Here is a 72089-nt window from a genome sequence, read left to right on the forward strand (position 1 = left end):
TTTCTAGAAATGAACATAATAATTATTATAACTAAATGATGTGGAATAATCACTTTCCAGAAACTATCTAATTCTAGGATTTTTTTCCATTCTAAGTGGCAATCACACCAGTTTTGATTCAAATCACGTTCCTGAAGCTAAAAGGTTACTCTCTTAACCCTTGAAGCACCCAATCAATGGATTAAGGCAAATTAAATATTGCAACGCATTAAATAATTTTTTCATAGCTATTTCACTACTTTTTAGAAATCCTTTCACTGCATAACAAGCCATCATTTCAAGATCAATAAAACAAATGTTTTTAGTGATAAAGGACTTTGGTCTGTACCGGGTGTTTTAGGCACCTGATGTAACCTATTAATCAATCTTTGGTTTCTTCTATGTACAAGAACAGTCACTTTCTATCCATGAAGTTATTCGCAAAGAAATAACAACCGGGGCAAAGTTTTGATAAATGCACAACTTCATGTCGGCTCTAAAATATAATTATTTTAAGTAAATTTTTATCAAAATCTGAAATGTGTGCATGCATTGCATAAATTATTCCATAATTTATTAATCATTGATTGGAATCATTACAATGCTTGAAAAATATTGGTGAGTGGTGACTATATATCTTTGCACAGATGGAGAATCTGTTGATCAATATTTTGTGACTAAGTATCTTTCCACGAATGGAGGAATTGTTCAATAATATTTCAAATGTGCTTCAAGAACAGGGTTGGAAATTCAACAGGTACAACTGCTCCAGAACCTAAATTGCCTGCACCACTTTAAAGATTTTCAGCTGTGACATTATGTGAACAACCTGCCCTCCCAGAAGTGTTGCAGTGGTAATTGTTTAGGTGCTGGAGCTGTCACTGGTAAACTGTTAAACTCCCCGCTGGTTAAAACTCCCCGCTGTTTATTTTGGCTTTTATTTACAGAGGTGCTGGAGTGGCACTCCACTGAGCTCTGACAGCACTGCGCCCCCCAGCCTCCCAGCACTGCCGCCTGTATTGCCAGAGAGTCATAGAGATATAGAGCGATACAGCGTGGAAACAGGCCCTTCGGCCCAACCTGCCCACACCGGCCAACATGTCCCAGCTACACTAGTCCCACCTGCCCACGTTTGGCCCACTCCAAAGACGTACAGGTATGTAGGTTAATTGGTTGGGCAAATGTAAAAATTGTCCCTAGTGTGTGTAGGATAGTGTTAATGTGCGGGGATCGCTGGGCGGCGCGGACCCGGTGGGCCGAAGGGCCTGATTCCGTGCTGTATCTCTAAATCTAAATCTAAAAATCTAAAAACCTATCCTATCCATGTACCTGTCTAACTGCTTCTTAAACGTTGGGATAGTCCCTGCCTCATTGATCATCATGATATACCACTGCTAAAAATATAAAATCATTCTTTTATGTCAGTCATTTTGAAGAACTAATTTTAAATTAAAGTGTATTCCTAATTAACAACTAACATTTAACAACATAGTGACCAGTTTTGAAATGAGTTTGTTCCTTTCCTCATGGTGTCACCTACATCAATGGATCCTAGATAGGTAAAGCACAGAGCCGTTCAGCCCAGGGTGGCACGGTGGCACAGTGGTAGAGTTGCCGCCTTACAGCGCTTACAGTCACAGAAACCCAGGTTCAATCCATGGCTACGTGTGCTTGTCTGTACGGAGTTTGTACGTTCCCCCTGTGACCTGCGTCAGTTTTCTCCGAGAACTTCGGTTTCCTCCCACACTACAAGGACCTACATTTAAATGGCTTGGTATAAATTTAAAAATTATCCCTGGTGTTAGATTTTTTTTTTTTTTAGAGATATAGCCCTTCGGCCCACCGAGTCCGCGCCGCCCAGCGATCCCCGCATATTAACACTATCCTACACACACTAGGGATAATTTTTACATTTTACCCAGCCAATTAACCTACATACCTGTACGTCTTTGGAGTGTGGGAGGAAACCGAAGATCTCGGAGAAAACCCACGCAGGTCACGGGGAGAACGTACAAACTCCATACAGACGGCGCCCGTAGTCAGGATCGAACCTGAGTCTCCGGCGCTGCATTCGCTGTAAGGCAGCAACTCTACCGCTGCGCCACCGTGCCGCAAATATGTGGGGATCGCTGGTCATTGCGGACTCGGTGGACAAGGGCCTGTTTCTGCGCTGTATCTCTAAACTAAACTATACTAAACTAAACCATTTGCTGGGCATTGGTTTATTGAATAAAGCAGGAAGATAATCTATTCATTTTCTATGAACCTTAGCGCATCAGTTCTAAAATTAACCTTGCAGCCCGACACCTCTTCAGAACTTTTTTTACCTTGGATATTCCAGGGGAGAAAAAGCTTGTGAATTGCCACCATTAATGCCCTGCACACTGGGACCCTTGGCTTTCCTTCACGATAAAGGTCTGCAGAAAGATATGTGTGTCACACCTTAAAGGGTCTCTGAGTCGTTCCAGAATGCTTCACATACATTTTATTTTTGTAATGATGTTGGCAAATCTAGCATTTATCGCACACATCATTAACCCATGTAAGTAAAGCAATGACCCAGTTAATCAATTTTGATAATATTGTTTGAAACAGAATACCAAGCAGGACATACTTTTCTTGGAAAAATCCCATTGATTCGTTAATGATAACGTGAGCAATTCACAATTGCAAAATTGGACATGTCATCCTAAGGACTGCAGAGGAAAACAGTATTTGCATGATCATGTTGTAGCTGCCGTACACTACATTAGACTGAGTGATGCACTTGGTAAAGAATTTGGTCATCCCCAGTGGGAGAGTCTAGGATTAGAGGTCGTAGCCTCAGAATTAAAGGACGTTCTTTTAGGAAGGAGATGAAGAGAAATGTATTTAGTCAGAGGGTGGTGAATCTGTGGAATTCTTTGCCACAGAAGGCTCTGGAGGCCAAGTCAGTGGATATTTTTAAGGCAGAGATAGATAGATTCTTGATTAGTACGGGTGTCAGGGGTTATGGGGAGAAGACAGGAGATAGGGGTTAGGAGGGGGAGATAGATCAGCTGTGATTGAATGGCGGAGTAGACGATGAGCCGAATGGCCTAATTCTACTTCTATCCCTTCTGACCTTATGACCTTATAACTTTGCAGTTCCAAAGTATCAACTCTACTACTGAACTACAGTAAGTTGAGTATTTGTTATAATGTACAGAACCTTTGGGTTAGAAACATAGAAACATAGAAAATAGGTGCAGGAGGAGGCCTTTTGGCCCTTCGAGCCAGCACAGCCCCTAGAGCTCTATCTAACTCTCTTTTAAATTCATCCAGTGAATTGGCCTCCACTGCCCTCTGTGGCAGAGAATTCCACAAATTCACAACTCTGGGTGAAAAGGTTTTTTCTCATCTCAGTTTTAAATGGCCTCCCCTTTATTCTTAGACTGTGTGGCCCCTGGTTCTGGACTCCCCCAACATTTGGAACATTTTTCCTGCATCTAGCTTGTCCAGTCCTTTTATAATTTTACACGTTTCTATAAGATCAATACCATGTGCTCTAATTTTGCCCACTAATCTCCTGTGTGGGACCTTATCAAAGGCAACATGAGTGAGAAGATCATATATTGCAATTATATATAGACATTTGTAACCTGTCATTATTTATTATATTTTGCAATTAATAATTACGGTGCACAAATGTTATGATGTTTTGTACAAATCAGTAGGATAGCAACCAAAGAGCAGAGAAACAGAATTAGGTTTTGCCTTTGGCATGTCTCTTGAGGGTGTGGTGTGGTGGTGTTACAGCCAAGGAATTTTGCCAAGCAGTCTAAAGTAAGACGCAGCCATTCAAAACTTAAGCCAAACTCAGTAGCAGTGGAGGAGACACCTGAAGAAAGCAGGAATACTTCAACAGGAGTTAAGAGTTCAATAAATACATGAAAGTAAAATGGTGTCAAAGGTTAAATAAAAAATACATGGTGTCACGTTTGAATGGAGAGGGGAATTTTAACCAGTCAATGGCTTCTTTGTCTTAATTGTGATCCTGAAAAAGACATAATATGCGATGTCGACGAGAAACGTACTGCAATCTACCAGTAAGAATTATGTGGAAAAGTTAATCAGTTTATAAAACTGCTTTAGTGTACCACTAATGTGCAAAGTTTATTTTCACAGGTCAGGAGGAGACACTGCGCAGAGAAATAAACACGGTCTTTATAAGTACACAAGTTATTTAGTCATTTTTTCTTCTGATTGGTATAGTTGGCGGAAATCACTCACTGCGACTGCAGCTAACCTGATGATTTCATTTCCCAAGCCCTTTTCGCAATGCTGGTCCCATGGAATGAAAATCTACTTCATAACTTCACTATCAATGGGCAGGAGAGTAATCTAGCATTTCAGCAATTAAAGTTTTATGGCTATTTAAGGAGATACCTCGTAATGACCAGGAGGAAGTGGACTAGCTAACATTGCAAGATTTATGCATCATCCTAACGATGTGTGTTTTGCAAAAGGCTGCCTGTCTTCTTTCGTGTCCATCGTCCATGTGTTTCAAATGTTACGTCACTGTCATCGTCCGTCCTGAAAAGGGCGCAAGCTTCCGGCGACAATCAGTGGGAGCCATCACTTGTACAATAGATAGACAATAGACAATAGGTGCAGGAGGAGGCCATTCGGCCCTTCGAGCCAGCACCGCCATTCAATGTGATCACAGCTGATCATTCACAATCAGTACCCCGTTCCTGCCTTCCCCCATACCCCCTGACTCCGCTATCCTTATCTAGCTCTCTCTTGAATGCATTCAGAGAATTGGCCTCCACTGCCGTCTGAGGCAGAGAATTCCACAGATTTACAACTCTCTGACTGAAAAAGTTTTTCCTCATCTCCGTTCTAAATGGCCTACCCCTTATTCTTAAACTGTGGCCCCTAGTTCTGGACTCCCCCAACATTGGGAACATGTTTCCTGCCTCTGACGTGTCCAACCCCTTAATAATCTTATACGTTTCGATAAGATCCCCTCTCATCCTTCTAAATTCCAGTGTATTCAAGCCTAGTCGCTCCAGTCTTTCAACATATGACAGTCCCGCCATTCCGGGAATTAACCCAGTGAACCTATGCTGCACGCCCTCAATAGCAAAAATATCCTTCCTCAAATTTGGAGACCAAAACTGCACACAGTACTCCAGGTGCGGTCTCACTAGGTAGGGCCCGGTACAACTGCAGAAGGACCTCTTTGCTCCTATACTCAACAGACGATGGTGGTAGCAGAATTAGCTCAGGACACTTCCAGTTTCCAGCCCCACCACATGGACGTTTCTGCTATGGGGCCACCCCAGTGACTTGGGCCATTCAGAAGGAGTGTTTGAATCCACACCTCATTGCTGGATGTGCTTCACCAATTCACAAGACCATGGTGAGAGCAACAGCCTCAGACGTTTACGTGATTACAACAATTTCCCTGGATCCCATGCAATCTAACCTTCCAGAGCAGCCCACCATCCAGCAGCTAATAAAGCTGTAGAGATTGACTTGCCCACACACTTTCACAAATGTTCTGGTGTGCAAATGATTCTATTGCAGGTGAAGTTCTTGAAGCTGTGACATGCAGAATCTAAGAGTAGAACCCACATGCGGAAAGCAAATATTTTTTCTGCCATTATCACTTGGGGTGTCTCAAATATAGCTTCTTCCATACTACGATATGATACAATACCACTTTATTTATCCTAGAGGGAAATTGGTCTGCCACCAGTCAAAAGATAGATACAAGTTGAAGTCTTTGCCACAGAAGGCTGTAGAGGCCAAGTCGGTGGATATATTTAAGGCAGAGATAGATAGATTCCTGATTAGTGCGGGTGTCAGGGGTTATGGGGAGAAGGCAGGAGAATGGGGTTAGGAGGGAGAGATAGATCAGCCATAATTGAATGGCGGTGTAGACTTGATGGGCCGAATGGCCTAATTCTACTCCTATTCCTTATAACCTGATGACCATATGACCTTAAGTCATTGAAAGTGTCATATGCATTATAATAATTATGAAATTTAAGTGACCAGTTATTGCACAGCACATATGTAACATTGGACAAACGTGAAATGAAATCATCGAGTGGAAAAGACAAGGATGAGGGATGTGCAAAGATGGGGGGGGGGGGGGGGAGTGGGGAGGGGGTGGAGTGGGGTGAGGGGTGTCAGTCTACCCCACGACAGAGATGGGAGGACTTGTACAGTTTGATAGCCACAAGGAAAAAGGATCTCCTGTGGCATTCTGTGCTGCATCTTGGTGGGACCAGTCTGTTGCGGAAGGTGCTCCTCAGATTGACCAGTGTGTCATGGAGGGGGCGAGATGTATTGTCCAAGATGCTCTGCAGTTTGAGGAGCATCCTCCCCTCAAAGACCATCTCCAACGTATCCAACTCTACATAATCTTATGAGAATGGAAGGATTCCATTTCTGAGGGAGAGGTTGAGTAGGCTGGGTCTCTATTCACTGGAGCACATGAGGTCGAGGGGTGATCTTATAGAGGTGTGTAAAATCATGAGAGAAATAGATCGGGTAGACGCAAAGTCTTTTGCCCAGAGTAGGTGAATCAAAAAAACTGAGGACATAGGTTTAAGGTGAGATTTAATAGGAACCTGAGGGTAACTTTTTCACACAAAGGGTGTTGGGTGTATGGAATGTGCTGCCGGAAGAGGTAGTTGAGGCAGGTACAATTGCAATATTTAAGAAACATTTAAGCAGGTAAATGGATAGGACAGATTTAGAGGGAGATGGGCCAAGCACAGGCAGATGGGGCTAGTGTAGATGGGACTTGTTGGCTAGTTGGGCTGAAGGGCCTGTTTCCACGCTGTAAGATTCGATGACCAATTTCCCACAAATCAAGATGCATTGCATCATATATATATGAAATGGGAATTGATGTTAGTGTGTGTGCTAGGGAAGACCAGAGTCATTGCAAAACCATTGATATAGAATCTGAGCTGTATGTATGTGAATGCTAAATAAAATTACAGTCTTTATTATACATCATTGTTTAAAAAATACTAGACCATGTGGACACGTTGGGCCCAAACCTCTCCTGCATTGGCCCAGCACTCTCCCCTCCCCCAGCACCCCCCTCCCTACCCCCACTCACCCACTCCATCCCCCCTCAACCTCCTTTCTTCCCCCTCCTCCCCTCGCCCCACCCCCTCCACTCTTAGGGGCTGTTACTGTAGAGGATTCTCCAGGATAAGATAAGTGTAATTGCTTATTTAAAATTAAAAAAAACATAATTTGTATTTGTCTATTAGAAATCATATTCTATTTTCAGATTTGGTCCACAATTTCTGACCCATTGCTTGTTCACAGTTATATTTTAGATTTAATTGGAAATAATTTAAAGATGAAAACAATGTTAAGATTGAAGACAAAGGGGGCTGTAACTTAAGTCAGGAACTTACCTATAGCTTTCCATTTGGTTCTGTAAAGGAACTTAGGAAGGGAGGAGATCTAAAAGATTGATCTAAAGGACATCTAAAAAGTAGACACAGAAAGCTGGAGTAACTCAGCGGGACCGACAGCATCTCTGGAGAGAAGGAATGGGTGACGTTTTGGGTCGAGACCCTTCTTCAGACTGGTTAGGGATAAGGCAAAACGAGAGATATACATGATGATGTGGAGACATAAATGGTTGTGTGAAAATGAACACTAACAGACTCATTTTGGATCAGGCAACTTTTTTTACATGTTCTATTTTTTTATGAAAACATTAAGATGTTTCTTTTAAATTCATTGAGAAGGCCCATTCAAGATTCAAGATTCAAGATTCAAGATAGCTTTATTTGTCATCCAATATTGGACGAAATTCAGTAACCCAGTCCAACAATAAAAGCATTAAATAGGCATTAAAATTACACAACCCCAAAAACACACAAAAAAAGAAACATCCATCAAGAAAACATCCATCACAGTGAGTCTCCTCCAGTCCTCTCCTCACTGTGATGGAAGGCCACAATGTCTTTTCCCTTCTCCTGCCGTCCTCTCCCGCGGTCAGGTTGTTGTGGTTGCAGGCCACGCCGGACGGTCCGCAGCGGGCCGAGCCCAAGGCGAGTCCCAGCCGCTCCCGCAGCCTCCGAAGATGGCCGGCTCCGCTGATGATAAGTCCGATCCGGGGCGGGCGAACACGCTGCTGCTGCCGCTGTTGCTGCACGTCGGGGCGGTCGTGAGAAGTGTTTTTTTTTAGTTATTGGATCCGAGCATTATTACCATTTATTATCCATTCCAGTCGCCCAATGAATTGATTGGCTTTCTTGGCCACTTCAGAAGCAACCAAGAAGCAGCCACACTGGAGTCATCAATGGGCCAGACCAGGTGAGGATAGCAGGCTTCAACACCTGAATAGGTAGATTTATATCCTACAGCATTCGACCGGATTTACAACTATCTAATCGATATCCAGTCACTATTATCTATATGAGATTTCTGATTGCAGATTTATTTTGTTAAATTTCAGTTTAGCTTATTGTCATCTGTACCGAGGTAGAGTGAAAAGTTTTTTTGTGCCATGTTATCCAGTCAGCAGAAAGACAATACATTATGACAATCGAGCCATCTATCGTGGACAGATGCATAAAAACATAGAAACGTAGAATATAGGTGCAGGGCCATTTGGCCCTTCGAGCCAGCCCTTCGATTCATTGTGATCATGGCTGATCATCCACAATCAGTAACCTGTGCCCAACTTCTCCCCATATCCCTTGATTCCACTTGCCCCCAGAGCTCTATCTAACTCTCTTGTGGCAGAGAATTCCACAAATCCACAACTCTTTGGGTGAAAAAGTTCCTTCTCACCTCAGTTTTAAATGGTCTCTCCTTTATTCTAAGACTGTGGCCCCTGGTTCTAGACTCCCCCAACATTGGGAACATTTTTCCTGCATCTAGTCCTTTTCTAATTTTATATGTCTCTATAAGATCCCCTCTCATTCTTCTAAACTCCAGTGAATACGTACAGAGACGTACAGGTATGTAGGTTAATTGGCTGGGTAAATGTAAAAATTGTCCCTAGTGGGTGTAGGATAGTGTTAATGTATGGGGATCGCTGGGCGGCACGGACTTGGAGGGCCGAAAAGGCCTGTTTCCGGCTGTATATATATGATATGATGATGATGAATACAAGCTTAGTCTTTTCAATCTTTCCTCATATGACAGTCCCGCCATCCCAGGGATCAATCTCGTGAACCTATGCTGCACTGCCTCAATTCCTCAAATTAGGAGATCAAAACTGTACACAATACTCCAGATGTGGTCTTACCAGGACCCTATACAACTACAGAAGAACCTCTTTACTCCTATACTGAAATCCTCTCGTTATGAAGGCCAACATGCCATTAGCTTTCTTCACTGCCTGCTGTCACTGCCTACTTTCAGTGACTGGTGTACAAGGACACCCAGGTCTCGCTGCACTTCCCCCTTACCTAACCTAACACCATTGAGATAATAATCTGCCTCCTTGTTTTTGAATGAATGAATGAATGAATGAATGAATGAATGAATGAATGAATAAGTTTATTGGCCAAGTATGCATATACAAGGAATGTGCCTTGGTGCTCCGCTCACAAATGATAACACAAACATAGTCAACTTTTTGCGACCAAAGTAGATAACCTCACATTTATCTATATTATACTGCATCTGCCACACATCTGTCCACTCACTCAACCGGTCCAGGTCACCCTGCAACCTCCTAACATCCTCTTCGCAGTTCGCACTGACACCCAGCTTTGTGTCATCCGCAAACTTGCTAGGGTTACTTCTAATTCCTCCGTCCAAATCATTAATATATATGGTGAATAGTTGCAGCCCCATCACTGAGCCTTGCGGCACTCCACTCGCCACTGCCTGCCATACTGAAAAGGAAGAGGGAGGCCCAATGCATCCTCCACTGGCAGAGAGAGCCGAACGCATCCCCCACTGGCAGAGAGAGCCCAACGCATTCTCCACTGGCAGAGAGAGCCCACTAGCAGAGCCCAACGCATCCTCCACTGGCAGAGCCCAACGCATCCTCCACTGTCAATGTGAGGCCCAAATGTAGAATGGTCCGTTGGTCAAGATGTGGACTCTTATACATGGGTGAGACCAAACGTAGACTGGGCGATAGTTTCACTGAACACCTTCGCTCAGCCCGCCTGGACCTACCTGATCTCCCAGTTGTTCAACACTTTAATTCTTCTTCCTGTTCCCACACTGACCTTTCTATCCTTGGTCTCCTCCATTGTCAGAGCAAGGTCCAACTCAAATTGGAGGAACAGCATCTCATATTTCGCTTGGGCAGCTTCCAGCCCAGAGGTACGAATATTGATTTCTCTCACTTCAAATAACCCTTGCTTTCCCAATCTCTCCGTCCCTCCCCCACCCCAGTTCTCCGACTAGTTTCACTCTCCTTCTGATTAATATTACTGATTGTGTGCCTTCTTGTCACCTTACCCTCAGCTAACAAGGGACCATTCTGCATTTCCTTTTCAGCATCTGGTGAGGCCGAATCTGGAGTATGGTGTGCAGTTCTGGTCGCCAAATTATAGGAAGGATGTCGACAAAATGGAGAGGGTACAGAGGAGATTTACTAGAATGTTGCCTGGGTTTCAGCACTTAGGCTACAGAGAGAGGTTGAACAGGTTGGGTCTTTATTCTTTGGAGCGTAGAAGGTTGAGGGGGGACTTGATAGAGGTTTTTAAAATTTTGAGAGGGACGGACAGAGTTGACGTGGGTAAGCTTTTCCCTTTGAGAGTGGGGAAGATTCCAACACGGGGACATAGCTTCAGAATTGAGGGACAAAGGTTTAGGGGTAACATGAGGGGGAACTTCTTTACTCAGAGGGTTGTGGCTGTATGGAATGGGCTTCCGGTGGAAGTGGTGGAGGCAGGCTCGATTTTATTATTTAAGAGTAAATTGGATAGGTATATGGATAGGAGGGGATTGGAGGGTTATGGTCTGAGTGCAGGTAGATGAGACTAGGTCAGGGAGAATGGTCGGCGTGGACTGGTAGGGCCGGACAGGCCTGTTTCCATGCTGTAGTTGTTATATATATATATATTATATATATCTGCTTTGATCTTTTGCTTTCACACTTTACCCCTCTATGTCTCTCGGCTCCCTCTACCCTCATTCTCAGTCTGAAGAAGGGTCTCAACCCGAAACGTCACTGATTCCTTCTCTCCAGAGATGCTGCCTGACCCGCTGAGTTACTCCAGCATTGTGTGTTGCCATGAATTGTTTGAAGGGTTAACTCTGATGCATTTTCTCTCATTCCAACTTGCTTGTCAGGGAAGATATCACAGCAGTGCTCTGGCAGGATAGATTTGAAGGCTCGACTAGGGAGGCTGTTTGGGTGGAACTCAGAAATGAGACAGGCTTAGCAACACTTATTGGGGTGTATTACAGACCGCCAAATGGGGAACGAGAATTGGAAGAGCAAATATGTAAGGAGATAGCAGATATTAGTAGTAAGCACAGAGTAGTGATTGTGGGTGATTTCAATTTTCCGCACATAGACTGGGAATCACATTCTGTAAAAGGGCTGGATGGTTTGGAGTTTGCAAAATGTGTGCAGGATAGTTTTTTGCAGCAATACGTAGAGGTACCTACCAGAGAAGGGGCAGTGTTGGACCTCCTGTTCGGAAATGAGACGGGTCAGGTGACGGAGGTATGTGTTGAGGAGCACTTTGGGTCTAGTGATCATAATGCCATTAGTTTCAATATAATTATGGAGAAGGTCAGAACTGGACCAAGGGTTGAGATTTTGGATTGGAGAAAGGCTAACTTTGAGGAGATGAGAAAGGATTTAAAAGGAGTGAAATGGAACATTTTGTTTTATGAGAAGGATATAATGGAGAAATGGAGGACATTTAAAGGTGAAATTTTGAGAGTACAGAGTCTTTATGTCCCTGTTCGGTGGAAAGGAAAGAATAATAAGTTGAAAGAGCCGTGGTTTTCTAGGGAAATTGGACACTTGGTTCGGAAAAAGAGGGAGATATACAATAAATATAAGCGGCAGGGAGTAAATAAGGTTCTTGAGGAATATAAAGAATGTAAAAGGAATCTTAAAAAGGAAATTAGAAAAGCGAAAAAGAGATATGAGGCTGCTTTGGCAAGTAATGTAAAAGTAAACCCCAAGGGGTTCTACAGATATGTCAATAGCAAAAGGATAGTGAGGGATAAAATTGGTCCATTAGAGAGTCAGAGTGGACAGCTATGTGCTGAGCCGGAAGAAATGGGGGAGATATTAAACAATTTCTTTTCTTCGGTATTCACCAAGGAGAAGGATATTGAATTATGCGAGGTAAGCGAAACAAGTAGAGTAGTGATGGAAATTATGAGGATCAAAGAAGAGGAGGTACGGACACTTTAAAAAAATAAAAAAGTGGATAAGTCTCCAGGTCCTGACAGGATATTCCCTAGGACATTGAGGGAAGTTAGTGCAGAAATAGCAGGGGCTATGACGGAAATATTTCAAACGTCATTAGAAACGGGGATGGTGCCGGAAGATTGGCGCATTGCGCATGTTGTGCCCTTGTTTAAAAAAGGTTCTAAAAGTAAACCTAGCAATTATAGACCTGTTAGTTTGACGTCTGTGGTGGGAAAATTAATGGAAAAGATACTTAGGGACAATATATATAAACATATGGATAAACAAGGCCTGATTAGGAACAGTCAACATGGATTTGTGCCTGGAAGGTCATGTTTGACTAATCTTCTTGAATTTTTTGAAGAGGTTACCAGGGAAATTGATGAGGGCAAGGCTGTGGATGTTGTCTATATGGACTTCAGTAAGGCATTTGACAAAGTTCCACATGGAAGGTTGATAAAGAAGGTTAAACCGTTGGGTATTAATAATGAAGTTGCAAGATGGATTCAACAATGGCTGAATGGGAGATACCAGAGGGTAATGGTTGACAACTGTATGTCAGGTTGGAGGCCAGTGTCTAGTGGAGTACCCCAAGGATCTGTGTTGGGTCCGCTGTTGTTTGTCATTTACATCAATGATCTGGATGATGGTGTGGCAAATTGGATTAGTAAGTATGCAGATGATACTAAGATAGGTGGTGTAGTTAATAATGAAGTAGATTTTCAAAGTCTACAGAGAGACTTGGGCCTTTTGGAAGGGTGGGCTGAAAGATGGCAGATGGAGTTTAATGCTGATAAGTGTGAGGTGCTGCATTTTGGTAGGACAAATCAAAATAGGACGTACAGGGTAAATGGTAGGGAATTGAGGAATGCAGTGGAACAGAGGGATCTGGGAATAACTGTGCATTGTTCCCTGAAGGTGGAATCTCATGTGGATAGGGTGGTGAAGAAGGCGTTTGGTATGTTTGCCTTTATAAATCAGAGCATCGAATATAGAAGTTGAGACGTAATGTTAAAATTGTACAAGGCATTGGTGAGGCCGAATCTGGAATATGGTGTGCAGTTCTGGTCGCCAAATTATAGGAAGGATGTCAACAAAATAGAGAGAGTACAGAGGAGATTTACTAGAATGTTGCCTGGGTTTCAGCAATTAAGCTACAGAGAGAGGTTGAACAGGTTGGGTCTTTATTCTTTGGAGCGCAGAAGGTTGAGGGGGGACTTGATAGAGGTTTTTTAAATTTTAAGAGGGACGGACAGAGTTGACGTGGGTAGGCTTTTCCCTTTGAGAGTGGGGAAGATTCAAACAAGGGGACATAACTTCAGAATTAAGGGACAAACGTTTAGGGGTAACATGAGGGGTAACTTTTTTACTCAGAGGGTGGTGGCTGTATGGAATGAGCTTCCGGTTGAAATGGTGGAGGCAAGCTCGATTTTATTATTTAAGAGTAAATTAGATAGGTATATGGATGGGAAGGGATTGGAGGGTTATGGTCTGAGAGCAGGTAGATGGGACTAGGTCGGAGAAAGTGTTCGGCATGGACTAGAAGGGCCAAACTGGCCTGTTTCCGTGCTGTAATTGTTCTATGGTTATTATATCGTTAATAAAAATGTGTGTAATGATGAAACGAGAGTGCTGAATGCATAAGTCCTGCAACAAATATTCTCAAATCCCTAGATATATATTACATACATTATATATATATATATATATATATACATAATTGTTTATTTGTTGAGATTTGGTATAATTTCGTTTAGTTTGAGTTTATTATTGACAAGTGTACTGAGGTGCAAGAAAAGCCCTTGTTTGTGTTCTATACAATCAAAGAAAAGACTGTACACGAATACCATTCCTTCTCTCCAGAGATGCTGCCTGTCCCGCTGCGTTACTCCAGCATTTTGTGTCTACCTGCTCAAATAATGAGATATATTAAGACTGGTTGTCATGTTTAGTTTTAATACTCGTGAAAAAAAACCCAAGAGAGGTTTAGTCGAGTGATTGGGAATTATTCAATACTCAAATCATCGTAATATTCGTTTAACTGATATAAGACTCACATTGGCGATGTAGATTAAATTTAATAGGTTATAGTGGTTTACACGGTGTTTACAGTAAAACCACGCACAGTTAAAATTTCAAGGAAATAGGGAATCTGATGCATACATTGGATGCGATTTACTTAGTTTTTTTCCAAATGATTAATCATATTTTTGAGCTAAAAAATAGTTCCATAAGCTAGTGTCGTGAATGGAGGAGAAAGAGTAAGTGGGCAAGGATTTCTACTTGTGTTTGGTCACATTACTGTATCGTGGCAGAGGTCGCTGAGAAAGGTAGCTGGGTTCAGAACGATTTATCCCCACCTACACTCTATTAAGTGCCAACCTTTTAAGTTTTCGCCCACTTTAATTGTTAGTCTCTGGAGAGAAGGGACCGGTGACGTTTCGGGTCGGTCGAGACCCTTCTTCAGACTGAGCGTCGGGGAGAGGGAGCCCAGAGATATGGAGGGGTAAAGTGTGAAAGCGAAAGATCAAAGCAGACGCTGGTAACGAAATGTAGAATAAATAGTTCGCTGTTAGCTGAGGGGGAAGGTGACACAATCAGTAAAATGAATCAGAAGGACAGGGAAACTAGTCGGAGAACTAGGGTGGGGGAGGGACGGAGAGAGAGGAAAAGCAACTTTAATTTAAATGTTCACAAAATGCTGGAGTAACAATAGACAATAGACAATAGGTGCAGGAGGAGGCCATTCGGCCCTTCGAGCCAGCACCGCCATTCAATGTGATCATGGCTGATCATTCTCAATCAGTACCCCGTTCCTGCCTTCTCCCCATACCCCCTGACTCCGCTATCCTTAAGAGCTCTATCTAGCTCTCTCTTGAATGCATTCAGAGAATTGGCCTCCACTGCCTTCTGAGGCAGAGAATTCCACAGATTCACAACTCTCTGACTGAAAAAGTTTTTCCTCATCTCCGTTCTAAATGGCCTACCCCTTATTCTTAAACTGTGCCCCCTTGTTCTGGACTCCCCCAACATTGGGAACATGTTTCCTGCCTCTAACGTGTCCAACCGCTTAATAATCTTATACGTTTCGATAAGATCTCCTCTCATCCTTCTAAATTCCAATGCTGGAGTAACTCAGCAGGTCAGGCAGCATCTCAGGAAACAGACCCGAAACGTCACCCATTCCTTCTCTCCTGAGATGCTGCCTGACCTGCTGAGTTACTCCAGCATTTTGTGAGTAAATACCTTCGATTTGTACCAGCAACTGCAGTTATTTTCATATACTAGTATTTCCGTGTGCCGTCCAGTAGTATATTCAGAGTTACAGTAAAATAAAACTGATGCAAATGTTTATAACTTATTATCTACTCTTGCGATAGGTTTTGCTGTTTTACTCTGTCTGGCTGAATGCATAAATAGGAATAATAATATTCTGAAACAATTGCCACGAGACCTGTTATAAACATTTAAATCAGTTTCCCAAAGCACTTCCTCCTATTATTGTGGATCTTCTAATAAATCCTTAGGAGGGCACTTTAATCTGACACAGACTGCGACTGTGGCCGATGTTAACCCTTGCCCCCTTTCACTTTGCTAATTCAATACATTATACTAAGATGCCTTTACATTCCTATCTGAATATCCACACAATGCACGAATAAAGCTCAACACTCACTAATCTGAAACTTCATCGTAGAAACATAGAAAATAGGTGCAGGAGGAGGCCATTTGGCCCTTCGAGCCAGCACCGCCATTCATTGTGATCATGGCTGATCATCCACAATTAGTAACCCGTGCCTGCCTTCTCCCCATATCCCTTGATTCCGCTAGCCCCTCTAGCTCTATCTAACTCTCTTTTAAATTATTTTAAATTCATCCACTGAATCCCTCTGTGGCAGAGAATTCCACAAATTCACAACTCTCTGGGTGAAAAAGTTTCTTCTCACCTCAGTTTTAAATTGCCTCCCCTTTATTCTTAGACTGTGGCCCCTGGTTCCGGACTCCCCCAACATTGGGAACATTTTTCCTCCATTTTCCGTCTGACCACACTTCCTCTGAAGGACTAATTCGGAGTTGTACCAATTAGTTTAATAAATGAAGACTAATTTGGGGGGTGTTTGCTATGTAAATGTGGCAACACATCTTTGGAATTAGGTGCGATCTTTCCCAAGAATGGTCTTCGGTTCGATCCGTGCCATTTGTACTGGTTACAAGTTTTAATTTGATTGTAGCAGGAGGCCAACTTTAACAGCGATTCAGATGTCCAAATGCTTTGTTCAGTCATAGAGTGATACAGCGCGGAAACAGGCCCTTCAGCCCAACTTGCCCACACCGGCCAACAATGTCCCAACTACACTGGTCCCACCTGCCTGCGCTTGGTCCATATCCCTCCAAACCCGTCCTATCCATGTACCTGTCTAACAGTTTCTTAAATGTTGGGATAATCCCAGCCTCAGCTACCTCCTCTGGCAGCTCGTCCCATACACCCACCACCCTTTGTGTGAATAAGTTATCCCTCAGGTTCCTATTAAATCTTTTCCCCTTCGCCTTGAACCTATGTCCTCTGGTCCTCTTGCCCAGATGCTCTGTTTGGGATGGCATCGGATAAATGTCACTGGAATTTAAAAAAAAACCCTCTAAACCACAGACACTTAAAGAGTTAACACAAGTTTTGAGAGAACGATTCTCAGGCTGTAGTCCACTTGATCAGTCTGAAGAAGGGAATCGACCCGCGACGTCACCCGTTCATTCTCTCCAGAGATGCTGCCTGTCCCGCTGAGTTGCTCCAGCATTTTGTGTGCAGAGTTATACCCTCAATCCCCTATCCCAACTACACCAGTGCACCCATTCGGGGGTCAGCCACCCTCTGTTAATCGGACTACTAAATCTGTGTTATTTCAAACCATTATGCCATTCATGATTTGATGGTTTTCCTTTTGGAAGTGGGTATTTGGATCGATACTGGAACGTCGAAATGGCTGAGACCATGAGTTGATGAGAAGCGTACGACCAGCAAGCCAAGGGTTGAAATGCGGAAGATAGACACAAAGCGCTGGAGTAACTCAGCGGGACAGGCAGCATCTCTGGGGAGAAGGAATGGGTGACGTTTCTGGTCTAGACCTTCCTTTAGTACAGATGCTGCCTGTCCCGCTGAGTTACTCCAGCATTTTGCGTCTATCTTCGTCGTATCTGCATTTCCTTCCTACACTAGAGTTTAGACCCGTTGCTTTTGAGATACCTGACGTTGAACAGCTCTGCAGTGTAACTAACGATACAGTCTTCGATTGATCTTATACAATGTCACTGGATTGTACCACTGCACCCACTTCTGCGACTCGCGGTTCAATCACCTTCGACGGATTATTACACTCCATCCGTTAACCGCGTGGGTTATGTGACTTAATTTATATTCTCCATCAACCGGTCGCACAGTTTTATTGAGGTGTGTGAGGTTCTCGAATCGGGACGTAGGATTAATTATACGGTATAATAAATAAAAGTTTATTTATATAAACGAGTTTCAAATGCAATGTTTCCTGTGCTGCGCATAATGAGTTAAATCGAGTTAATTCGCAAAACCGTGAACGGTGTGTAGAAAGTGTAATGGGCCAAGTCACAAGCCTCACTGAAGTCTCAGAGAGGAGCGGGGAGGGTGGGGATGCACTGTGTCCTAAACCAAGTTTCCTTCCAGAAACATTGTTCAGCAAAATAGACTGGGCCCAACATCATGCTCCGTCACGGGCAGCATTAACCACCAATTGATATATTGAAATGGGTGAATTTCTTAGTCTCTGTTTCTTAGAGTGATACAGCGTGAAACAGGCCCTTCGGCCCAACTTGCCCTCACCGGCCAACATGTCCTAGCTACACTCGTCCCCACCTGCCCGCGTTCGGCCCATATCCCTCTAAACCTGTCCTATCCACGTTCCTGTCCAATTGTTTCTTAAACGGTGCGATAGTCCCTGCCTCAACTACCTCCTCTGGCAGCTCGTTCCATACACACACCACCCTTATATAATATTCTCATAATATCCATATTCTTAGCAAATATGAATAGATTTGGACTGGGCAGTACGAAAGCGAAGAATCATAGAAACATGGAAACATAGAAAATAGGTGCAGGAGGAGGCCATTCGGCCCTTCGAGCCAGCACCGGCATTCATTGTGATCATGGCTGATCGTCCACAATCAATAACCCGTGCCTGCCTTCTCCCCATATCCCTTGATTCCACTAGCCCCTAGAGCTCTATCTAACTCTCTCGTAAATCCATCCAGTGATTTGGCTTCCACTGCCTTCTGTGGCAGAGAATTCCACAAATTCACAACTCTCTGGGTGAAAAAGTTCCTTCTCACCTCAGTTTTAAATGGCCTCCCCTTTATTCTAAGACTGTGGCCCCTGGTTCCGGACTCACCAAACATCGGGAACATTTTTCCTGCATCTAGCTTGTCCAGTCCTTTTATAATTTTATATATCTCTATAAGATCCCCTCTCATCCTTCTAAACTCCAGTGAATACAAGCCTAGTCTTTTCAATCTTTCCTCGTATGACAGTCCCGCCATCCCAGAGACCAATCTCGTGAACCTACGCTGCACTGCCTCAATTACAAGGATGTCCTTCCTCAAATTAGGAGACCAAAACTGTACACAATACTCCAGATGTGGTCTTACCAGGGCCCTATACAACTGCAGAAGAACCTCTTTACAGAAGGGTCTCGACCCGAAACGTCACCCATTCTTTCTCTCCCGAGATGCTACCTGACCTGCTGAGTTACTCCAGCATTTTGTGAATAAATCGATTTGTACCAGAATCTGCAGTTATTTTCTTATACTCTTTACTCCTATACTGAAATCCTCTCGTTAGCTTTCTTCACTGCCTGCTGTACCTGCACGCCAACTTTCAGTGTTACTCATTGGAGAAGCAAAACTAGACAACTCATTAGTGATAAATTATAAATTAAGTTAGAATTCCTGTCTTCCTAACTGGTGAATATGTTTAATATATGATGTATTCAGTACGTGCAATATAAAATGTTTTAATGTAAATGAGGATTGTTCTTGTAAAGGAAGGTCAGTTTCAAATAAAGTTGTTATTCAGCACATATATTTAACTCCAATTTTGCTTTCGCTGTAAATTGGAATGAGCAACATTCGCAGGAGTATACATATCCACTACAAGTGGCCCCAACTCACTCGTGTTGATCACTCGGAAATGCTCGGATATCACCGGGTATGTTCACCCCACATCCATTGTGAGAATCATACTGAATGTACAAATTGTGCCAATGTATAGCATAGACTGAATAACCCTGCCTGAAGGATGGGATCGACAACGCAGGGCTATTAAACACTGCGCTCTTGAATATTCCACATTTTATTTAGCCACCTTTATATTTCCACTTTATTGAATTTAGGCCATTTGAACAAAATAAGCATTTTTAATTTCTGCAACGACCGCCAGCTCCCATTGCTAAATGTCTCGACTATGAAACAGACCAATAAGTATAGGGGTTTTATTGTCTGATGAGCTTGAATAGGATAATTGGTTCAAAACAACCGAATTCTTTGAGTGTTTGAACTGAGTTGAATCGCGGCCCAGCGATCCGAGCTGATTCAGGCAGAGGTGGAGCAGTTGAAACTTTTGCCGTGACGACCACCTTCCAGAGTGCCCCAGTAATGACAGCACCGTGTACAGTTTGCCTGGACTGTTGAATGAGCGATCAGCCCATTCAGTAGAACAATATTTGAAAGAGTGGGATCGGCTGGTGACAGAAATATAGAGGGGTAATTTATTAATCCAGACTCCAAACGCGGAGAGGGTGGGTTGGGGGGGGGGGGGGGGGGGGGGGGGGGGAGGGGATTTAGAAGTCTATAAAAATCTAACAAGTAGGAAAGAGCGAAGTGGCTTTGCGAGCACGGCACGCCGGCGGATCAGTCACACTGTCTCTGTATTTCTTTAATCACACACACACACACACACACACACGAGGAAATATTTGCTCCATAAAATCCCCACAGGTAGCACTATCAGTCATTCGAGGCAAGCAACTTTAAAATCCTTGCGATAAGCACTCAATGAAAGTTTATCTCGGGAGAATCTCTCTCTTAACACAGATCGACAAAGCTGACAATAAATATATTGCAGCGGTTTCACAACGTTGAGATCGAGACCGGAGAAATTCCGAGCTGGGGTCTGATTCGACCAGATCTGATTCATTAATGCTCAGATCTGATTGTGGTACCGACAAGAAATTAAAACGACAAGTTCACGCTGAGGTTTGTTAATCTTGTCTAACCTGTGGCCCGCGTGATACACCGGGGAAAGTGCTCTGGTGTGTGTGTGTGTGGTGGTTGCACCGAGCTCCGCGTTTAAAAATGGAAACTTGCTAGGTTTCTGCACCACCTTTATCGTTGCCCCCTCCCCGCGGAATAAAAGGTGAGTGTGTGCACTGGAAAGGTATTTTGTGGGTCTGCTGCGTTTTCCCAGCGAACACGCCCAAATAGATTAGTTAGATATATCGAAGCTGGCAAGGGGAGGGAGGGGAGGGGAGGGGAGGGGGGGGGGAGAGAGATCTAGGTCTCATTGTGGCGAACGACTGCCTACGATCCAGTCCGCTCTCTAACCCAGCCTTCCGCTTCAATTTGGAAACGTGTGACATGCATACAGATGATGGATAATCTGTGGCGCTGAGAGCGAGTGGCGCGGTGATACCAGCTCTCCACCGGGATTTATAATTTACGACGGTCTTGCCCCCTGGGTACACTGTGTGACTGAGTTCACAAGGGGTTGCCTTGTCTCTGAAATACCTTGGACTGTCTTTGAGCGGGACTCCAATCAGCGCGAAAAAGAATCGCAGAGGCGAAGCACAAAAATACTTCTCAGCATGAACCGAAAAACCAGGCGCTGGCTCTTCCACATCTTTCTCTGCGTGGGAATCGTGTACCTTAAAATAGGGTAAGTAGAACTTTGCCTTGGCCCGGGCGTGCCAGCGTTTTTCACTGCAAGCTTTGGCGGTGTGCTTGTGTGTGCGTGTTTTTGTGACTATAATAACTATGTCTGCTATGTGAATTTAGCTTAACTCTTGAAAATGACGAGCAGCGAGCGCTTCGCTGACCGAAAACTCACCGGCTGCAATTGAGGGGGAGTGGGGAGGGGGGGGGGGGAATTTTGCCGTAAACGAATGAGAGCATATTTGTGCAAATCTAATAATAAATGAAGCGCTTGAATATAGCAGGGAAAGTGACTGGGCACCTGTGTCGCCGCGGGAGGCGAGAGGGGTGAACAGAGCATTGCAGAATAGTCAGTCAGGAACGGAATCCCACCAGACAGACTTTCAAGATGTTGTGGTTGCTAAAACATTTTAGAATTGATCCGTTTCAAAGCGCAATAAAGAGGGGACAGTGATTGAGAGTCCGATTGGCCACTTCATCTTTTATGAAGAATATATATATATATATATGTAAGAAAATAACTGCAGATGCTGGTACAAATCGAAGCTATTTATTCACAAAATGCTGGAGTAACTCAGCGGGTCAGGCAGCATCTCAGGAGAGAAGGAATGGGTGACGTTTCGGGTCGAGACCCTTCATCAGACTGAAGAAGGTTCAGCCTTGTTCAGTCAAATATTGTTCTTCGGACTGAAGCAGGGTCTCGACCCGAAACGTCGTCCATTCCTTCTCTCCTGAGATGCTGCCTGACCTGCTGAGTTACTCCAGCATTTTGTGTGTGTGTGTATATATATATATATATGTGTATATATATAATGCGTTGATGGTTGGTTGCCAGCAGATGTGGAAATGCTACTCATTTCGCCACCGTTGCCACTTTCTCTGCTGCTGCCTCAGACGTACATAACGCGACAATGGAGACGCGGCTTCACCGATAGCATGATGGTGTGGGTGTGGGTGTGGGGGAGGTTTGCACGGTCGCCCCTGCCCGAGTTCGTTCAGCATTCTCAGATGCGAACCTTTGCCACCCAGAAATGCCCGCCTTTGTTCGTGGTGGGGTTCGCTGGGGGCATTTAGAGTGGCGCACACTCCCAGAAATGGGAGCGCGCACTAGATACACAATAACAGGTGAGAGGGGGAAGCGAAGAATGAAACAAAATAGTGTCAGGACTGCCCCCTGTATAGTGCTCTCTCATCCCCCACCAAATCCCATAGCAAGATTGGCGTTATATTCAATGATTTGATACGTTTTTGCGTTGTCTTCCTATAGACAATAGAATAGACAATAGGTGCAGGAGGAGGCCATTCGGCCCTTCGAGCCAGCACCGCCATTCAATGTGATCATGGCTGATCATTCTCAATCAGTACCCCGTTCCTGCCTTCTCCCCATACCCCCTGACTCTGCTATCCTTAAGACCTCGATCTAGCTTTCTCTTGAATGCATTCAGAGAATTGGCCTCCACTGCCTTCTGAGGCAGATAATTCCACAGATTCACAACTCTCTGACTGAAAAAGTTTTTCCTCATCTCCGTTCTGAATGGCCTACCCCTTATTCTTAAACCGTGGCCCCTATCATGGTGTTCTTCGTGCACAATTAACTTCCACCACGTAGCATGTTTGACTTGTTCGTCAGCATGCAGCAGCACAACTTGCACGATCAGGTCATGTGTTGTTTAAGGATATTTTTTACAGTTTTCATGAATACATTCCCTGATCTCTGTACTTGGGTTTGTTCGCCTTCTGAGTTCACACTACGGACATTGCTACCATTCCTAACGTGATCGGGGGCTCTAAAGTACTCTAGCTCAGCTCATGCTCCTTCAATTTCCAATTCTCTGAACATGGCCGGCTGAACCCCCCCCCCCCAAAAAAATCAGCTCTGAGAATAAAGGATGGTCACGTTGAGAAAGGAAGTTTCGAAAGTCAATAGTCACGTCGTTCAAAATGACCTAGACTAAGTCTTGTGATGTTCGCTTTTGACCATTGGGTAAAGTTATGTAAGGGCTGATCCAGATCGACCTGAATCTATGAAAAGGGAGATTTCTTTGAAAATGACATGTGCAAACTTACCTGGAAAAGTTCGGAGGGGCTATAAGGATCTCGCAGTATTTGTGGTGTGAAGTGGGTGTTTGAGATGAATCAATCTTTGCCCTGTTGCTTTCTCATGCCATGTGTCCCCTACATTTGCCACAGCGGATTCTCTTCGGTGGTGGCGCTTGGAGCGAACATTATCTGCAGCAAGATCCCCGGACTGGCGCCCCGTCAGCGGGCAATCTGTCAGAGTCGCCCCGATGCCATTATCGTCATCGGAGAGGGGGCTCAGATGGGAATTAACGAGTGCCAATTCCAGTTCCGATACGGTCGGTGGAATTGCTCTGCGCTCGGCGAGAGAACGGTCTTTGGCAAGGAGCTCAGAGTGGGTACGTTAAACCATGTAAAATCTGCTCTCGCTTTCAGTCTGTCGGCATCTGATAGGAGATCATCGGCGTGGAAAGATAACATTGTGCGAAATATACTCCCTGATAAAAGACACGACACAAGTTCCAATACATGGATCAGGTGGAAGATCCCCGATCTAAAACCACGTAGAACAAGAGAAAGTTGAGCACGTTTTAGAATTTTCGAGCAAAAAACAGATTATTTGAAACAAGTGTAGGAAGGAACTGCAGGCGCTGGTTTAAACCGATGGCAGACACAAGATGCTGGAGGAACTCAGCAGCATCTCTGGAGAGAAGGAATGGGTCGAGACCCTTCTTCAGAAACAAGCGGGGACACACACTTGAATCTCACAGATTCTTACCAAAACAACCCATACCTGTTCAAGTGACCATGAGAGAAACTGGCAAAAACTTTTGCCTTGCCTTGGTTGTGGTTTTGATGGGAAACCATATGCGCATTTGTACAGACCCTTCATTTGTAGGAATCCGCGACCTCCATATTCTGAGATTGTTCTAAACCAAAACAAAACGGTTATTTCCAAGATAGACACAAAATGTGCCCGAAAAGGCACCCATTCCTTCTCTCCAGAGATGCTGCCTGTCCCGCAGAGTCTCTCCAGCATTTCGTGGTCCATCTTCGGTTTAAACCGGCATCTGTAGTTCTTTCCTACACAAATGGTTATTTCCCCAAATCTTTGCTTTTGTAGTTAAGTTCCTTTGATTGTTCTATTTCTCCAGTTCCTTTTCTCCAGTCACTCTAACCAAGTTCATTCATGCAACAGTCCTGGTCTCCCACTCTTGGCTGCGATTCAGGGGAACTGGCTCGTTCCTTGGTTACAGCACACACACGTTATCAGTCATTTCAGTTGGTTTAGTTTATTAAAAATCATTATCAGACTTCAGAGTTCTCAACAGTAACAGAAAAGTTGTCCTTCGAAGCACCTGGTGATTTTTGGCTTCCAGACGATGCATTGAACTTATTCTGACTTCAAATAAATTAAGGTGTAATGTTTGCTGATGTCCTTGCCCCAGTTAACTGAGCAAGCTGTGGTGCACTATGAATCATGCAGCCATTGTTTCAGTGTGCCAAATAAAGGGTTCAATTGTAAATCACATGTCCCATTTCTATATATCTATTTTATCCCCCCCACAATCAATGCTTCTGGGCAAATGTTTTTAATCTCGTTGGCACAGATTGTAGTGGCACAGAAGCATTCTGTACCATTTCTCACACAATTAGTTCCTACTAAAGATGGGATTCATTCAGAATGTAGAAAAGGGAGTGGCGTAACCAATAATAGAACAGAAACATTTTTCCAATAATTCCGATCAAGGCAGTACAAAATGCAGTGGTTCTTTCAACAAGGAAACTGAGATTTCTTACTCCCTCCTTCATGTCATCTCTGACACTCCTCAAATTCACATTTTTAAATTTGATTCAGTGTGCGTATAAATAAATACATGTGCGTATAAATAAATGTTAACTAACGGTGGTAAAATGGCGAGCTGGTAGAGCTGCTGCCTCACAGTGCAGGAAAAAAACTGCAGATGCAGTTTGAAGAAGGGTCTCGAATTGAAACGTCACCCATTCCTTCTCTCCCGAGATACTGCCTGACCCGCTGAGTTACTCCAGCATTTTGTGTCTACCTGCTGCCTCACAGTGCCAGAGACCTGGGTTCAATCCTGACCTCGGGTGCTGTGTGTGTGTGTGTGTGTGTGTGTGGAGTTTGCACATTATTCCTTGTGACTGTGTGGGTTTCCTCCGGGTGCTCTGGTTTCCTTCCACATCCCAAATATGGCAGGTTTGCAGGTTAATTGGGCTCTGCAAAAAAAAAAAAAAAATTACTCCTCTTGTGTCTCGAGTCCTGAATAAGAGGATAACATTGAAATAGTATGAAAGAGTGATTGATGGTCGGCATGGACTCGGTGAAGTGAAGGAGTTGTTTCTATGCTCTATCGTTCAATCAATCACATAAGCAGTTAAAATACTTTCAATACACAACACAACCAGAATTATTTCACAATGTGGCAAAGAAGTGATATTTACTTGATGGGATGTTGGATGACAACAATCTAATGCTTTTGATCCTGGCCAAACCTAGGCATTAGTACTGCATTTAAAAACATATAACCCATTTAATGCACAAAGCAACGCATTCTAGAATAACCTTTAGGCAATCGTTTACATAAGGAAATCACAATAAATGGAGGTAACCATCTTTGACATAGAAATATCTGTCAGGGTTAAGCTATCAATTTAAAATGTGAACACTGTACCTGATGATGTGTTTGAACATGCAATAACCATAAAACGGAGGCAAAAGTTAATCCTGAAACCACTTTTTAAAACATAAAGTTAAAGTCAGCTGCTTGAATCCATTTGCTGCAGACATTATTAACATAGTTTAATCCTTTATTTGATACTGTACATGCAAAATAGTTATGCCTATCGCACACTATCACATAATTCATGACATCAGTTTGAATTTGTCAGACATCAAGCAAACTACGATTTTAATTTGATGTATTTATTGAGTTTTAATGGTTATAGCTCTGCCAAGCATTATTTTATAGGGTAAAACTTGGCACGAAGCATTAATGCGTGTGATCAGAATGTAAAAGGTGAAAATGCTGTTGTTAATGCAAGTCTGTCAGCAACATTAATAATTGTGTGTTGATTGCAGGAAGCAGAGAAGCAGCCTTCACTTATGCCATTATTGCTGCCGGAGTAGCACATGCCATCACTGCTGCATGCACCCAGGGAAACCTGAGTGACTGTGGCTGTGACAAGGAGAAGCAGGGTCACTACAATCAGGAAGAAGGCTGGAAGTGGGGAGGCTGTTCTGCAGACATCAGATATGGAATAGGATTCTCCAAGGTTTTCATCGATGCAAGAGAAATCAAACAAAATGCCCGGACCCTCATGAATCTGCACAACAACGAAGCAGGACGAAAGGTAAGAATTGTACCTGCTCATCCTCAATGGATATCTGAAATGACATCTTAACATATCATGTCATACCATCATAAGTGATAGGAGTAGAATAAGGGCCTTCAGCCCATCAAGTCTACTCCACAATTCAACAATGGCTGATCTATCTCTCCCTCCTCACCCCATTCTCCTGCCTTCTCCCCATAACCTCGCGTACTAATCGAGAATCTCTCCATCTCTGCCACTGACTTGGCCTCCACAGCCTTCTGTAAAAAATAATTCCACAGATTCACCACCCTCTAACCAAAGAAATTCCTTCTCATCTCCTTCCTAAAAGAACGTCCTTTAATTCCGAGGCTATGACCTCTAGTCCTAGATTCTCCCACTTTGGTCAGGAATTCTGAAACACATCTGTTCCCTAGGTTTCAATTAAGTACAGGGCAGAAAAAATGTTAAAAGTGTTTTTTATTGTTGAGTGCATTGCCGATAACTCTGAAGTTGCCCAGGATTTTTCCAAGTATTCACATTACTTTATTTTTTTGCTGTAACATAGATGGCACAGAATAGAAATAGTTTTAAGCTGAAGGTACTATATCATCACAATTAGAGGTATTTTAATGGTTTCATTTCAATTTACCAAAAAAGTACTTCACGATGATGAGTTAATAGCATTTTCATAAATCTTTGTATTTTAAGAGCTGAACTCCGAAGATCGTTTCTGATCTTTGAAACCCTGTAATTTTGTCTCCGTAATTATATTTGGGTGGGCTGATTAGATATGGAACGTCTGTTGTTGCTTCAGACATTGTTTACAAGTTGGCATCTTTTCTCAAGATGGTATTAGGTTAGCAGCAGACTGAGAATGTACAGTAATGCGATGTAATGTGGTTGCTTTGATTGATTTTCACTGCCATCAGTTGATTTTAGAACCTTTTATTCATAGTGCTCCACCAGTCTGGGAAATGTACAAATACACAGAGATTCTCAAGCTAATGGCACAAATATTATTTTGATCTAGGTCTGTGGATTTTCACATTCAAGTCATTGTAAATGCCCATCCCCTTTAAATGAAATGTTGACTGACTCAGAGATTATGAAGAACATTTTGAATCAAAACATATTTTAGACCAACCTGTTTAGTTTAGTTTGCGTTTAGCTTAGAGGTACAGTGTGGAAACAGGCCCTTGGACCTGCCGAGTCCATGCCCACCAGCGATCACCCATACACTAGTTCTGTCCGACACGCTAGGGATAATTTACAGAAGCCAATTAATCTACAAACCTGCACGTCTTTGGAATGTGGGAGGAAACCGGAGCATCTGGAGGAAACCCATGCATCACAGGGAGAACATAAAAACTCCGTACAGACAGCACCCGTGGTCAGGATCGAACCTGAGTCTCTGGTGCTGTAAGGCTGCAACTCTACCGCTACGCCACTGTGCCGCCTTAAACTCATGCCCAATGTGGGGCAACCATATCCTCTAATTTCTCAGCTGTTATGTAACAAATACCAATCAGAGAAAAAAATCCATAGCAGATGTATATATTATCAAGATTACAGAAGAAAATAACAATCCTTTGATATTGTGGGAGTGAGAGGAATTAGCAATGCTTCTCATTTTACCACAATGATATTTAATGCAAATGGAATAATGATGAACTGGAATGCGAACATGTTGAATGTACAAGTCAGATAAAAAAATAATAATTTCCAAATGTTATGTTTAAGAGCAAACATCTTAACAAACTTAAAGTTAATTACTCTGTCAACTACTAACACAATGTATCTCATGTGTTGTCAGAGAAAAAAATATTTATCCATCATTCTGTATTCTAAGGCAAACAATAATGTCCTGCAGTTAATTATAACTGCATATTATGCAGAAACATATTATTACAATATTTTTCTCCTAAAATAATTAAAAATAAGTTGTGAATGCCATGGGGTGCTATGATATCACCTTTCTCTGATCGTGTAATTTGCTTCCACATCTACTTCATGGCAATATTACAATATCATGTTCCACAGTGACATAACACAACAGCACAATTTTTACATTCTGAACATTCTTGTTTTTGAGGAAGTGAGATTTCAAGTGTATACAGCCAAACAAAAAATAACCCAGAAAGCCTTAAACCCAGCTTTGCATGAATACTGCTAAATATAAGACAAAACCTTGTTCAGGAAAGAATTGAAACATTAAGTATAGTTATTGAAATGATTTTGGCTGGATTATGCCAAATGATTTGAGATGGATTGTGAAGTTAGCCCGTGGTGGCATGGTGGTGCAGCGGTAGAGTTGCCGCCTTACAGCCCTTGCAGCGCCGGAGACCCGGGTTCCATCCCGACTACGGGTGCTGCCTGTACGGAGTTTGTACATTCTCCCCGTGACCTGCGTGGGTTTTCTCCGAGATCTTCGGTTTTCTCCCACACTCCAACGACGTACAGGTTTGTAGGTTAATTGGCTTGGAATAAATGTAAAAATTGTCCCCAGTGTAGGATGTGCAGGGATTGCTGGTCGGCGCGGACCCGGTGGGCCGAAGGGCCTGGTTCTCTAAACTAAACTAAACTAGAAACAAAGGGGCTGGAAAAGCTTAGCAATTCAGGCAGCATCTTGATGTATGTGTAAATTGATACAGCTTGATGTATGTGTAAATTGTCCCTAGTGGGTGCAGGATAATGTTAATGTGCGGGGATCGCTGGTCGGCGCGGACCCGGTGGGCCAAAGGGCGTGTTTCCACGCTGCATCACTAAACTAAACTAAAGAAAAACACAATTTTTACCTTCCAAACATTCTTGTTTTTGAGGAAATGAGATTTTAAGTGTAACAAAAAAATAACCCAGAAAGCCTTAAACACAGCTTTGCATGATAACGGCTAAACTTAAAGCAAAAACCTTGTTAAGTATAAGACAAATTACCGACAAAGACAAATTATTGACAAAGACCGGAAAGGATTGAAACACCAAGTATAGTTTGTGAAATGATTTTGGCTGGAGGGATGGATCATGAAGTTAGCCCCTACTTTGTAAATTTAGCTAAAAACACCACACTGACTAGTCAATTTCACAGATGAATCTAAAGTGGAAAGTTCAGGATTACTTGGTGGGACTGATGGGGCAGAAGAACACTGAAGAAATTAAAGATTCAGTCAAACAATGGCAAAAGAAATCAAACAGATACAAGTGTCAAAGGCTTTCATGGCATACGAACAATTAAAGTGTATTCATATTCAAATCAATGGCGTTGAACTAGCTAAAAGGGAGGACATAACCTAGACTGGTGATAAATTTAGCACACAGTCATTGCAGTAACAAACAAGGCAATTGGAACGTTGAGCTCTCGTTGCAACTGTGTAGAGATTAATTCTGAGGTTGAGGGCTCTGGTCAAGTTGCACTTTGAATCCCGCATTCATTTGACTGATTTGGATGCAAGGGAATCATTCATGGTCTGAAAGGAACACAGAGAGAAGGGCTATGATGCTGACTTCTGCCAGCTGAGATTGATTTGGAGGATGCTGACAAGGCCAGTATCACTGGCCATCACTGATCCTTGGGAAAGCAATGGTGAAGGTAGACCTGTGGCGCTGTTACAGAGGGGGGAAAGATGAGAAAAGCAATATCAAGTCTAGCCTTGAAACAACGTACAGAGCATTGTGCTTTCTAAAAGGTGCTCAGTAATTAGTTCCCAGCATTATCTCAAATTGAATGCAGCCATGAAGAGGAATGGATGATGGATAAGCAAATCATTGGAAGCACTCAAAACTCTCTTCAAAATATTATAATTTTAACAGCATAGCATTCCAAAGGAAAGTTAAATCAATTAAACAAACCACCTCCCTCATTTGTTCCGGTTGAATGTCATTGTGAGAATAACCCAATGTTGCATCCACAATCATTTTGTTTATCATAGAATAACAATGGGCGGTCATGGTGGCGCGGCGGTAGAGTTGCAGCCTTACAGCGCTTGCAGCGCCAGAGACTCGGGCTCAATCCCAACTATGGGTGCTATCTGTACGGAGTTTGTACGTTCTCCCCGTGACCTGTGTGGGTTTTCTCCGAGATCTTCGGTTTCCTCCCACACTCCAAAGACATACAGGTTTGTAGGTTAATTGGCTGGGTAAATGTGTAAATTGTCCCTAGTGGGTGTAGGATAGTGTTAGTGCGCGGGGATCGCTGGTCGGCACGGACCCGGTGGGCCGAAGGGCCTGTTTCCACGCTGTATCTCTAAACTAAACTAAACTATGACCTTAATTAAAGTAAAATATTTCGATCGGAATATTTTTTTTAAAATCCACAAAGGCTACAAGTGGAAAATAATAGTTTAGAGTTTAGAGATACAGTGAGGAAGCAGGAGCTTTGGCCCTTTGGAAGCAGACCGACCCTACACTACTTCTATGATATCCCACTTTCACATCCTACACACTTGGGACTATTTACAGGAGCCAATTAACCTGCAAACTTGCACGCCTTTGAAATGTGGGAAGAAACCAGAGAACCCGGAGGGAACCCGTGCATTCTTGCACGGGATGAACGTACAAACCCAGGCTGCACTGACAGTCAGGATCCAACCCCAATCTGGCGCTATGAGGCAGCATCCCAACCGCTGCACCACTGTGCTGTTTCAAGGGGAAATGTATTTCCTCTGTGTTTTTCTGCATCCCAGTTTTTTTTAAACTAGTCCCCTCTAGCAATTATTAGTTCTGGTATGAGTTATGAAACACAATACCACTAAATTATTGTAATCCCCCTAAAGCTATTCATCCAAATGCATTATAAAAATCAGAACCTTAAGACAAGATTAAAGATGAGTGCTTAGCCCTTCTTAAACTGTAGTTGTTTGGAATGAAATATGTTGAACTGGGATTTTATTTTGCTAGTGACAATTATTTTGCTGTGGGTGTTTTGACATATTACGGACATAGGCAAAAAACTGGCTCTGGCTCTTGTGCTCCACATTATTCAGTGGCCCAGAGCTGTATGTGACTGTATGTGCGTCCACAGCAACTACCCTTTCAGAACGTATTTTGCCGAGATTGACAGTACTTGATGAAGCATTGATACATGTGACGTTGGTTACCATTCTTGGATTTTGCTGCATTTGATCATGAACGAGCAGCTTTTTTACCTTACCCTCCATCATTATCTAGTGGCCCCTGGGCATGCAGGTTTCTGCCAAGCTCTCCGAGTTCTCTGCTGATGTGAAGATGGATATTGAACAGAGGGAGGAGATCAGTCTGTCAGAGATCTCCAGGCTTTGGAAGCAATAATTGTAAGGATTTTAGGACATACTTTCATGCCTTAGAGGTAGCAATGGGTTTAAAAGCTATTGAATATTCTTTGAATGACATGGAATTTATCTAACAGCTGCAAAATGATGCCGATCTAAAGCTTTTTGTAAAATCAAGATTTTTTTTATTGATGGCTTTCTTGTTGCCGTTGAGCTAACAAGGCAGAAGAGAAAGCTAGTACAGATGGGAAACAACTTCAATGCAGTTTGTGAACCAGGAGATATGTTTAAAGTCAGATAACTTTGTCAGAAGGGATGACCTTTCAGAATGTCAAACGAAGAATGGATTGTTGAGGGAATAGTGTGTTCTGATTTCAAGTCTTGGGCAATAAACAATATATTAATTTAGTTTAGTTTAGTTTAATTTAGAGATACAGCACGGAAACAGGCCCTTTGGCCCACCGTGTCCGCACCGACCAGCGATCCCTGCACATTAACAATGCCCGACACGCAGTAGGAACAATTTTACATTTATACCAAGCCAATTAACCTACAAAAGCTGTATGTCTTTGGAGGAAACCAAAGATCTCGGAGAAAACCCATGCAGGTCACGGGGAGAACAAACACATTTCATACAGACAAGCACCTGTAGTCAGGATCGAACCCGGGTCTCTGGCGCTGTGAGGCAGCAACTCTAACACAATGCCACTGTGCCACCCATTTATAACTTTAAAGGAGACTGTTTTAGTGCTGTGGTTGGTTGAAAGCCTGATTAAAGAAATTCAGAAGAAGTGGTTGAAGAGGTTGAATGAATCTGAGCGGCAGTGTATTTAGAAATTATGTACAGGAAAAGAAAATTGCTGTGATGGACAATTGCTGTATTTGTGTATTTTAAGGAGAAAGGGGTGTTCATATATTTAATAATGCTAGTATCATGAAAGCTAGATGGATGTTAGATAGTTCACAGGTCAGTGAAAATTACTGGCCCAAACCACCCATGTTTGTACATTGTCATTAGGCGGTGGGTGGCACGGTGGCGCAGCGGTAGAGTTGCTGCCTTACGGCGCCAGACCCCCTGGTCCCGGGTTCGATCCTGACTATGGGCGCTGTCTGTACGGAGTTTGTACGTTGTTCCCCGTGACCTGCGTAGGTTTTCTCCAAGATCTTCAGTTTCCTCCCACACTCCAAAGACGTACAGGCATGTAGGTTAATTGGGTTGGTATAAATGTAATTTGTCATTAGTGTGTGTAGGGTAGTGTTAATGTTGGGGGATCGTTTTTTGTTTAGGCACATTGAAATGCAGGGAATAGAGGGATATGGATCATTTACAGGCAGAGGAGGTCGGTTTAACTTGGGACCATCTTCGGTACAAACATTGTGGGCCGAAAGGGCCATTCCTGTGCTACGTTCTATCACCTTATCCATGCTGATCTAACAATCGGTTTCCCTCCAGTGCTTTTCAGGGTGAGGGGATTGAAGTCTTTGTGGCCAAATGTGCAGACGATATGAAGATCGGTGGAGAAGCAGGGACTCTGCAGAAGGGCTTGGACACGTTGGGCGAGTGGGCTGAGAAGTGGCAGATGGAATATATTGTAGCAAAGTGTGCAGTTATGCAATTTGTTAGTAGGTATAAAGGCATAGACTATGTTCTAAGTGGGGAGAGGATTCAGAAATCGAAGGTGCAAAGGGATTTGGGAGTGCTGGTGCAAGATTCCCAAAAGGTTAATTTGCAAGTTCAATCGGAAGTAAGGAAGGCAAATGGAATGGTCGTATACCTTTTTGGAGAGGACTAGAATATAAAAATAGGAATGTAATGCTTTATAAGACACTGTGTAGGAAGGAACTGCAGGTGCCGGTTTAAAATGTAGACACAAAAAGCTGGAGTAACTCAACAGGACAGGCAGCATCTCTGGAGAGAAGGAATGGGTGACGTTTCCCCTCCCCCCTCTCCAGAGATGCTGCCTGTCCTGCTGAGTTACTCCAGCTATTTGTGTTTCCAAGACACTGGTCAGACTGAATTTGGAGTATTGTGAGCAGTTTTGGGCCCCATATCTGAGGAGGGGTGTGCTGGCGTTGGAGAGGGTCCAGAGGAGGTTTACGAGAATGATCCCCAGGTTGATTGGGTTAATGTATGATGAACATTTGATGGCACTTGTCTGTGCTCGCTGGAGTTTAGAAGGATGAGGGGGGACCTCATTGAAATTTACCGAATAGTGAAAGACCTGGATAGAGTGGATGTGGAGAGGATGTTTCTACTAGTGGGAGAGTTGAGAACCAGCGAGCACATACGTAGTGTAAAAGGATGTACCTTTAGAAATGAGGTGAGGAGGAATTTCTTTAGTCAGAAGGTGGTGAATTTGTGGAATGAATTGCCACAGGTAGCAGTGGAGGCCAAGTCATTGTATATTTTTAAATTGGAGATTGACAGATTCTTGATTAGTAAGATTGTCAAAGGTCATGGGGAGAAGGCAGGAGAATGGGGTTGATATAAGATTATACATCAGCCATGGTTGAACGGCAGAGTAAACTTGATGGGCCGAATGGCCTATATCTGCTCCTATGACTTATGAACTTAAGTTGTTGCTGTTACTTTAGTGATATCCATGGATTTTTACCAATTCATAAGAATCTAAAAAGATATTGACACCCCTGAATTATTGTGCCTGAATATGAATAGACCGTACCTTGAAGAATCAAATGAGATAAAGGATGCATTCATCTTTATCGTTTTTGCCTTTCTCACTGTTGATGTTGGTAAGTTTCATCTCATGTACAGCTGTATATACAAAATGGACGGGTAATTATTTTGTCTAAATAGGAGCAAACTTGGCATTAAATCCCTTTCTCAGATGCCAACCATCGAAAGAATTTTGCTGCACCCTTTGCAATAATGAAGGGAAGTGCTTGAGGGGTTGACTACAAGGTCAAAAGTCAAGGAGAAGGTGTGGAAAGAAAGAAGAGTTGTGGGACGATAGACCCAAAAAAGCTGGAGCAACTTAGCGGGTCAGACAGCATCTCTGGAGGAAAGGAATGGGTGACGTCTGGCCCGCTGGGTCACTCCAGCTTTTTGGGTCTATCTTCAGTTTAAACCAGTGTCCGCAGTTCCTTCCTGCACAAGAGTTGTGGGAATATTGGTGAGATATCTGAACGTTCCCATTGGGGCTGTGATGCTGGGCTCTGGGTATTGAAGTAGCAGTGAAGTAACAGAGTGGTTTGTGACACAAATGGGAGAGGTGGTTTGGAACGCCCAAAGACAGTTTTCTAAAAAATACTGGCAAGTACTGGAAAGGGAATAAACCTGAAGATTTAGAGTCTGAAGAAGGGTCTCGACCCGAATCATCACCCATTCCTTCTCTCCCGAGATGCTGCCTGACCCGTTGAGTTACTCCAGCATTTTGTGCCTACCTTCGATTTTAACCAGCATCTGCAGGTTTTTTTCCTACACATGTACAAAGCCACGCTGACTGTCCCTGATTAACCTGTTCTCTTCCAAATGGGAATAAATCCTTTCCTGAAGAATTATCTCCAATAGCTTCCCTACCACTGACGTGAGGCTCACTGGCCTATAATTCCCTCGATTCTCTCTACTTCCCTTCTTAAGAAAGAAACACCATCACCTACATGCCAGTCCTCTGGACCCTCACCCGGTGGCTAGAGAAGATGCAAAGATCTTCCTCGAGGCTCCTGCAATCACCTCACCTGTCTCCCTCAATAACCTGGGTTAAGTTCCATCCAGTTCTAGAGATTTATCCACCTTAATGCTCTTCAAGAGCCCCATCACCTCCTCCTTCTTAATCTCCAACTGCCCTTGCATAATAATATTCTCCACACTGATCTCACTGTCCTCCATTGCTTTCTCCCTGGTGTAAACAGATGCAAAGTACTTGCTTAATATCTCATATACAGCCCCAGACTCCAAGTCCCTCCTTTGTAACTTCTATATGGCTGTCATCTCTTTTTTTAAAATATAGGTAAAAAAAGCTTTGGGATTTTCTTTAATCCCATTATTAGAAATATCTTCATCAGTGGCAGTGCACTAAAATAACTCCTAGGTTGCTTATGGGACCAGACGTAGAGAAGGAGTTCACAGATGGTGAACAGGATGATGACACAAAATCTTGAGATGAATAGATCAGGTAGATGCACAAAGTCTCTTGCCCAGAGTAGGGGAGTTGAGGACCAGAGGACATAGGTTCAAGGTGAGGGGGAAAAGATTTAATAGGAATCCGAGGGGTAACCTTTTCACACAAAGGGTGGTGGGTGTATGGAACAAGCTGCCAGAGGAGGTAGTTGAGGCTGGGATTATCCCATCGTTTAAGAAACAGTTAGACAGATACATGGCTAGGATAAATATGGAGGGATATGGATGAAACGCAGGCTAGTGTAGACTAATGTAGTGTAGCTGGGACATGTTGGCCGGTGTGGGCGTCGGGCTGAAGGGCCTGTTTCCACGCTGTATCACTCTATGACTCTATGACTAAATGCTGAGTACTCTGTAGTAAATAATGGGAAAGCCACTGTAAGAGCGCATGGCCAGAGTATAGGATGGTAAAAGTGTATGGGAATACATTGGAAATTTATTCCTGCTTCAAGTAAATGATAGTTTAACTCGCAGTAAGTGATGGTAAAACCACATAAAATATTTAAACTGTTAGTGTTTAAGGTAAACCTGCAACTAATGGTGGTGAAACAAACAGAAAGCAAAACTAAAATCACCACAAATGATGATAACTTTGCTGTAAATTATACTTATGGTCCAATAACAGCACCCTAACTAATATTGTAATGAATAATAGTGCTGTACATGACATTGGGAGTGCCATAAATGATTTTAAAAATACTTTAAATGGCTTTAAAGTCTGAAAAAATGCAGAAATCAATTATGCAGATGACATGCAGTAAGTCATGAAAACTGCACACCTACTAATAAAAGCGAAATAAATTACAGTGAATTGCAAGAAAAAATAGTTAAAGTTCATCAAATGACAGTAAAATGTGAAAGAATATTGTAGATATGACTACTGTTGAAGGTGTGGCAGGGGGTGGTGGACAAATTCTAGGCAGATAGACCGATGCAACATTGAGCTTTGCAGCAGATTGTCACAAGGCTCTTAGTACTAGTAGAATGGTCTGGGTGTGAGGAGGTAAAGAGGTGTCGAGGACCATTACATGACTTCACAAGACTAGGTTTCCTGCTTTGTAGTTATGCCTTAAGGCCCTGTCCCACTTAGGCGTTTTTTAAGGTGACTGCCGGTGACTGTCACAGTCGTAGCAGGTCGCCGAAAAAATGGCCACTGGACCCCCCCTACGACAATGTCTACGACAAGCTACAACAACCTACCACCTAGTCGATGTCAAGCTATGGCAAGCTACCGACAACAGGCGACCCAATTGTCGCGACTTAGGACGTCCACCTACGACCGCGCCTACGATAACCTACGATGACACCCTACCACCACAGAGGCGACAACCTACGACAACTGAAGTCAACCTACGTCCACCCGCGACAAACTACGATAAGCTACGACCCTGAAGACTGAAGACAACTGAAGACAATTCACGTTTCACCCACTGTCCCTACAAAAGGGGGTGTACGGTCTGGTTTCCAATCATTCTGCATCATTCCTATTTGAAAGTGATACCATGAGAAACTACTCTGAAGTACAATAACCTCATACATCAATTATCCGTCAAAATGTCAAGAATTTCCTTTATTGATATTGAAACAAACAATTTTTTTAAAAAGGTTGATAAGAACATACAACAGTGCATACAACAATATTGTAATAAACTTCAATAAATTTCAATAAATTTCAATAAATTTCAATAAACTTCAAACTTCAAACTTAAAAATTCAAACTTTAAACAGAATACAAGTGCAAAAACATACAAAACCTAACATCATTTATGGACACAATAGACAATAGACAATAGGTGCAGGAGGAGGCCATTCGGCCCTTCGAGCCAGCACCGCCATTCAATGTGATCATGGCTGATCATTCTCAATCAGTACCCTGTTCCTGCCTTCTCCCCATACCCCCTGACTCCGCTATCCTTAAGAGCTCTATTTAGCTCTCTCTTGAATGCACTCAGAGAATTGGCCTCCACTGCCTTCTGAGGCAGAGAATTCCACAGATTCACAACTCTCTGACTAAAAAAGTTTTTCCTCATCTCAGTTCTAAATGGCCTACCCCTTATTATTAAACTGTGGCCCCTTGTTCTGGACTCCCCCAACATTGGGAACATGTTTCCTGCCTCTAACGTGTCCAACCCCTTAATAATCTTATACGTTCCGATAAGATCTCCTCTCATCCTTCTAAATTCCAGTGTATACAAGCCTAGTCGCTCCAGTCTTTCAACATATGACAGTCCCGCCATTCCGGGAATTAACCTAGTAAACCTCAATAGCAAGAATATCCTTCCTCAAATTTGAAGACCAAAACTGCACACAGTACTCCAGGTGCGGTCTCACTAGGGCCCTGTTCAACTGCAGAAGGACCTCTTTGCTCCTATACTCAACACATTACACTGATGGATAATCAAATCAAGTCCACACTTGGAATTCGCTGAAGTCAGCTCCGGCGACAACCTACGTCACCTGGTGACAACCTGGCAACAACCTACGCTAGCGCCCATGTCAGGAGACGTCAAGCTATGATCATTGGCGTCAAAATAACAGTCGCCAAAAATGTTTAAACATTTTCAAAATCCAGCGGCGACCAGAAAAACGCTACGAATCTTCGGAGACGACTTACGACCGTACACGTGACACCCCGGCGACCGTGTGGCGACAGCCTAGTCGCCTGTAGTCACCTAAAACATCGCCAAAGTGGGACAGGGGCTTTACTCAGTCTATATTCGAGCTACCTAATATGCCCAGCCCTAGGCCGAAGATCGCACCAAAGGGAGAAGCAGGGGGAAGGTTCACAAATTCATGAGGTCACAAGTGATAGGAGCAGAATTAGGCCATTCAGCCCATCAAGTCTACTCCCCTATTCAATCATGGCATGATCTATTTTCCCCTCTCAACCCCACTCTCCTGCCTTCTCCCCATAAACTCCTGACACCCATAATAATCAAGAATCTATCTACCTCTGCTGTAAAAATATCTACTGACTTGGCCTCCACAGCCTTCTGGGGCAAAGAATTCTACAGATTCGCCACCCTCTGACTAAACAAATTCCTCCTCATCTCCTTCCTGAAGGAACGTCCTTTAATTCTAGGACCTCTGGTCGTAGACTCTCCCACCAGTGGAAACATTCTCTCCACATCCACTCTGTCGAAGCCTTTCACAATTTGGTAAGTTTCGATGAGGTCCCCCTTCATCCTTCTAAACTCCAGCGAGTACAGGCCCAGTGCCATCAAACGCTCATCTAACGTTAACCCACTCATTCCTGGGATCATTCTCGTAAACCTCCTCTGGACCCTCTCCAGTGCCAGCACATCCTTCCTCAGATAATAGATACAACTTCGACACACTACTCATTGTCATTCATTAATTTTGAAGCACTTAACTAATCTAGCACAAGATTCATGCCGATATAAAAGATATAAAGGAATAGAAACAGAAAATATTGAAAATACACAGCTGATCAGGCAGTATAAGTAGAGAGAAAAACAGTTTCTGTTTCAGGTCAGGGACCTTGTGATCTTAGTTTATTTTAGTTTAGTTTAGAGGTACAGCGTGGAAACAGGCACTTCAGCCCACCGGATCCGCGCCGACCAGCGACCCCCGCACATTAACACTATCCTACACACACTGGGGACAATTTTACACTTATACCAAATCAATTAACCTTCAAACCCGTACGTCTTTGGAGTGTGGGAGGAAACCAAAGATCTCGGAGAAAACCCACGCAAGTCACGGGGAGAACGTACAAACTCCATACAGACGGTGCCCGTAGTCGGAATCGAACCAGGGTCGCTGGCGCTGTAAGGCAGCAATTCTACCGCTGTGCAACCGTGCCACGGTAACCTTGATTCCTTATTTACAGCCCCTGCAGGAGTTTGCCAAAAGATAAAAGATGTCTATGATCAATTGTACGTTTCCCCAGAAGGTGCCTTGTGCTGTCATGCACAAGTCTGTGTCTCTGGCGTAGAGACTGTAGGCGTTATTTTCCACAGCCTGACCTTGGTCCTCTATGGATCACACTGTGAAGGTCGGTGAAATGTTTGCATCCTATTACATCTACCTGAACAGATATATCCTGTTGATCATACGATGAAGCTCACCAGTATCCTCAAACAAATGACTTTTCCAACTAACTTTCCAGATGGGACCACTTAAAGAAGTCAACTATCCTTGTCACATTTAGTCAATAGGTTTTGATGTAATATAAAGTCCTGTAAAATCTCATCAAGATGTAGTGACACTTTCATGTAGTGATGCTTTCATGGACACTTTAGATTTAGAGATACAGCGCGGAAACAGGCCCTTTGGCCCACCGAGTCCGCACCGCCCAGCGATCCCCGCACATTAACACTATCCTACACACACTAGGGACAATTTTTACATTTTACCCAGTCAATTAACCTACATACCTGGACGTCTTTGGAGTTTGGGAGGAAACCGAAGATCTCGGAGAAAACCCACGCAGGTCACGGGGAGAACGTACAAACTCCGTACAGACGGCGCCCGTAGTCAGGATCGAACCTGAGTCTCCGGCCCTGCATTCGCAGTAAGGCGGCAACTCTACCGCTGCGCCACCGTGCTGCCACTTGCTGACCATTTAGACTAATCAATACTTCAACATTGACTGCACAGAATCATATTTAAAAAAAAAAAAATTATTTTAATTTATTTTTCTGGTCAATACAATACAACAGATTGACCATACAGCTGTGAAAGTTAAATAGTACGAAATCATTGTTGTATCAAAATAAAACTATATAATCACACATAATATTCTCTGATCGAAAAGCTTATTGTGCCTTCCCTTAATACTTAACAAAGCATTACCCTAACTAGCCAATATAGCAGTGAAACAAAACAATAAAACAAAATATAATTAAAAATCACAACATCATAAGTCAGAAGCAGATAAACAAAACATAGAAAGAAACACAAATATAGTCAAGAACCATCATTTCTGTCATGTCAGTGCTGATCACATATTTTGTATCTTTCAAATATAATGTTTTTGAACATTTTCTTGAATTTACACATATTACTACACTTTTAATTCATTGTTGCAACTATTCCATAAACTGACCCCTTTAACAGTCACACATCTATTTTTCACATTTGTTCTTACCCTCTTTTTTTCAAATATATAATTTCCCCTGAGTGGAAACCTGCTCTCCCTCACTGAAAACAAACCTTGGATACAGTCAGGAAGTGTTCTTTCTTTTGCTCCAAACATTATTTGTAGAGTATTAAAGTCTACTAGGTCCATAGATTTTAGGGCATATGATTTCATAAATAATGCCGAAGGCAAGATTTTAAACCAATATTGTTCTTGAATCTGCATTTATAGTAAAAGGTTTACATCCAATAGAATCATAGAGTGATACAGAGTGGAAACAGGCCCTTTGGCCCAACTTGCCCACAGCGGCCAACATGTCCCAGCCACACTGGTCCCACCTGCCCGTGTTTGGTCCATATCTCTCCAAACCTGTCCTATCCATGTACCTGTCTAACAGTTTCTTAAATGTCGGGATAGTTTCTCCTCAACGATGAGTATATTCACACACACTGGCAAATATGGGAAATAACAGGCATTCCTCACTAGTTGCATTTTTGTCGTGGGTCTACCCACCAATGATTTAGGAGCATCTGGGATTTCACACAGAGAAGGCATTAAGAGGTGAGGCATTGTGCTTTCAAAAGGAGAACTGAAGATGAGTATTTATTATATCTCAGAAAGTATTCCACATTGGTGAGTAGCCTTAGTAAAGGGAGGTGAAACAGTGTGATTTGCCTCCATTCATTGAAATAAATTGTTATCCCATGGCTTCATAATAAGAAAATGTTAGGCCACTTGTACAGTATTACACTTTTGAAAGCTTATTTCAAACAGCAGTGGCCACACACGAGAGAAGACAAAGCTGTACTTGGAGACAGTTGATAGGACGATGAACCTCTGTAGGATACAATAGTCTTAATGCAAGGGAGGCAAACAATGAGGCCTAGTGACAACAGATAAGAGAGCCTTCTCATAGAACTGTCACAATATCACTGTGCTGATAGTGGAAATGATAACGGAATCAAGAATCAAGATTTTATTTATGGATGGTCATTATATTCACAAGGCACCACATTACTAAGTTCATGCAACTTCATTATTTTAATTCCTTGCCATGGACTTTCTCTCTATTAACACTAATCAAGACACCACGATGCACTGATCGCTGTTATCTGACGTGTAATATACTAAATACTCAACAAATACAACTTTTTGCAAGACAGAGCAGAAACTGGCTCTGTCGTTACCCATTAGTCTGAGGGCCCTTTGTAAATCTTTGATCCTGCATAGGATCAGGTCTAATCTGCAGCTTATTGCAAGATTTTAAAAAATAGGATAAAAGGTGGATGCATTACATTCTTACATGGCAGCTCAATGGGCATCAGTGGATTTGAGTCAAAAAGTATATGCTGTATGTGCATGCACGTCTGTTTGGGAGGACTGCTAACACAGTGCGGTTTGAACAGGAAAAAAAGGTTTTTATGGAGAGTTGAGTTCTGAAGTCTCACTTTTGCATTACTTCAGAGGTAGTACTGCTTCTTGCAGCACTAGTCTGTTGTTGCACTAGCACTAGGGCGGCACGGTGGCGCAGCGGTAGAGTTGCTGCCTTACAGCGAATGCAGCGCCGGAGACTCAGGTTTGATCCTGACTACGGGCGCCGTCTGTATGGAGTATGTACGTTCTCCCCGTGACCTGCGTGGGTTTTCTCCGAGATCTTCGGTTTCCTCCCACACTCGAAAGACATACAGGTTTGTAGGTTAATTGACAGGGTAAATGTAAAAATTGTCCCTAGTGTGTGTAGGATGGTGTTAATGTGCGGGGATTGCTGGGCCGAAGAGCCTGTTTCCACGCTATATCTCTAAATCTAAAAAATAAATCTAGTCTTCACTGGAATTTAGAAGGATGAGAGGGGATCTTATAGAAACATATAAAATTATTAAGGGATTGGACACGCGAGAGGCAGGAAACATGTTCCCAATGTTGGAGGAGTCCAGAACCAGGGGCCACAGTTTAAGAATAAGGGGTAGGCCATTTAGAACTGAGATGAGGAAAACTTTTTCACACAGAGAGTTGTGAATTTGTGGAATTCTCTGCTTCAGAAGGCAGTGGCGGCCAATTCACTGGATGCATTCAAAAGAGGGTTAGATACAGCTCTTAGGGCTAGCGGAATCAAGGGATATGGGGAGAAGGCAGGAATGAGGTATTGATTGTGGATGATCAGCCATGATCACATTGAATGGCGGTGCTGGCTCGAAAGGCCGAATGGCCTCCTCTTGCACCTATTGTCTATGTATCTATATATCTATGTATGTTGTTCTCGCTGTCTCACTCTGGGAAGATCTCTCTTTCAACCTTCTGCCAGTCATTCCTGCCTGTTGCTCTGGATAGCCTTTGCATACTCTTGAAACGTAGAGCTTCTCTTCGTCCAATGATTTTGTCCACCAAACTAGTCTCTGTCGCATTCTATGAAGGACACAAAGTGCTGGAGTAATTCAGCATGTCAGACTGTGTCACTGGAGAACACGGAAAGGTGTCGTTTCGGGTTGGGACCCCTCTTCAGACTGAAGAAGGGTCCTGACCTGAAACATCACCTCAGTTTGAAGAAGGGTCTCGACCTGAAGGTGCTGGCTCGAAGGGCCGAATGGCCTACTCCTGCACCTATTGTCTATTGTCTATTGTCTATTGAATATACACAGCTTAGGTGTGTGGGCAAAAATTTGACTGATGCACAATAGACAAATTAAATTCAATATTATTTGTTTTGGAAGTAAGATTAGAGATGTAGAGTACTTAAATGATACAAGACTATTAATGTGTTGGTGTTCAGATGCTCCATGGTCTACTTTAATACCAAAGCTAGGAACTCAGCAAATGGATACAGCTTGTAATCAAGAGGATGTCTGGAACATTAACCCTACCAGAGTACAGTTGCTGAAAATGACTTCGGAAAGCCCCATAAATTGGAGTCAACCATTTGGAATTCTTTTAACTACAGACCAGGGTTGTCTGGCACCCATATCTGGTACATTGGTCCTTGTGGAGAAATATGCCTCTCCAGACATTTTCCCTGATGAAAAACTTAAGACATGATAGCAAAAGCAGTGCAACATCTAAAATCTCACACTGCTGAATGTTGATAGTCACTCACAGAATAACCAACTTTTACCAACCTGATCATTTTCACTGAAACTTTGTAATTTAAAAAGTGAACATTCGTACTTTGATTGGTGATCTTCTGCAAATTTAAAATTTCAAATTATGTCACAAAGTCAAGTCAAGTCAAGTCAATTTATTTGTATAGCACATTTAAAAAACAACCCACGTTGACCAAAGTGCTGCACATCTGACCAGGAAAAAAAAAGAAACATAGAGTCACGGCCATCTTGAACAAAATGTTAATTCAATCACCCACCGTCCAACAACAAAAGCATTAAATAAGCATCAAAATTACACCCCCAAAAACCCCCCAAAAACACAGTCCAACAATAAAAGCACTAAACAGGCACCCAAATTACCCAACCCCAAAACCCCCCAAAACACAGTCCAACAATAAAAGCATTAAATAGGCATTCAAATCACACAACCCCAAAACCCCCAAAAACACAGTCCAACAATAAAAGCGCTAAACAGGCATTCAAATTACCCAACCCCAAAACCCCCAAAAACACAGTCCAACAATAAAAGCATCAAACAGGCACTCAAACCACCCAACCCCAAAAACACACAAAAAAAAGAAACATCCATCAAAGAAACATCCATCACAGTGAGTCTCCTCCTCCAGTCCTCTCCTCACTGTGATGGAAGGCCACAATGTCTTTCCCTTCTCACGCTGTCCTCGCCCGCAGCCAGGTTGTTGTGGTTGCAGGCCGCACCGGACGGTGACCTGGACTACGATGCCAGTGGAATTCACGGTCATGGTCACACCTAGCTTCAGTATCAGGCCAGTTTGCTGCTGATCTCTGTCACTAACACCGCTGTGCTGGTCAAGAAAGCACAGCAACGGCTGTTTTTCCTGAGAACGCTGAATAAAGGTCGGTCTGCCCCCAACAGTTACTGACGACCTTCTACCGCTGCACCGCTGTGTGGTATCTCAGCTCCTGAAGCGCACAAGAGAGCTCTTCAGCGGGTCGTCTGCAGAGCGCAGAGGATCATTGGGATACAGCTGCCAGCCCTGGAGGACATCTACAACGCACGCTGCCTCAGGAAAGCCACCAGCATGGATGCATGGTAGATGCAGTTTAATGTGGATAAGTGTGAGGTTATCCACTTTGGTGGTAAGAATAGGAAGGCAGAGTATTATCTGAATGGTGTCAAGTTAGGAAAAGGGAACGTACAACGTGATCTGGGTGTCCTAGTGCATCAGTCACTGAAAGGAAGCATGCAGGTACAGCAGGCAGTGAAGAAAGCCAATGGAATGTTGGCCTTCATAACAAGGGGAGTTGAGTATAGGAGCAAAGAGGTCCTTGTGCAGTTATACAGGGCCCTAGTGAGACCGCACCTGGAGTATTGTGTGCAGTTTTGGTCTCCAAATTTGAGGAAGGATATTCTTGCTATTGAGGGCATGCAGTGTAGGTTTACTAGGTTAATTCCCCGAATGGCGGGACTGTCATATGTTGAAAGACTGGAACGACTAGGCTTGTATACACTGGAATTTAGAAGGATGAGAGGGGATCTTATCGAAATGTATAAGATTATTAAGGGGTTGGACACGTTAGAGGCAGGAAACATGTTCCCAATGTTGGGGGAGTCCAGAACAAGGGGCCACAGTTTAAGAATAAGGGGTAGGCCATTTAGAACTGAGATGAGGAAAAACGTTTTCAGTCAGAGAGTTGTGAATCTGTGGAATTCTCTGCCTCAGAAGGCAATGGAGGCCATTTCTCTGAATGCATTCAAGAGAGAGCTAGATAGAGCTCTTAAGGATAGCGGAGTCAGGGGGTATGGGGAGAAGGCAGGAACGGGGTACTGATTGAGATTGATCAGCCATGATCACATTGAATGGCGGTGCGTACAGGCTCGAAGGGCCGAATGGCCTCCTCCTGCACCTATTGTCTATTGTCTATAGCATCTACAACACACGCTGCCTCAGGAAAGCAACCAGCATCTACAAGGACTCCACACACCCATGCCACTGTCTGTTTGAACTACTTCATCTGGCAGACGTTACAAGGCCTTCTACGCCGGCACCTCCAGACTCAGGAACAGCTTCATCCCTGGAGCCATAGCTGCTCTGAATCGGTCCTGCGGAGAGCCCCCCATGATCTGTCTCTGCCCCCAGGGTCACCTGGCACAACTGACCCTGCATGTACTCTACCTTTTTTCCTTTCTTTTCCCCCCCTTTGTTTTCGTTTTCGCCGTGCTTTATTTATTTATTTTATAGCATCGATATGGAAGTAGCATTCTTAATCTCGTTGTACTTGTACAATGACAATAAAGATATTGTATTGCATTGTATCCAAGTTCCCTGCTTAAGGAGAGAAGACTTCATGTACATTCCGTTCAGCCCTCAGAAGCAAGCACCATGGGCACACGAATTTGACAGCATTGCAGATTTCCTCAAAATGAAGGCATCCAGAGATAACCCTCACATAGTATTCCTTGGAGCTCTCTGGCAATGTTGACTGGAGTGTGTGGTTGTATCCCTGGACTGTCTCCACTGCACCCTTGCCTTGCACAAACAACACACCTTTTACAGGCATTGCTCCTCCAATACCCAGTCTAAGATCATACGATCATAAGTGATAGGAGTAGAATTAGGCCATTCGGTCCATCGTCTGCTCCGCCATTCAATCATGGCTGATCTATCTCTCCCTCCTAACCCCATTCTCCTGCCTTCTCTTCATAACCTACGACACCTGTACTAATCAAGAATCTATCCATCGCTGCCTTAAATATATCCATTGACTTGGCCTCCACAGCCTTCTGTGGTAAAGAATTCCACAGATTCACCACCCTCTGACTAAGTCTAGGTCGCTTTGAATGCACCATCCTCCACCTCCCTCCCCCCCCCCCCCCCACACTCCTCATCATCACAGCATCCATTCATTAAGTAGCAGCACTTGCTTGTAGCCAGAAGAGTGGCGCTTGTAGTACGGCATTTTATTTAAGAGCTGGCTGTAGAGGTTGCACTCGTGAGTCTAAGTGCCAGTGCCCAAGAGAACATAATAGAAATGGACACAGCACAGTGTTACACATCAACACCATTTGTGAACCTTGTAATTCAAGTTCTTGATCCTCATGGGACTTCCACAAGCAGCATTAGGGTGACCCACATCATTGTTATAATGCCATTAAATGTGTAGCACTTCTATGCTGGATATCATGTTACAATTGTACAGGAAATTGATGAACTCACATCTGGAATACACTTGTGGGCTTTTTACTTACACGCAGAAATATCTACTCGCTTAGGGTGCCCTGCAATGAAAGCTCACGGGATGGATTCCTGCAAAAAGAGAGTTGGCCTAAGATTAAACATTTTACAGAATGGACCCGTGCCTCCTTGGTTTATAGGAACAACATTGAGATGATGTGTTTGGAAATGGAAGTTTCTGAGGGGAACTGGCAAGGCAGCTGATGTGAGGATATGTCCCCTGTTTGGGTGCAGGAACTGTGGGACATATGGTTTAGCTTAGTGTGGTTTAACCTGTCACATGGACTGAGGTACAGTGGAAAGCTTTTGTTGTGTGCTCACCAGCCAATGTGATTACAATCGAGCCAGTCCACAATGTGACACTATGTGATTACAGTCAAGCAGTCCACAGCGTACAAGTTCACAAGTTCACAAGTTATAGGAGTAGAGTTAGGCCATTCGGCCCATCGAGTCTACTCCGCATTTCAATCATGGCTGATTTCTGCCATCTAATCCCATTTTCCTGCTTTCTCCCCGTAACCCTTGACACCCGTTCTCATTAAGCACGTGTCTATCTGTACTTGTGTGCAGATACATGTCAAAGGGAATAACATTTGGAGCAACATAAAGTCCAGTAAAGTCCAATTAAAGATAGTCTATGGGTTTCCAATGAGGTAGATAGTAGTTCAGGACTGTTTCCCAGCTGTTGGTCAGATGGTTCAGTTGCCTAATAACAGCAGGGAAGAAAATGTTCCTGAATCTGGAGGTGTGAGTTTTCACACTTCTGAACCTTTTGCCTGATGGGAGAGGGGAGAAGAGGGAGTGGCCAGGGTGAACACTCATCCTTGATTATGCTGCTGGCCTTGCCGAGGCAGCGTGAGGTATAAATGGAGTCAATGGAAGGGAGGTTGGTTTGTGTGATGGTCTGGGCTGCGTCCACAATTCTCTGCAATTTCTTGGATAGAGCTGTTCCCAAACCATGCTGTGATATATTCCGATAAAATCTTTCTATGGTGCGTCTGTAGAAGTTGGAGAGAGTTGGTGGGGCCATGCCGAACTTCCTAAGCCTTCTAAGGAAGTAGAGGCTTCCTTCTAAGGAAGTGTCCTTTCTTGGCCGTTGCTTCAATGTGGGTGGTCCAGGAGAAGTTGTTGGTGATATTGACTCCGAGGAATTTTCAACCATCTCTACTTCGGCGCCGTCAATGAAAACTGGGATATGTGTACCGCTTCACCCTGAAGTCCATCACTATCTCCTTAGCCTTGCTGACATTAAGAGGAAGGTTGTTGACTCGACACCAATAAGATTATTAAGGGGTTGGACACGTTCGAGGCAGGAAACATGTTCCCAATGTTGGGGGAGTCCAGAACAAGGGGCCACAGTTTAAGAATAAGGGGTAGGCCATTTAGAACTGAGATGAGGAAAAACTTTTTCAGTCAGAGAGTTGTGAATCTGTGGAATTCTCTGCCTCAGAAGGCAGTGGAGGCCAATTCTCTGAATGCATTCAAGAGAGAGCTAGATAGAGCTCTTAAAGATAGCGGAGTCAGGGGGTATGGGGAGAGGGCAGGAACGGGGTACTGATTGAGAATGATCAGCCATGATCACATTGAATGGTGGTGCTGGCTCGAAGGGCCGAATGGCCTCCTCCTGCACCTATTGTCTATTGTCTATTGACACCAGGACACAAGGCTCTCGATCTCCTTCCTGCATTCCCTCTCATCATTATTTGATATCCGGCCCACAATGGTGGTGTCGTCTGAAAATTTGCAATTTGAATTGGAATTGTTCTTGGGACTACTTAAGCTTGAGATGGAGAGCAATTTCTCCTCGCATCAGTTGGTGAATCTTTGTGTGGAAGCATTTTATTAATTTGATAACAATGCAGAAAAAGGTTGCAACAGTTTTATCTCAACAAGTAAATTGGAACTCATTGCCACAGAGGGCTGTGGAGGCCAAGTCAGTGGATATTTTTAAGGCAGAGATCGGCATATTCTTGATTAGAACGGGTGTCAAGGGTTATGGGGAGAAGGCAGGAAAATGGGATTAGGAGTTCAGCCATGATTGAATGGCGGAGTGGACTTGATGGGCCGAATGGCCTAATTCTATTCCAATAACCTTGTGAACTTGCAGATAACCTGAGATTGATGAGTTTCGGTCTATTTAATTAACTTGGACACAGCGTAAATTGAAATTGAGCTGAAGGTCCTCAAATCACTTAATCACTTATCCATCCATTAACTTATAAATTGCGATTAGAATCTTTCCAGCCACATATTCCTCTGTAGCTTTCAGAGGTAATCCAACCTACTCCGGTTTAATAGCTGGGAATTACTGCTTAGGTTTTAAGGGTATCTCGAATGCAAGTTGCGGTGCTGGCTCGAAGGGCCGAATGGCCTCCTCCTGCACCTATTTTCTATGTTTCAATGTAAATGGAATTAGGATCTGAGTTGCCTACTTCCGTCCAAGCTTGTAAAGCGGTTGACCCATTGGTGGATGTGTTAGGGAATGATGTTGAAGAATAGAACTCCTTCAATATCCAAGAGGTAATTTTTGAGTAGTTAGCCGCTTCCCCTAGGAGTAAGGGGTAAGGAAGATAAGTCAGGGTATAGTGTCCAGTTAGAGAAAATAGTCTTAGTTTTTTGGTTTAGTTTTTACTGATACAGTATGGAAACACACCATTCGGCCCGACAAGCCCACGCCGACCATCGATTCACACTGGTTCTATGTAATCCCACTTTCACATCCGCTCCCTATATTCTAGGCCCAATTCTTTACAGAGGTCAATTAACCGCCAAACCCACATGTCTTTGTGGTGTGCGAGGAAACTGGAGAACCCGGAGGAAACCCACGCAGTCGCAGGGAGAAGGTGCAAACTCCACACAGACAGCACCTGAGGTCAGGACCAAACCCAGATCTCTGGTGCTGTGAGGCAGCGGCTCGACCAGATGTGCTGCTTCTGTTGCCTTTATCATAATCTTATTTAGTCAATACTATTTACAGTGCAGCAAACAAGTTACAGGAAATATAAAATCCATGTCAAAGACAGAGCAATAGAAATAGAAATACAACGCCAGAGACCCGGGTTCATTTTGACTACGGGTGCTGTCTGTACGGAGTTTGTACGTTCTCCCCGTGACCTGCGTGGGTTTTCTCCGAGATCTTCGGTTTCCTCCCACACTCCAAAGACGTGCAGGGTTTGTAGGTTAATTGGCTTGGTGCATGTGCAAATTGTCCCTAGTGTGTGTAGGATAGTGTTAATGTGCGGGGGCCACTGGTCGGTGCAGACTCGGTTCAGAATAAGGGGTACTCCATTTAGGACTGAGATGAGGAAAAACCTTTTCACCCAGAGAGTTGCGAATCTGTGGAATTCTCTGCCACAGAAGGCAGTGGATGTCAATTCACTGGATGTATTCAAGAGAGAGTTAGACATAAGTCTTTGGGCTAATGGAATCAAGGGATATGGGGAGAAAACAGGAACGGGGTACTGATTTTGGATAATCAGCCATGATCATACTGAATGGCGGTGCTGGCTTGAATGGCCTACTCCTGCACATATTTTAAAAAATTTTCTATGTATCTATGACTCTGTGGGCTGAAGGGCCTGTTTCCGCGCTGTATCTCTGAATTAGATAGTACAGAGCTGTCATGCTAGATCCAATCTGTTGTTCAGACTCTGCCCACTACCCTTACCCACTCGAATTAGCCATTCTAATTTGGGTGAGGGTGCAATCTCAGTTCATTTCAGACCCTCAATCCATGGAGAGCTTAAAGCAAGTACTGATTAAGGTTCAGGCTCAGGCCCTGGCAAGTTTTTTAAATGTCTCTGAAAATCCAAGGCATTTAAAGTGTTAACATTGAAGTAAATAATTAAAGAATACAAACAAATTGAGATTTTAAAAATCATCAAGAACATTTTCAAACATTAAAAACAATTCAGAACATTGTACTATGGTAAATTCATTCCAATCCTTACCACTTGAATAAATCTGTTCTAGCATTAGGTCTAACCTGGTGTAGGATTATAGAGGCAATTCCTTGGTGTAACGCTGGGGAAATCCCAACAAGACAGGTATTCATCAGGTACTTTGATGGCACTGGGCCTGAACTCGCTGGAGTTTAGAAGGATGAGGGGGGCCCTCATTGAAACTTACTGAATAGTGAAAGACTTGGATAGAGTGGATGTGGAGAGGGCGTTTCCACTAGTGGGAGAGTCTAGGACCAGAGGTCACAGCCTCAGAATTAAAGGACATTCCTTGAGAAAGGAGATGAGGAGGAATTTCTTTAGTCAGGGGGTGGTGAATCTGTGGACTTCATTGCCACAGAAGGCTATGAAGGCCAAGTCATTGGATATTGTTAAGGTAGAGATAGACAGATTCTTGATTAGTAAGGGTACCAGGGGTTATGGGGAGAAGGCAGGAGAATGGGGTTGAGAGGGAGAGATAGATCAGCCATGGTCGAATGGCGGAGTAGACTTGATGGGCTGAATGGCCTAATTCTGCTCCTATCACTTATGACCTTATGAACGCTGTGTGGGCTTCACTGGCAAATTGGAGTGGCCTATTCCATCCATCAAGTCTCAGACTGATGACAGGTTTGTTGGAGTCTGGAATATCCCGCTATTGGAACGGCGTAACATCAATAATTCCAACAAGATCTGTCGGTGACATCCATGAAGATCTGCTCCATTAACGTGATCCACAATTCACAGTCACTTATGGGCTCTGATAGAATTTTTTTCTGATGAAATAATTATTCTATGTGCTTTCCTAAGTGGGAAATTGAGGGTTCCATCCATTGCTGAACTTGCTGCAGTAGCACCACTTTCCCCCTGTGTTTTAACAGTGATGTGTGGGTAGGAATCAGCTCCACCCACAAAATGGAAGCAAGGCATCGACAGCCGGCTTAAGACCCCTTCTAGTTTTGGAAACTGCAAAAGACTCTTATGCAAAAATTATTAAAGCATAATTCAATTTAAAAAAAACAAGATATATTTTTTTACAATTAATGGCCCTGAAAAATATTAAATATTAAAAATAACTAATATTTATGTTAGTCCTTTGCAGCTACTCCCCTCCCCCCCCTACTTAAATCATAGCTAGGACCAATATCAACAACTCATTCGCCACACCTGACATCCATGAGAGGTAACCACACACATACGCTGAGTGACTTGGTCATGTAGCATCCCAGATACGGAAAATGTGTTGGAAGTGGAAATTAATACCTTGTGAGATGATGTGGTTGGCATTTCAAAAACGTCAACAACAGATCAGACATTAACTTGGGAATTTACAGCAAGTGGCCACATTCCTCCGTGACCCCCATTGTTACTTTCACCATGTAGCGAACAGAAACATTCAACAAATCCTGTCTCCACCTATATCCTTCCTTTGTCCCGCCCCCTGACATCAGTCTGAAGAAGGGTCTCGACCCGAAACATCACCCATTCCTTCTCTCCTGAGATGCTGCCTGACCTGCTGAGTTACTCCAGCATTTTGTGAATAGAAACATTTCACAAAGGTGAACAACGTCTAAACAAGGTAGACACATAGAAACATAGAAAGTAGGTGCAGGAGTAGGCCATTCGGCCCTTCTAGCCTGCACCATTCAATATGATCATGGCTGATCATCCAACTCAGTATCCTGTACCTGCCTTCTCTCTATACCCCCTGATCCCTTTAGCCACAAGGGCCACATCTAACTCCCTCTTAAATATAGCCAATGAACTGGCCTCAACTACTCTCTGTGGCAGAGAATTCCACAGATTCACCACTCTCTGTGTGAAAAAAAACTTTCTCATCTCGGTCCTAAAAGACTTCCCCCTTATCCTTAAACTGTGACCCCTTGTTCTGGAACAAGATGCTGCATCACAAAATGCTGGAGTAACTCAGCGGGTCAGGCAGCATGGCTGGAGAGAAGGAATGGGTGACGTTTCGGGTCGAGGCCCTTCTTCAGACAATGTCCAAACAATCCTGGAGTAGAAACATAGAAACACAGAAAAATAGGTGCAGGAGTAGGCCATTTGGCCCCTTCGAGCCAGCACCGCCATTCACGGTTGATCACGGTTGATCATCTAAAATCAGTACCCCGTTCCTGATATCCCCATATCCCTTGATTCCTTTAGCTAAATCTAACTCTCTCTTAAAAACATCCAGTGAATTGGCCTCCACTGCCTTCTGTGGCCTGGGATTCCACAGAGTAAGGGATTGGTACCTTTGCTGTCAGCCTCTCTTGCAGCATCCCAGGTACACTCTCCATCAAACCCAACACCCACTTGTGTTTAATATTCATAAATTACATGCTATTCATACATCACATAAGCATCATCAATTGTGTATTGCACGTTGATTAACAACGATGTGTAAGGCACACCAAGTTCCACACATAAGCATATGATGGGTTTAAGGCACTGTGGTGCTATTTCCAAAAGTGTTCTTTGCTGTAGTGGACAGCATTTAGCAATTTTTACATGAAACCCAATTGCTCGATGCAAACTGCAATTTGAATCTCCAGTCCTCTGTACTTTGTTGAAGGAATATATTTTAAATGCTCCTCAGACACACACTGGAGCAATGTTGAGGTGATCTTTCCATAATCCACACTGGCTTCTAAATCGAGCCACCTATTATTGCACAACATGGTTCAGGTTTTTATGTTGCATTTGGTAAAGGCTGATCAAAGCCATCATTCAAAAAAGTCCGTTAATAATTCATCACTCAAATATATTTATGTTCACCTTGGAATATTTGACGAGCAATAGTTTGATTAGGAATTCATTTCATCCTGGATAGAACAAACAAATCAAATATCAACATCATTGTCGTAGTACTAGAAACTGTGCTAATGTTGTCCACAGATAAATAAGCATTGCCCAGGAACCTTTCATCACAAGTCTGTTTGTGAATGCACATGCTGTCATCCTGAATGGTGAGGGTGACTCAGCATTTTCTGGTAATCCAGCTGAATTGTAAAAGTTGACGTTCAATTGATTGTGATGCATGGTTTCCTGCAGCCAATTGCCCTCTATCACTTGAGCGGCGCGGTGGCGCAGCGGTAGAGTTGCTGCCTCACAGCGCCAGAGACCCGGGTTCGATCCTGGCTACGGGCGCTGTCTGTATGGAGTTTGTACGTTCTCCCCGTAACCGGGTGGGTTTTCCCCAGGATCTCCGGTTTCCTCCCAAACTCCAAAGATGTGCAGGTTTGTAGGCTAATTGGATTCTGCAAAAAAATTAAATTGTCCCTCGTGTGTAGGATAGGGTTAGTGTGTGGGGGATCGCTGGTCGGCACAAACTCGGTGGGCTGAAGGGCCTTTTTCCTCGCTGTATCTCTGAACTAAAACTAAACTTATATAATCCCATCACATAATGGGTCCGTTTAAAATTGGATCAATTATAAAAATGACTGATATTTTTTTTATCGTGCGTCTGATTATATGTATTGCATTTCCTTCGTTCCAGATCCTTGGAGAGAATATGCAGCTGGAATGCAAATGCCATGGCGTGTCAGGGTCCTGTACCACTAAAACCTGTTGGACAATGCTTCCCAAGTTCAGAGAACTGGGCTACCTCCTGAAGGGGAAGTACAACGAAGCGGTTCAGGTTGAACCAGTAAGGACGCATCGGAACAAGCGGCCGGTCTTCTTGAAGATTAAGAAGCCACTTTCGTATCGGAAACCCATGGTTACAGAATTGGTGTACATTGAGAAGTCTCCCAACTACTGCGAGGAAGACCCGATCACGGGGAGCGTCGGCACACAGGGGAGAATGTGCAACAAGACCTCCTCGCAAAATAACAGCTGCGACTTGATGTGCTGTGGAAGGGGTTACAACACTCACCAGTACTCCAGGGTCTGGCAATGCAATTGCAAGTTCCACTGGTGCTGCTATGTCAAATGCAACACCTGCAGTGAACGAACAGAAGTTTATACCTGTAAATGAGATTGAATCTTTGCGAGGGAGGAAAGCTATACCTCCAAAGGGAATGTTCCTGCGTTTGCACATCATCTCAATCTAGTGCCCGTGAGTTTGCGGAAAATTGTCACGCTGTCTTATGGAATGCAAAATGCTTGAGGATCCCAGTCCAATAACAAACCCACATTTCAAAAGCCCATCTGGATTACAAAGCTGTAATGCGTTATCTCCATAAATATATCAGACAGAATTTAAACAGTAAAAAAAAAAATGCTTATTTCAATTAGTCAATTGAAATGAATCTAATAGTCTATTGAAATAAGTCCAGATCCGGAATGAAAATGGCACAAAGTGAAGGGCCACAGTGAAATCAGTAGTAGCTTGGCTGCAACATAAACCTTTCAATATTGACAATAAATAGAAGCGAGTGACAATGGCCCTGTGAGAACCTCTGCTGAGAGTGTGGATTATGCAGATTTAGGCTTCTGCATTTGTGAAAAGCTTCTGCTTGTCTTGCTTGTCTGGATCACACAGGGTTGGCTACAGCGAGTATTACTGTTTTCAGTTTCCCATTCACCCTGACTTATCAGCTTTTTCTTTCCTGGCACATTTTTTCCCAGCCATTAAGAACACCATGGTGGACTGAGGGTGGTGGGGGGGGGGGGGGAGGGGTGGGGGGGGGGGGGGGGTAGGGTGACTTGGACAGAGTGACTGACTACACCACTGAGTAAAGAGTAATGACAATATTTAACAATATATTTAGAGAAAAGAAAACAAAAACCTAATATTAATTTATTTTAAAAGAACTCTACTTAACATGGGACACATCTACAAAGAAATTTTGTGAAATGATTTCTTTAGATGCAGCAAGAATTGGATTTGTTTGGCTGTATATATTAGATTTTGCTCAGATATTTCCAATAGTTTTATGTGCAGGACTGTTCTGTGTTCTGCGCATTGATTTTTACTGACAGAAGCAGGCGTCTTTTGTAAATCTTCTCCTGTTTGCCTGTCAGTTGTCTGGAGCCTCCAAGTTTTAATTTTAAACCTGCAGAAAAATCTCGGTTATTTTCCACGTATCAACAAATTATAAACCATTCGAATTAAAGCAAATTTGATACTCCAGACAAACCCCATCATATGGAAAGGAACCATAGGTTAAGAGAATATATTTTGTAAAAGACTATTTTTATATGAATATTTTATTTATACTGTTTCTGCTTGTATAACTCTATAACCGGTACTTTTCTTAAAACCACGCATAAAAGCTGTGATTGTTTGTAATAGATCCGAGAGAATTTAACAGCATTAAGGCTGATTATTTTTGTGGCTAGAACATTAGTCAGCCGGAGAAACTCGGATTCAGATAGGAGATGCATCAAAATGCACAAACAAACTTCCTTAGATTAGCTCTGTCAGGATGTGTGTGTACAAACTGGCTCATTATTGCATTTCAAACTGCTTAATATGCAAAACAAGAACAGGGTATGTAGCATCAACTTTGTTAGTTGGCTTGAATTCATGATTGGTATTAACTGGATACTCATTTCTCCCTTTCAGAGGGGAAAAAAATAAATTGCTTCCCGCATGCGTCAGTCATTAAAATGTGGGGTTATGACTAGCAAATGTGCTGTGTGTGCTCTGAGATTAAGCTCCATATTGTGGAAGTGTCAGGTTGATTTTGTCATTAGCATGCTTCAGACTGTGACTGTACAAACTGGAACTATGCACACTGTCTGATTCACACAAATAACAGACAGAGCTGTCATCTATAACAACAATGAAAAGTGGTCTATTTCTTTCACAAAGACTGCTGAGAGTTCAAGAAAGTTTCACTACCAAGAATACATTCAATGTTTGTAGTACTTTACAGCACAGGTGAATCTTGTATATTTTTTTGCAAGCGTACTGTTGCTAATTGGTCATTAAACTTTAAAGCTATATAATATTAAACCAAAATGGCATAAAAGTCACTGCACATTCTGCAGCTCAAAACAGAGAACACACGCATCAGATTTTATAAAAAATGTTCACGTTCTCCAAACTGGAACACAGTGTCAACTTATAATCTGCCTGCTTCGAAAATATTTGCAAGGTTTTTTAATGTCCAATATTTATATTGTTTCCTAGAGATTTTAGGTATATGTAATAAACTTACTGCAGCCTAATGTTCAATTTTGATAGCTGTCTCTTTCTGCAAAGGGAAAGTCAGTACTCTTGCACTTCAAAGAAAAATTCATAATTTAAAACGTTAAATTGCACGGTGGCGCAGCGGTAGAGTTGTTGCCTTACAGCGCTTGCAGCGCCGGAGACCCGGGTTCGATCCCGACTACGGGTGCTGTCTGTACGGAGTTTGTACGTTCTCCTCGTGACCCGCGTGGGTTTTCTCTGAGATCTTTGGTTTCCTCCCACACTCCAAAGATGTTCAGGTTTGTAGGTTAATTGGCTGGGTATAAATGTAAAATTGTCCTTCGTGTGTGTAGGATAGTGTTAGTGTGCGGGGAACGCTGGTTGGCGTGGACTGGGTGGGCCAAAAGGGCCTGTTTCCGCGCTGTATCTCCAAACTAAACTAAACTAAACGAAACAAAATTCTCAAATATATAGTCCTGTTGATGAGGCAAGGATAAGAAATACACACTGCAGTTTGATAACGTATAATTCATCCTAGATTTGACCATAATATTCCTGCCAGCCTGATAGAAGTTCATGAATCACCTTTCCAGTGGATCCCAAACCCGTGATGTTTATTAAGTATTTCAAAACCTTGTCTGAGCCTACTGCGGTACTTTGTTCTGAATGATTGTGCGAAATTGAAATGCTGCTTTATTAACTGTTTTATAGAATTTCAATTCTGCAGCATTGAACGTTTTTGTAACTCCATTTGCATGGCATTGAAAGTTATGCAATTTCACAAAATATTTCCAGACATTTCATAGTCAGTGTAAGTTGGATGCGAGAAAGCAGGAAGAATAATTTTTCAAATTTGACTTCCATTTCGCCCGTGATCCATTTGTGCATAACTTTTAAACATTGCTTTTAAAAAATAGCAAAGTTATCCGCAAGTTTAAAAATCCCAGATCAATCACGAAATTTCAACGTATTCCCTAAATCAGTTTGTATTCTCAAACAACACCCATAAATACATCATGGCATTAAATCGAGATCTCATTTTAGATGGAACATAAAATACTTCCAATTCTACAATTCTAAAAATCTTGATGGCATACAACATATTTACTTAAGAAAGGGATGATTGGAATGTTACCTCTAACAAAATGTGAATGATAGCTGGCAAATGCCTTATGCTTCATTAGTTCAAACTCATCAGCAAGGATCTATAATGACGACTGAATAAGTTGTCCACAGTAATATTGCAATGTGTGACTATTTAATAACGGGATGGGGGAAGGCTTTGCTAACTATGCTATGGCGATAATTATGCAGCTGAAATTGTCATTCTGATGACTTGCTCGGACAGAAGGAGTGGTAACAACTTAGTGATAGATTGCTTTTGCATCAGACTGCCAAAGTGACATCTGTTTTATTCAAAGCTGCACCACAGGTTGCCACAACAACGGCAAATTGCTTTAGAGAATGCCGCGCAGTTGCCGAGAGAACCTTGACTACCCATTACTGAAATGTTAACTTTGCAAAACGAAATAACATTGGTAACACTTTGACTGAAACTCAAAAGTAATGTGGTGATTAATGTTGGGGAGGTGGGGGGGGGGGGGGGGGGGGGGAGAGGAAGGTAAATTTGTACCACTGATGCTGGACATTTCTGTAAGAAATGCACAAGGCCAAAGGAGTTCCGAAACCATTCAATTCACAATTATCATACATACTGTATACTGAAAACCAAACCAAACAGATCACTGACTGACAAAAAGCAGAGCTTCAGTGTTTTGAGGCCATACCCCGATCATCAAATATTTGCATATTTCTGTCATAAGTTTGATCAAGCATATTTCAGCATGACTTTAGTCTGCAATTTTGTCACTCCATCTATTTTCTGAGGAAGACATCAGCACTTGAATTGACATTTTGCGAAGGATATTCTCAAAATGTTCAGGTATTAAAATGTATCACTCACGTATTCCACTGACTATTGGGAATGATTGAATGCAGAACCCAAACAATTTTTCACATTCCAATTTCGAATTGAAGCCGACAGCCTTTAAAAACCACACAGTAACATGCAGGAAAGTAATATTTATTAAAAATATAGCTTGAGCAAATGATAAATTACTTTAGAGATACGGCGCGGAAATAGGCCCTTCGGCCCACCGAGTCCGCACTGGCCAGCGATCCCCACAAATTATCAGTATCCTCCACACACTAGGGACAATCTACACTTGCACCAAGCCAATTTACCTACAAAACCTGTACATCTTTGGAATGTGGGAGGAAACCGAAGATCTCGGAGAAACCCACGCGGTAACAGGGAGAACGTACAAACTCCGTACAGACAGGATGGAACCCGGGTCTACTGGTGCTGTAAGGCAACAACTCTACCGCTGCGCCACTGTGCCGCAATTGATTATTAGCAATGATAATTATTAAGCAAATTCGCTATTTCCAGATTTATTGGTAACCTGCATTACTTTTTAAAATCCCATTTCATGTTTATTAACTATTAATTATTAATTTAATTATTCAATAGATAAAAGGTGAGCAGCGCATTTAATGATTAATTAATGATTATTAATTATTAATTATTCATTTAATTATTCAATAGAGAAAAGGTGAACAGCGCATTGAATTAAGAACATATCTACTCTTAATTATATTCTCCGCAGATAAAGTGAAGGCACAGAGTTTTTATTCCCAAAGGAAGGGGATAAAAATCTTGAGGCCATTAATTTAAGGTGAGAAGTGAAAGGTTTAAAAAGGACCCAATGGACAACTTCTTTATTCATAGGATGGTGCATATAGGGAACGAGTTGCCAGGGAATGTTGTTGAGGCAGGAACAAGGACATTTATTGTTGTTAAACCAGCATCTGCAGTTCCTTCCTACACAGCAACATTGAAAATACATTTGGAAAGGTACAGGGATAGGAAAGGGATAAATGCCAAATGGGATTATCTTATTCGGGCATTGTGGTTGGTATGGACAAGTTGGGCAAAGGGTCTGTTTCCAAACTGCATTACTCTATGACTCCAAACCATGTCCCTGATTGATTACTTTTTTGAACTGATGCAACAAAGTATGGTATCCACCCCATTTCCTCTTCCGTGGGGCAGCTGATCCTGAACTGTGGGGTATATTTTCCCGAGATAATCAACACATGAATTATTTCCAGAAATCTAGTTCCCTGATTAAGGATCGAGCAGCATTAAAATGACAATACTCCAAATATTAAACTTTGAATCAATATTTATACAAGAAAATTAATTTAGTAATGCTACAGTAAACAATAGACAATAGACAATAGACAATAGACTATAGGTGCAGGAGTAGGCCATTCGGCCCTTCGAACCAGCACCGCCATTGAATGTGATCATGGCTGATCATCCACAATCAGTACCCCGTTCCTGCCCTCTCCCCATACCCCCTGACTTCGCTATCCTTAAGAGCTCTATCTAAATCTCTCTTGAAAGCATTCAGAGAATTGGGCTCCACTGCCTTCTGAGGCAGAGAATTCCACAGATTCACAACTCTCTGACTGAAAACGTTTTTCCTCATCTCCGTTCTAAATGGCCTACCCCTTATTCTTAAACTGTGGCCCCTGGTTCTGGACTCCCCCAACATCGGGAAGATGTTTCCTGCCTCTAGCGTGTCCAATCCCTTAATAATCTTATATGTTTCAAATCGGATTAAACCTTTTCTTAGCAGAAATCGAGCAAACAGGGATTCAGGGGCAATACAGTAGTGCAGTGGCAGAGTTGCAACATCTTGCAATGCTGGAGAACTGGGTTCGATCTTGACCACGGGCGCTGTCTGCATGGAGTTTGTACGTTCTCCCTCTGACCGTGTGGGTTTTCTCTGTGCGCTCCGGTTTCCTCCCACATTCCAAAGATGTGCAGGTTAGTAGATTAATTGGTTTCTGTGAATTGTCCTTAGTGCATAGGATAGAATTAGTGCATGGTTATCACTGATCGGCTTGGACTTGGTGGGCTGAAGGGCCCGTTTCCACGCTGTATCTCTAAACTCTAAACTAAACTAAAACAGTGATAGCATTTGAAAAGAAAATAGTCCTGCAGTGTCACATTTTACCAGCTCACTTAAAATATTCACAATTCAAATCCATTGCTCCAATTAATATCAAACTAATCTAATCATTAATTGGAATAGATGCAATGGATAGGAAAGATGTTTTAAGTATTTGAAATTAAACCTATGAAAATGAATTACAAATGTTAAATGGAATATGTATTGTTACAACCACATAGTTCGATAAAGAATGGGGTATAATTTTGAGGAAAGTAGCCAATTTTTAACTATAATTTGTTCTAAAAGTCAGCTTCTCATCCCATCTTTTTACTCCTTACCTAGCCTGTATATATTTACAAACAGAGTTTAAACAATGGCTTGCTATCTACAGTATAAAAAGTCAACTTCAATTTGAGTACCTGAAGGTATAATCAACTTTCAAATTCCACAACATTTTAATGACTACTGCAATGTTTTACTAATTGTCATTAACTTTCTTGGTAGATTCAAAATCATGTTAAGTAGTAGATACGTAGATAGCAAGAAAGCCCCAGGGACATTGTCCACAGCGTGATCTATAGGCTTTGGTAGCTTATCCTTGGTGTTGTCAAGGTATCTAGTGTTATTTAACAGGAGCACTTCCAGCCCAGTGGTATGAACATTGACTTCTCCAACTTTAGATAGTTCCTCTGTCCCTCTCTTCCCCTCCCCCTTCCCAGATCTCCCTCTATCTTCCTGTCTCCACCTATATCCTTCCTTTGACCCGCCCCTCCTGACATCAGTCTGAAGAAGGGTCTCGACCCGAAACGTCGCCCATTCCTTCTCTCCTGAGATGCTGCCTGACCAGCTGAGTTACTCCAACATTTTGTGAATAAATACCAATAAGCATATGTTCATTCTCTAAAAAGGAAACAGATATTCACCATTAATGCTATGTTATGCACACTTATGTATGTTTGTGTTGCTGCCTGTCCCATGAACACTATTATTGACGTATTCACAGTACTCTACACGAGTCTCCCATTTGCAAGAATAACCTTACATCAGTTAGGTTAATCGTGGCGAAGGAATATATTTCAAATGTGCTTCTGTTATTAGTGCAGAGTCGGCAGTTTGTTGTTTTAGTCCCACTCAGCAGATTTGAGCAAATGAATCTGTACAAAATCTCCAGCATAGTACTGATAGGGTACAACAGTTTTGAAGGTGGCAGCGTTTAGATGCGGTGCTAAAGCAATGCCCCTTCGATTCTCAAACACACTCAAAGGATCTGATAGAGCCTGTTCTGAAGAACAGTATTCACGTCAATATCTATCCCTCATCCAACACCGCTGAAAGATACATCTTCTGGTCCTTATCACCAACACTGCACTGAACACCATGTGAAACAAAGTAAAACGGCAGTTTTTGTTTGCCCCCTAATGAAGATCTTCTTGGCTTTTTATGACGAGTTTTATTTTTATGAGTATTGTAGATAACACCAAGTTTCAAGGTAATAATGAAAAAGGATATGGATCCACTGGAAATTGAGTTGAGGGTGGGCAGATTTTGTCATCATAAGGCAGGACCTGGCTAAAGTAGACGGGGGCAGTGAATTACTGATAAGACCAAACGCAACAAGTTGGAGTCATTCAAAAATGAAACAATCAGAGGTCTGGGACAACGTGTTCCCTAAGACTGAAAGATAAGGACAAGGAATCTCTGATGTCAAGGGACATTGAGGCATGGAATTTAAAAAAAAATGGAAGCTTAAGGCAAGCACAGAGAAATAAACACAGGAGGCATAACAGGAGATAGACACAAAATGCTGGCGTAACTCAGCGGGACAGGAAGCATCCCTTCTTCCGACTGAAGAAGGGTCTCGACCTGAAACGTCACCCATTCCTTCTCTCCAGAGATGCTGCCTGTCCCGCCGTGTTACTCCAGCATATTGTGTATACCTTCGGTTTAAACCTGCAGTTCCTTCTTAGGCATAACAGGAGTATAGAATGAGTGGGGGTGGGGAGGGGGCGGCGGGGGGTGGGGGGGGGGGGATGATATTTATAACTGAAATTAAAAGCATAAAGAATGGGGCACGATATACAGTCACGACGAATTGCAAATGCTGTTATCCAAAAAAGACACAAAGTGCTGGAGTAACTCAGTGGGTCAGGCAGCATCTCTGGAGGACATGGATCGGTGATGTTCCCGTTCGGGACCCTTCTTTGGAGTAATGAAGTCTGATGGTATCACTGATGGACAAGATGCAAGTTATAAGTTATGCAAGTATAACATGGTGTTCATCCTTTAGAAGGATGAGAGGAGATTTTAGAAGGATAAGAGGAGATCTTATCGAAACGTATAAGATTATTAAGGGGTTGGACACGTTAGAGGCAGGAAACATGTTCCCAATATTGGGGGAGAACAGAACAAGGGGCCACAATTTAAGAATAAAGGGTAGGCCATTTAGAACGGAGATGAGGAAAAACTTTTTCAGTCAGAGAGTTGTGAATCTGTGGAATTCACTGCCTCAGAAGGCAGTGGAGGCCAATTCTCTGAATGCATTCAAGAGAGAGCTAGATAGAGCTCTTAAGGATAGCGGAGTCAGGGGATATGGGGAGAAGGCAGGAACGGGGTACTGATTGAGAATGATCAGCCATGATCACATTGAATGGCGGTGCTGGCTCCTCCTGCACCTATTGTCTATTGTCTATTGATACCCAGCAAAAGAGTAGGCCCATTAGGGGCCAGAGGGTAATCTGTGCTTGCAACCAGAGGGATGGAGGTGAGAACTTAAATGAATACTTCTCATCTGTATTCACAAAGGAGAATTCAGAAAAGGGCTAAGTAAAATTTTAGAAGATATTAGACCATGTGAACCCGTTGGGCCCAAACCTCTCCTGCATTGGTGCAGCACCCTCTCCTCCCCCCCTCCCCTCTCCCCCCTACCCCCTCCTACCCCTCCTTCCCCCTCCCCCTCATCCCCCCCTTCCCCCTCCTCTTCCCTCCCCCTCCCTCCTTCCTCCCTTCCTCCTCCCCACCCTCCCCCTCCCCCCACTCCATCCCCCTCAACCCCCCTTATCCCCCGTCTTCCCCCCTCCCTCTCCCCCTCCCTCCCTAGGAGATAGATTTAAACTTTAAAATGGGAATAACTTAAAAAATATAACACCGATTTCAATGAAACATCTTCCATTGGCACCAAAGGGACGACGGTGAGTAAGGTGGGGCTAAAGTTGTCGCGCTATCGTGCACAGTTTTGGCTGCAGTTCAGGGACAAACAAACAAACAAAGCGAGTTTTAGTATATAGATTACCATTAAAAAAGAAGAGGTACGAGGTGTCGTGGTGGGCTTGAAGATGAATAAATCCCCAGACTTGAAGTAATAGCACCCAAGTTGATGCAGGAAGTTGTGGCTCTAACAGAGGAATATATGGAATATCACTCTAACTGGTGAGATGGCAACAAATGTGGAATCTTTATTCACCAAAGGCAGCATGAATAAGCCAGGCAACTACAGGCCAGAGAATCCAACATCAATCGCACAGAAATTGTTGGAAACAATTCTGAGTGACAAAATTAATGCACAGTGATGATTCAAATAAGTTGGCATAGCTTTGTTACAGGGAGATCCTACCTGACCAATTTGAATGAATTATTTAAAAGGGATAAAATATATGAGTGAGGAAAGAGCTCAAGATGTAGTCCACATGGATTTCAGTAAGGCTTTTTTTAGATTTTTAGATTTAGAGATACAGTGCAGAAACAGGCCCTTCGGCCCACCGGGTCCGCGCCGCCCAACGATCCCCGCACACTAACACTATCCTACACCCACTGGGGACAATTTTTTTACATTTGCCCAGCCAATTAACCTACAAACCTGTACGTCTTTGGAGTGTGGGAGGAAACCGAAGATCTCGGAGAAAACCCACGCAGGTTACGGGGAGAACGTACAAACTCCGTACAGACAGCACCCGTAGTCGGGATCGAACCCCAGTCTCCGGCGTTGCATTCGCTGTAAGGCAGCAACTCTACCGCTGCGCCACCGTGCCATCCTTGCCAACCTTTGACAAGGTTGGCTTAGTAATGGGTGGCAGGGACATTGACAGAGAGTTTGATTGTTAGTGGAAGCTGGTGACCAGTAGTGTAGCACAAGGATTGGTGCAGGAACACCTCTGGTTTGTTATATACATGAATGATTCGGAAGTAAATGTAGGAAGTGTGATTATTAAATTCACAGATGCTGCAGAGAATTGTGGGTGGTTGGATGTGAAGAGGATGGGTAATATTTCTGAATTGTAAAGATGGTCACAGCAGCGGCAGATTTCATTAATATCCGAAAAGTGTGGGGTGGTGCATTTTTGGACCATCAATCAGACTGGGACATGCCTAATGACCGGTAGAGCTCTGGACAGTATTGAGGAACACAGTGACCTTTCTGCCCGTAGCAGACGGATCTAAAGCTTAGGGCATAGGATTAAGCTAAAGGGTAGGACATTTAGAAGGGATCTGAGGAAGATTTTATTTCTCCCAGAGGGGGTTTGGAATCTAGAACACGCTGCCCAATGAGGTGATGGAGGATAAGACTTTCATAATATTTAAGAAGCATTTGATAAGGCCTTGATTCACCAATCCATAGATGCCTGAGACCAAGCGATAGATGTGTTGCGTGTCTTTACATAGATCCATCCGAACAAGCAATTCCACCAGAGACAGCACAGCCTCAAATTCAAAGGTTTTTACACATTAGGAACTGAAACTCCTTTGGGTTTGATCTTCTACAGTGACTCTCCCAATCATCAGCTGTGATTCAGCAAAATACCTGTGGAAAAGTGAAAGTAGCAGATAGTGATTTCTGTAAATCCTCAAAGAAACTTATCAGCTAAATCTGACTGTAATAGGAGATAGACACAAAATGCTGGAGTAACTCAGCGGGACAGGCAGCATCTCAGGAGAGAAGGAATGGGTGACGTTTCGGGTCAAGACCCTTCTTGGGAAGTTGCCTCGATATGCAGCTCATGCTTTTAAGATATTGCCTTACAACACAATGAAACTTGGCACCAAGTATCATCCACACAGTTCCCACCTCATTAATTTTCAAAATGTACAAGAAATCACTGGATGGGAATGTTTGTCGCAGTGGGTGACTAATAATGTGAAGTGATTGATAAAAACATAACTTGGTTCCCAGCTGAAGATAGGGAATGAAGTGAAGCCAAAGATAAATGCTATTTAAAATTTTTAATAAGATTTTTAGATTTAGATTTAGAGATACAACGCAGAAACAGGCCCTTCGGCCCACCGAGTCGGCGCCGCCCAGCGATCCCCGCACACTAACACTATCCTACACTAGGGACAATTTTTACATTTACCCAGTCAATTAACCTACATACCTGTACGTCTTTGGAGTTTGGGAAGAAACCGAAGATCTTGGAGAAAACCCACGCAGGTCACGGGGAGAACGTACAAACTCCGTACAGATTGCACCCGTAGCCAGGATCGAACCTGAGTCTCCGGCGCTGCATTCGCTGTAAGGCAGCAACTCTACCGCTGCGCCACCGTGCCGCCCACAAGAAAGAGGAACTGCAGGTGCTGGTTTATATCAAAGATAGACTCAAAATTCTGGAGTAACTCAGCAGATCAGGCAGCTTCTCTGGAGAAAATGGATAGGTGACGTTTTGGGCAGGACAATGAATAGGGGTGGTTTCGGATTGGGACCCTTCTTCAGATTGATTGGAGGGAGGGGAGAAAGTGAAAGCAAGAGAAAAAAACAGAACAAATCGGGGTCGGCAATAGGAAAGGAGGCTCCCTGATAGGCCGATTGTTGGCTAGAGACTAGGGTTGCCAACTGTCCTGTATCAGCCAGGACATCCTGGATATTGGGCTAAATTGGTTTGTCCCGTACGGGACCGCCCTTGTCCCATATTAGGCCTGGGGGGGCACGGTAGGCCCAGACACTGTAGGCCTGGACAATGTAGGCCCGGACACTCTAGGCCCGGGGGCCACTGTGGGCATGGACACTGCAGGACCGGGGGGGCGCTGTAGACCCGGACACTGTAGTACCGGGGGCCACTGTGGGCATGGACACTGTAGGCCCGGGGGCCACTGTAGGCCCGGACACTGTAGGTCCTGGGGCCGCCATAGACCCAGACAGATTTAGATTTTTTAGATTTAGATTTTTAGATTTAGAGATACAGCGCAGAAACAGGCCCTTCGGCCCACCAGGTCCGCACCGCCCAGCGATCCCCGCACACTAACACTATCCTACACCCACTAGGGACAATTTTTACATTTGCCCAGCCAATTAACCTACATACCTGTACGTCTTTGGAGTGTGGGAGGAAACCGAAGATCTCGGAGAAAACCCACGCAGGTCACGGGGAGAACATACAAACTCCGTACAGAAGGCGCCCGTAGTCAGGATCGAACCTGCGTCTCCGGCGCTGCATTCGCTGTAAGGCAGCAACTCTACCGCTGCGCCACCGTGCCGTGGTGGGGGGGGGGGGGGGGGGGAGGGGAGGGGAGGGGAGCTAGAGGAAGAGGAGGGAAATGGAGGTGGATGTAGAGGTTACCTATTAGAGAATTCAATGTTCATACCTCTAGGTTGTACGCTGCCCAAGTGAAATGTGAACTGCTGGTCCTCCAATTTGCGTATTGCCTCACTCCAGGAATGGAGGAGGCCCAGGACAAAAGGGTCAGTATGGGAATGGAGAGGGGAGTTAAAGTGTTTCACTACTGGGAGATCTAGCAGGCCTTAGCAGACTGAGGTAAGAGTTGACCAAGTCTACGCTTGGTCTTGCCAATGTACAGAAGCCCATATCGGGAACACTGGATGCAGTTGATGAGATTGGAAGAGGTGCAGGTGAACCTCTGTCTCACCTGGAAGGTTCAGCTGGGGTCCCTGAGTGGAGTCAAGGGAGCAGGTATAAGGGCAGGTGGTTCATCTCCTGCGGTCGCAGGGTAAGGCAACTGGGGAGGGGGTGGTTTGGGTGGGAAGGGATGAGTGAACCAAAGTAGTTGTGGAGGGAACAGTGTCTGTGGAAGGTGGAAAGAGGTGGAGATGGGACGATGTGACTGGTGGTGGGATCACGTCAGAGCTGAAGGAAATGCAATGGAGGATGGTGTGTTGGATGCGGGGGCTGGTGGGGTGAAAGGTGAGGACCAGGGGAAGAGAGACCCTGGAGAGAGACGGCACGAAAATAGAATTCCAGCGCACAGCTGAGATGTGGGCATCTTTCACTAAAGAACGAGGACATCTCATCCCCAATGTCCTCACATGGAAAGCCTCAACTTCTCAACAGATGCGGAGGAAATGGAGGAATCAAACATAGAAAACATAGAACATAGGTGCAGGCAGAGGCCATTCGGCCCTTCGTGCCAGCACCGCCATTCATTGTGATCATGGCTGATCGTCCACAATCAGTGACCCGTGCCTGCCTTCTCCCCATATCCCTTGATTCCACTAGCCCACAGAGCTCTATCCGACTCTCTTTTAAATTCATCCAGTGAATTGGCCTCCACTGCCTTCTGTGGCAGAGAATTCCACAAATTCACAACTCTCTGGGTGAAAAAGCTCTTTCTCATCTCAGTTTTAAAGGCCTCCCCTTTATTCTTAGACTGTGTGGCCCCTGGTTCTGGACTCCCCCAACATTGGGAACATTTTTCCTGCATCTACCTTTATAATTTTATACGTTTCTATAAGAATTGAGAGTAGGGTACAGCATCTTTGCAAAGAGGCAGGGTGGGAGGAAGTGTAGTCATGATAACTGTGGGAGTCGCTAGGTTTGTAGTAGATGTCAGCCGTTAGTTTGTCACCTGCAATTGAGATAGAGAGATCAACTAAGGGGCGAGAGGTGGCTGACATAGTCCAGGTGAATTTGAGGTTAATGTGGATGTTAGTGGTGAAGTTAACGATGTCCATGTACGGTTGCAGGAGGCAGCCCCGATGCAGTCGCTGATGCAGTGGAAAAGGAGTTGGGGGATAGAACCAGTGTTTGCCTGGAACAAGGAACGATCGACATGACCAACGTAAAGGCAGTCGTGGCTGGGGCCCAGGCAGGTCTCCAGAAACTCAGCTTTGTCGTGGATGTCCAGTCCGTCTACACAACCATCCCCACCAGGCAGGTCTCAAGGCCTTCCGTTTGTTTACTTGAACAGAGACCCAACCAATTTCCCTCTGCTAACAATCCCCTCTGCCTGCCGCAACGTGTCCACACCCTCAACAACTTCTCATTTGACTCCTCTTTCTCCAAGTTTAAAGTGTAGCCACGGGCACTCGTATGGGCCTCAGCTATGCCTGCCTTTATGTTGGTTATGTCAAACAGCCCTCATTCAAGGTGTCATTGAGTCATAGTCATAGAGCGATGCAGCGTGGAAACAGGCCCTTCGGCCCAACTCGCCCACACCAGCCAACAATGTCCCAGCTACCCTAGTCCCACTTGCCTGCACTTGGTCCATAACCCTCCAAACCTGTCCTATCCATGTACCTGTCCAACTGTTTCTTAAACGATAGGATAGTCCCAGCCTCAACTACCTCCTCTGGCAGCTTGTTCAACACACCCACCACCCTCTGTGTGAAAAAGTCACCTCTCGGATTCCTATCAAATCTTTTCCCCTTCACCTTGAACCATTGTCCTCTGGTCCTCGATTCCCCTACTCTGGGTAAAAGACTCTGTGCATCTACCCGATCTATTCCTCTCATGATTTAGTATACTGGTCCTATCCCCCAACTCTTTCTCCACTACTTTGAAGACTGTATTCGAGCTGCCTCATGCAGAATTCATGGAACCTCCTCATCTGGTGCCCGCCCCAATTTGTTCTGGATTTTCTTTCACTCCCACTTCCCCCCCCCACCTTCCCCGCACTACAATCAGTCTGAAGAAGGGTCCCAACCCAAAAGGATTTTTCAAGTGATGCCACTTCACCTGCTAAGTTACTCCAGCATTTTATTATTTTTAAGCTGCTTAGTTATGTTTTCCCTTTTTTAAGTCATCCCTTCTCGCAGTATATTTGCATCATCTGTGCTTTTTCTGTTGTCATCAGCCCTCGAAACATTCATTTGTAGTCTCCACCAAGATGCTGCCTGAATTGCTAAGTGTTTTCAGCCCCTTGGTTTCTCGTTTAGTTTAGTTTGGAGATACAGCGTGGAACCAGGCCCTTCGGCCCACCGGGACCGCGCTGACCAGCGATCCCTGCACATCCTACACCGGGGACAATTTTTACATTTATTCCAAGCCAATTAGCCTACAAACCTGTACGTCTTTGGAGTGTGGGTGGAAACCGAAGATCTCGGAGAAAACCCACGCAGGTCACGGGGAGAACGTACAAACTCCGTACAGACAGCACCCGTAGACGGGATGGAACCCGGGTCTCCGACGCTGCAAGCGGAACTCTGTACTGGTGACGTTGTAATCCTGCTGACCTTGTTCTCCATGATAATTCTACTGAAGCCCTGACAAGCTGCTGCCAGTTCATACTGCAGAAAGTCCATGCTACACCATTGAATCATTCGTGAGGAAGGAGTATTTGTTTAAGGATGTGAATGGTGTGCCAGTCAATGCCTTGTCCAGGATATTGGTCTTCATGCATGTTGCTGGAACTGTAATCATCTGCAGGAAGGTATTCAATCACACGATGCCATAGTGACAATATTTCACTTCATTATTTCCACCACCCTCAATTGACTCCTAACTTGAAGTCAAAAGGCAATGAAGTCTAACACAAGTTCACTAGAAGTTCATAAGTAGACACAAAATGCTGGAGTAACTCAGCGGGTCAGGCAGCATCTCTGCAGAGAAGGAGTGGGTGACGTTTCGGGTTGAGACCCTTCTTCAGACTGATGATAGGGGAGGGGGCCCGGGACAAAGATAGGATGTAGTCGGAGACAGGAGGACTAGTGGGAGAACTGGGAAGGGGGAGGGGATAGAGAAGGAAAGCAGGGACTATCTGAAGTTAGAGAAGTCAATGTTCATCCCAAACCATCTCAAAAAAGATTTTTCTTTAATAAGTCCAAAACTGCCAGAGAAAAATCAAGTAGATGTGGTCTGAGATACATCCATAAGGTTAGATTTTTGAATAGTAATAAAGTGGAGCATGATATTATTTTGTATGTTTTGGGTGTGTGCACCTCCTCTCGCCCGAATGCCTGAGGTTTCTCGGGAGTAGGCCGACAAGGTTCAAGTGGCCGACAAGGTTCAAGTGGCCGACAAGGTTCAAGTGGCCGACAAGGTTCAAGGTTCAAGCAGCTAACTGGAAGGTAGACGCAAAATGCTGGAGTAACTCAGCGGGTCAGGCAGCATCTCTGGAGAGAAGGAATAGGTGACGTTTCGGGTCGAGAACCTTCTTCAGACTGATGTCAGGGGAGGGGGCAGGACAAAGATAGGATGTGATAGGAGACAGGAAGTCAGTGGGAGAATTGGGAAGGGGGACAGACTTCTGTATCGGAAGTTAGAGAAGTCAATGTTCATACGGCTGGGGTGTAAGCTGCCCAAGCAAGATATGAGATGCTGTTCCTCCAATTTGCGCTGGGCCTCACTATGACAATGAAGATTGATCAGATTTCTAGAGATATAGAGTGATCAAGGGGTATGGGCTTAGCACAGGACAAATTGTGTTAAAATGGCAGACTGACCATGATCTTGATGA

General features: G+C 43.5%; 1 protein-coding gene across 2 annotated transcripts; it reads left to right on the plus strand.

The window, feature by feature from the left end:
- The first annotated feature begins 20963 nt into the window (after positions 1 to 20963).
- wnt7aa (wingless-type MMTV integration site family, member 7Aa) lies at positions 20964 to 55951 on the plus strand. 2 transcript variants are annotated; one of them, XM_078413932.1, is made up of 4 exons: positions 20964 to 21284; positions 23471 to 23697; positions 26400 to 26671; positions 54865 to 55951. In XM_078413932.1, exons 1-4 carry the CDS (start codon positions 21214 to 21216, stop codon positions 55342 to 55344), a joined length of 1050 nt encoding a protein of 349 aa, XP_078270058.1. In that variant the 5' UTR covers positions 20964 to 21213; the 3' UTR covers positions 55345 to 55951. The 2 variants fall into 2 exon arrangements, with proteins under 2 accessions (XP_078270058.1, XP_078270059.1); XM_078413933.1 differs by lacking the exon at positions 20964 to 21284 and adding an exon at positions 22307 to 22405.
- The last annotated feature ends 16138 nt before the right edge of the window (positions 55952 to 72089 follow it).

The sequence above is a fragment of the Rhinoraja longicauda genome, chromosome 17 (assembly GCF_053455715.1).
Source record: "Rhinoraja longicauda isolate Sanriku21f chromosome 17, sRhiLon1.1, whole genome shotgun sequence".
Classification (NCBI taxonomy): domain Eukaryota; kingdom Metazoa; phylum Chordata; class Chondrichthyes; order Rajiformes; family Arhynchobatidae; genus Rhinoraja; species Rhinoraja longicauda.

Excerpts from the sequence above, each read along its gene's own strand:
- wnt7aa (XM_078413932.1), top strand. The coding sequence starts at position 21,214 with ATGAACCGAAAAACCAGGCGCTGGCTCTTCCACATCTTTCTCTGCGTG. Across the intron at positions 21,285-23,470 it reads ATCGTGTACCTTAAAATAGG|CGGATTCTCTTCGGTGGTGG; the intron begins GTAAGTAGAACT and ends CATTTGCCACAG. Across the intron at positions 26,672-54,864 it reads ACAACGAAGCAGGACGAAAG|ATCCTTGGAGAGAATATGCA; the intron begins GTAAGAATTGTA and ends CCTTCGTTCCAG.